Source organism: Halichoerus grypus, chromosome 9, assembly GCF_964656455.1.
Source record: "Halichoerus grypus chromosome 9, mHalGry1.hap1.1, whole genome shotgun sequence".
Classification (NCBI taxonomy): domain Eukaryota; kingdom Metazoa; phylum Chordata; class Mammalia; order Carnivora; family Phocidae; genus Halichoerus; species Halichoerus grypus.
The window spans coordinates 96,664,031-96,718,406 of NC_135720.1; the positions used below are offsets into that span (position 1 = coordinate 96,664,031).

The 54,376-nt window shown below is 39.4% G+C and overlaps 1 non-coding gene and 2 pseudogenes across 1 annotated transcript; 2 read left to right on the forward strand and 1 right to left on the reverse strand.

Annotated features, from left to right (window-relative positions):
* The first annotated feature begins 17,956 nt into the window (after positions 1-17,956).
* LOC118527395 (chromobox protein homolog 3 pseudogene) lies at positions 17,957-18,847 on the forward strand (annotated as a pseudogene).
* A 14,809-nt stretch (positions 18,848-33,656) lies between these two features.
* LOC118527394 (Y-box-binding protein 1 pseudogene) lies at positions 33,657-35,141 on the forward strand (annotated as a pseudogene).
* An 18,846-nt stretch (positions 35,142-53,987) lies between these two features.
* Positions 53,988-54,123, reverse strand: LOC118527418 (small nucleolar RNA SNORA44). The gene has a single exon (XR_004918828.1). It is a non-coding gene; the product is annotated as a small nucleolar RNA SNORA44 (small nucleolar RNA).
* Between the last annotated feature and the right edge of the window lie 253 nt (positions 54,124-54,376).

The following is a 54,376-nucleotide window of genomic DNA, read 5'->3' on the forward strand; positions in this document are numbered from 1 at the left end:
CATAATAAATAAGTACTTATTAAATGTCCTTTGAATGAATGAAGTAACATTATTTTAACTAAACATAGACTATATTATTTATTGTGTGAGAAAGTGGGACCTTTTTACAAAGAGAATGTCTGAATAGTTTTTACTTTTGGTTTTGGTGAGATATTATTTTACTTAAAATGGCATATCTGGAGTCCATTTTTTCCAACAGTGACTCTAAAAGTATCTTTTTTTTTTTTTTTTTTAAGAAATTTTGCTTCATGTCTTAAGAAAGGTCAAGGGATTTATAGTTTAAAAATCTGGTTAGTATTTTGAGTGTTTTATGTACTTAAAATTGGGAGGACCATAACAGATTTGCAAGAGTTATAATAACAGGAGTGGAAATAGCAAGCCTCAAGAATTGAAACATGTTTACTGAAGGAGCGAAAAAAAAAAAAATGAACTAACTTGTAAGGTTACAAGAAATGTTAAAGGGATTTCTTTAAGTGGAAAGGAAAAGGCCATAGTTAGAAAATAAATATTTTAAATAGTGTGTTTAAAATTAAATGACAATCAAATTAATATAAACTGCTATATACTGAGGCTGTCATATATGAATCTAATGCTAAGCCATGCATCTTTTATGACAATGGTATGAAACTAAAAATCAATCCCCAAAAAATTTTTTAAAACTGGAGAAAACCAAAACATGTGAAGGTTAAACAACATACTACTAAACAACCAATGGGTCAATGAAGAAATCAAGGAAGCAATTTAAAAAATAAATGGAGAAGAATGAAAATGAAAACAGAACAGTCCAAAATCTTTGGAACTCACCAAAAGCAGCTCTAACATGGAAATTTATAGTAACACAGGTCTCAAGAGAAAAAGAAAAGGCTCAAATAAACAATCTAACATTACACTTAAAGGAACTAGAAAAAGAACAAACAAAGCCCAAGGTGAGTAGAAAAAAGGAAACAATAAAGATCAAAACAGAAATAAATGAAGTGGAGACTAAAAAAAAACAATAGAAAAGATCAGTGAAAGCAAGACTTTGGTTCTTTGAAAGGTAAAGAAAATTGATAAACCCTTAGCCAAATTTATCAAGAAAAAAAGAGAGGGCCCAAATAAATAAAATCAGAAACAAAAGAGTAGAAGTAATGACCAATACCACAGAAATACAAAGAGACTACTATGAAAAATTATATGCCAACAAATTGGACAACCAAGAAGAAATGGATAATTTCCTAAAAACATAAAATATTCCAAAATTGAATGAGGAAGAAACAGAAAATCTAAACAGATAGATTATTAGTAAAAAAAAAAAAAAAAAATTAATTTGGTAATCCAAAAACTCCCAACAAAAAAAAAGTCTAGGACAAGATGGGTTCACAGGTAAATTTTACCAAACATTTAAAGAAAAATTCACACCCATTTTCAAAATATTCCAAAAAATAGAAAAGGACAGAGAGCTTCCAAATACAATCAATGAAGTCAGCATTACCCCGACATTAAAACCAGACAAGGATATTACAAAAAAGAGAGAGAAAACTACAGACCAGTATCTCTGATGAACATAAATGCAAAAATCCTTAACAAAATAGTAGCACAATGCATTCAACAATACATTAAGGATTACTCATCATGATCAAATGGGATTAATCCCTGGGATGCAAGGATGTGGTTCAGTATTCACATATCAATCAACATGATACACTACATTAACAAAATGAAGAATAAAAATCATATGATCACGTCAACAGATGCAGAAAAAACATTTGACAAAATTCAACATCCATGGGGCTCCTGGGTGGCTCAGTCATTAAGCAGCTGCCTTCGGCTCGGGTCATGATCCCAGGGTCCTGGGATCGAGCCCTGCATAGGGCTCCCTGCTCAGCAGGAAGCCTGCTTCTCCTTCTCCCACTCCCCCTGCTTGTGTTCCCTCTCTTGCTGTCTCTCTCTCTGTCAAATAAATAAATAAAATCTTTAAAAAAAATTTCAACATCCATTTATGATAAAAACTCTCAACAAAGTGGGTTTAGAGGGAACATACCTCAACATAATAAAGGCCATATATGACAAACCCACAGCTAACATCATACTCAATGGTGAAAAACTGAATGTTTTTCCTCTAAGATGAGAAACAAGATAAGGATGTCCACGCATACCACTTTGGTTCAACATAGTACTAGAAGTCCTAGCTATGGCACTCAGACAAGAAAAACAAATAAAATGCATCCATATTGGTAAGGAAGAAGTAAAACTGTCACTATTTGCAGATGACATATTACATAGAAAAAACTAAAGACTCTGCAAAAGCTATTAGAAATAATAAAGTGAGGGGCACTTGAGTGGCTCAGTCATTAAGCATCTGCCTTCGGCTCAGGTCATGATCCCAGGGTCCTGGGTTCAAGCCCCACATAGGACTCCCTGCTCAGCAGGAAACCTACTTCTCCCTCTCCCACTCCCCCTGCTTGTGTTCCCTCTCTTGCTGTGTCTCTCTCTGTCAAATAAATAAATAAAATCTTTAAAAAAAAAATAAGAAATAAAGTGAATTCAGTAAAGTTGCAGGATACAAAATTAACACACAGAAATCTATTGCATTTCTATACACTAATAACAAAGTAGCGGAAAGATAATTTAAGAAAACAATTTCATTTACAATTGCACCAAGAAGAATATAATACCTAGGAATAAACATAACCAAGGAGGGGAAAGACTTGTACTCTAAAAACTGTAAGACACTGATAAAAGAAATTGAAGATGATACAAACAAATGGAAAGATATAGTATGCTTGTGGATATGAAGATTATTAAAATGTTCAGACTACCCAAAGCAATCTACAGATTCAATGTAATCCCTGTCAAAACCCTGACAGCATTTTTCACAGACCTAGAACAAATATTGCTAAAATTTTTATGAAACCACAAAGACCCCAAATAGCCAAAACAATTTTTAAAAAGAGGAACAAAGCTGGAGACATCACAGTTTCAGATTTCAAGATATACTACAAAGGTATAGTAATCAAAACAGTATGGTATCCGCACGAAAATAGACACACAGATCAGTGTGAAAGAGTCCAGAAATAAACCCACACCTATATGTTCAATTAATCTACAACAAAGGAGGCAAGAATATACAATGGGGAAAAGACAATCTCTCCAATAAATGGTGCTGGGAAAACTGGACAGCTATATTTAAAAGAATGAAACTGGAGTGCTTTCTCACACCTTACACAAAAATAAACTCCAAATGCATTAAAGTCCTAAATGTGAGACCTGAAACCATAAAACTTCCAGAAGAAAACATAGATAGTAATCTCTTTGACTTCAGCCATAGCAACATTTTTCTAGATATGTCTCCTAAGGCAAGGGAATATAAAAGTAAAAATAAACCATTGGGACTATACTAAAATAAAATGCTTTTGTAAGGCAAAAGAAACCAACAAAACAAAAAGGCAGTCTACTGAATGGGAGAAGATATTTGCAAATGATATATCCAATAAGGGTTAATATCCAAAATATATAAAGAACTTCTACAACTCAATACCAAAAAAAGAAAAATAATCCAAGAAAAAAAATGGCAAAGGACCTGAATAGGTATTTTTCCAAAGAAGACATACCGATGGCAAATAGTCATGTGAAAAAACATTCAACCTTGCTAATCATCAAAGGAAATGCAAATCAAAACCAAATGAGATGTGACCTTATACCCATCAGAATGGCTACAATCAAAAAGACAATAAATAACAAGTGTTGGCAAGGATGTGGAGACAAAGGAAACCTTGTGCACTGTTAGTGGGAATGTATATTGGTACAGCTACTCTGGAAACGAGTATGAAAGTTCACAAAAAATAAAAAATAGAAATACCATATGATCCAGTAATTCCAATACTGGGTATTTACCCAAAGAAAATGAAAGCACTAATTCAAAAAGATATATGCATCCCTATGTTTATTACAGCATTTTTTACAATAGCTAAGATATGGAAGCAACCCAAGTGTCCATTTCTTGATGAATGGGTAGAGAAGAGGTGGTATACATAAACAATGGAATAGTGCTTGGCCAGAAAAAAAAAAAAAAAAAAAAAGGATGAGATCTTGCCATTTGCAACAACATGGATGGACTTAGAGGGTATTATGTTAAGTGAAATAAGTCAGACAAAGAAAGGCAAATGCCACATGATTTCACTTATATATGGAATCTATAAAACAAACAAAAAAAGAATAAACAAACAAAAAGCAGAACAGACCCATAAAGACAGAGAACAAACTGTCAGGCTGTCAGATGGCTGCCAGAGGGGAGAGGAATGGGCTGATGGGCAAATGAGTAAAGGGGAAAGAAAGATACAAGCTTTCAGTTATGAAAAGAATAACTCACAGGAGTAAAAGTTACAGCATAAGGAATATAGCCAATGGCATTGTAATAGCATGTTTGTTTGTTTTTTTAAGATTTTTTTATTTATTTTTTGACACAGAGAGAGACACAGCGAGAGAGAGAACACAAGCAGGGGGAGTGGGAGAGGGAGAAGCAGGCTTCCTGCCGAGCAGGGAGCCCGATGCGGGGCTCGATCCCAGGACCCTGGGACCATGACCTGAGCCGAAGGCAGCCGCTTAACGGCTGAGCCACCCAGGCGCCCCAATAGCATTATATGTTGACAGATAGTAGATACATTTGTAATGAGTACAGCATAACATATAAACTTGTTGAATCACTATGTTGTACACCTGGAATTAATATATCACTGTTTGTCAACTATACTTCAATGTAAAAAAAGAAATTATGAGAGAATTTTTTAATAAACTCAGAGTAGGAAAAGCCTCCCTAACTATGATACAAAACTCAAGGACCATAAACAAAAAGATCTACAAATTTGACAATGTAAAAATCAACACTTCTGCAAGGGAAGAGCCAGCAAGAACAAATTTCAAAGACAACAAATTAGGAAAATGTATCTGCAATAGCATCTTGGAAACAAAGCACTACTTTTCCTAATAGATGGGGTATACAATGTGCTAAGAAAAAAAACCAATACCCCAATTTTAAAAAATGGACAACTCCCCAAAAAGGAAATATAAATGACTCTTAAATATGAAAATATGTCAATCTCACTCATGAAGAATACAAATTAAAATTATCCCAAACTACCATTTTTCACTCATCAGATTAGCAAAGGTCAAAAGATAAATAATGTCTGTGTTGATGAGGTTATGAGGGAAATGGCATTTTCATATTACTGATAGGAATGTAAATTGGTAGGACGGTGAACGGGATGGAATGATCCATTCAAAAAGTGTTGCAAGGATCTTCAATCTAAGGAAGAAAGAAAATGAACAAGGCCAAAACTAGGTAAGTCCATGATGCTGTTGTTCAAAGTGCAAAAAGGCAAGTCTAGGGGTGGGGGTGCCACCAACTCTTTTCACAGATAATGGCCATATTGCAGCAACCAAAATAAAATATGTATGACTGAAAACAATTAAGAATATAAAAGACAGCTTTGAAGATACATATCATATGAAATGAAAAAAGATGGGCATTATTAGAGATGATTACTCATATGGAATACAGACAAGGGAGATGCAATATAAAAACGATTGGTATTCCTAAAGAAAGGAGGCAAATAGCAAAATAAAAAGATCTGAAAGATTTAATAACAAAAAATAAAGACTGAAACCATTAGAAAACTTTTCCCAGGAAAATTTGATAAGGAATATTTAATGCCTAGACATATCATGAACTAAACTAAAAACTTTAAGGACATCCATGGAGAAAAAGAAAATCTCCAAATGTGAGGGCTGACTAGGAAGTGCAGAATCAGACTAATCTCAGACTTCTCTGCAGCAACATTTAATGCCAGGAGACAGTGGAGCTCTATTTATAAAATTCTAAGGAAGGAAGGGATAATTTGGGGCCCAACAATTCCGTCCTTTACACATAAAGGACAGAAACAGACTTTCTCAAGTAAGCAACAGTACATGAAATTTAGTACTCAGGAGTTCTCTGAAAAAGTCATCCAACTATAAAATCCAGCAAACCAACAAATAAGTGAAAATAAAGAACCTAGAAATGGAGGTTCTATGGCCAATGAATGGTGGATAATTAAAGAAAAAACAACACTGTGAGAATTATAGTTATAGGAAAGAACAAATGCACAAATCTTAATGTAAAAATAGTAATAGGATTAACAGAAATATGGTCTTAAAAGGATGAGATTGGAAAAATGTCAAGTTTTTCATCTTCAGAGCAGGAAGTTCATAGATATTGTTTAAATTGAAGCATTTTGGGGATGCCTGGGTGGCTCCATTGGCTGAGTGTCTGCCTCCGGCTTCAGTCATGATCCCAGGGCCCTGGGATCAAGCCCCACATTGGGCTCCCTGCTCAGTGGGGAGACTGCTTCTCCCTCTCCCTCTATTCCCCACTTGTGCTCTCTCATTCTACCTCTATCTCAAATAAGTAAACAGAATCTTTAAAGAAAATAAAAATAGGGGTGCCTGGGTGGCTCGGGCATTAAGCGTCTGCCTTCAGCTCGGGTCATGATCCCAGGGTCCTGGGATCGAGCCCCGCATCGGGCTCCCTGCTCAATGGGAAGTCTGCTTCTCCCACTCCCCCTGCTTGTGTTCCCTCTCTTGCTGTGTCTCTCTCTGTCAAGTAAATAAATAAAATCTTTAAAAAATAAAATAAAAAAAAATAAATGGAAGCATTTTGTTTTTTTTTTAAGTGAGAAACTTAAAATTTTAGAGTTATCTTTTAATAAATAAAAGTGCTTATATGAACAAATTATTATTAATCTGAGGTTGAGCAATTCTGTCAATTTCATTTGCTTTTCTCCTGTTAAATTCAACCAAAGATGAATTTAATACTTCTTACTTTGAAAAGCACTTAGATCCTATTTTCATGAATTATATCTATATACATAATAGATATATAAAGAGATGACTAAGATGATGTCTGCCAAATATTAATGGTAATTATTTCTGGGTAGTTGATAGTGAGTATTTTGCTTGGGTTTTTTTATGTTTTATTTTGCTTCTTTTCTCTAACTTTTCCATAGTACTTAATTTCTTGTGTTAGGTATGAATCAGTTTTACAAAACCAGTAGTTTTTAAATGGTTCCTGCCTTCTGAATTATCACAAGGGATGGCTGGGGAGAGGGTAGTTGACCAGAAGGCCCACTGATCATGGATCTCACATTCACAAAGATCAGAAACTTAGATTATGGGGGGGTTCTCTCCAAATAAAGACACATGTACCGTAACTGAGATATGCTGGCAACATTAAACATTTAAAACACAGTACATTTTCTTTTTTTTTTTTTTTTTAAGATTTTATTTATTTATTTGAGAGAGAGTGCAAGAGAGCACAGAGGGAGAGGGAGAAGCAGACTTCCCACTGAGCAGGGAGCCCAACGCAGGGCCAATCCCAAGACCCTGGGATCATGACCTGAGCTGAAGGCAGACGCTTCAGTACATTTTCTTTTTTTTTAAAGTCACACCTGGATGCTCGAGATGTCCATGTCTCTTTTACAACCTGATAACATTTTGCGTATATTATCCAAAGTTAAGAAATTCTGATTAACACACTGGGAAGGATACGGCCCCTAGGAGAACTCCTCGAGGCTCCCTTCTCCTTCCTAGATAATACCCAGCTTAGAGATTTCTCTCAGGCAAATACCAGGCAACCCTTACACCACAGCTTCCAGCACTGAATAAAAGGATAACCAATGCAAAGGTCTTCTTCGTAAGCTAGAATGCTTGTAGCTGATTACTTCGATTTTGGCTTCACTGTGGCTTACCTTTGCTCTGCTCTGCTCTGATAACTGAATTCCTAATCTTACTACTTGACTTCATCAAGAACTCACTAGTTTTCTTACAAATAGATTTCTGATTAGATTATCCACTTATCTTTGGCAATCTGAATTTACATCACACTGTGGTTTTCAGTTCCCACCTCTCCCTTCCCTCACTGCTCGTGGCATAATGTGATACTGGACAACATAGACCAAGGAAGTAGTAAAACTCACTTGCTCATTAAAGTTTCTATGGCAATGAAGGGTGAAAAATATTCATAAAAGCACTGAGAAATTCTATCCAGATCAACATCCAGGATGATAAATTGAGCTCCTCATGGGAAAGTAGTTTAGGATTGTCACTGTCCCAGAGGTGTGATAAAAATAGACTTGAACGTGGAGTTTGAAGATGGAGATTCAAATCCTAGCTCTGCAGTAGGAGACTTGCCATACAAGAAATCCTGACAACTCCAATCCTTACTAAGAAACAAAGAGGGACACCTGGGTGGCTCAGTCGTTAAGCGTCTGCCTTCGGCTCAGGTCATGATCCCAGGGTCCTGGGATTGAGCCCCGCCTCGGGCTCACTGCTCAGCAGAAAGCCTCTCCCACTCCTCCTGCTTGTGTTCCCTCTCTTGCTGTGTCTCTCTCCATCAAATAAATAAATAAAATCTTTAAAAAAAAAAAAAGAAACAAAGAGTACCAGTAAGGGTAACTACATAGGTAAATATAAAAGATAGCATATATGTATTTGAGTTAGGAACTTTTCATCTTCTATCTAATTTAAAAGACAATTGCATAAAGCAATATCTACAAAACTGTTGATGGACTTAAAATGTGTAAAGATGTAATTGCAGCACAATCATAGCAAAAAGAGAGGGGGAAGAGTGATAATGGAATACAAAAAAATATGGGGAGGTGTTTGGCTAAGCTGGTAGAGCATTCGACTCTTGATCTTGGGGTTGTGAGTTTGAGCCCCATGATGGGGGTAGAGTTTATTTTAAAAATAAATTTCAAAAAAGATAAATTAAAAAAATAAAGTTAAATTTCAAAATGGAGAAAATAATCCCAGCTCTGCCAATTGTATAACCTTGAACAATCTCTTTTTTACCAAACCTGAGTCTCAATGTTCTCCATACACAGAGTATAATATTTATCTTATTCTTAAGTAAAACATTTATTTTACAAAGTTGTTGAGAGGATTAAGTGAAAACAATGTTCTGGAAACATTTTTACAATGATTTGCACAGGTGCTCAATAAATGCTAGAACGGCCTCTTCTGGGTAGTGGGTTACCAGGCAGTTTATTATACTATTTTCTCTACTTTTCTGTCTCCTGAAAACTGTTTATAGTTAAAAAAAATTTTTTTTCGAGGAAGGAAAGATGTCGGAGGAGTAGGGGACCCTATTTCAACTGGTCCCCGGAATTGAGCTGGATATCTACCAGACCACTCTGAGCACCCACGAAACCAGCCTGAGATATAAGAAGATCTGGATCTCTACAAACAGAATATCGCAGGTGGTTGGTTTCGAGGTGTGAAGCGGGGAGCCGTGATTCTGCGGGCAGATATCGGAGGATAAACGGCAGTGGGAGGGTATCTGGACGGGGGGATCCTACACCGCTGGTGAGCGACAGCCTCGCGCGCTGCGGACGGGGCACAGACTCGCAGACTGGTAGCGGTGGGGAAAGTATTTTAGGTCAGCCCCCTGGGCGGAATCCTGGAGCGGCGGGGTCACGTGCGCGAGCTGGGAGCAGCTGGCGGTTTTAGAAGCACAAAGGGCAGAGACGTGCCCCGACCTGGAGGCAGGACTGGGGGCGCTGCGGAGGGGCGCACAACCCAGGACGCTGCAGTTCATAGCAGCACGGACAGAAACAGAGACGGTGTGGCCTGGAGAGCTCACTGAAGAACAGACTGCGGTCTCTCTGCTCTGAGGCAGAGGGCTGGAAACGGTCTCTTCTGCTCTGACTCGCGGAAGAGACGCGGAAAGCCGCCCGGGAAAGGCACCAGAGAACAAAAGCCCCAAAAACTGATTCCCGCTGAGCCCATCCCCCGCCACAGGGGCGCAGGGCAACTCCGCCCAAACAGGGTTGCCTGAGTAACAGCGCGGCAGGCCCCTCCCGCAGAAGACAGGCTGGGAAAACAAGAGGCCAGCAACCCTAAGGTCCCAAGAAAACAGGTGCAGCTTGCTGGGGTTCTGGTCAATAATTAGGACTCTATACATTCCCTCAAACACCCATCAACAGAATGACTAGGAGGAGGAGCCCCCAAAATAGAAAAGACTCAGAGATTATGACTTATGCTGCAGATTTACAAATGGATGCAGATATAACCAAGATGTCAGAGATGGAATTCAGGCTAGCAATTGTGAAGACAATGGCTAGAATGGAGAAATCAATTAATGGCAACAGAGAGTCTCTAAGGGCAGAAATGAAAGCTGAATTGGCAGAACTTAAAAATGCTATCAGTGAAATCCAGTCTAATCTAGATAATGTAACAGCTAGGGTAAGTGAGGCAGAAGAATGAATAAGTGACCTGGAAGACAATATAATAGATAAAAAGGGAAAAGAGGAGGCCAGGGAAAAACAACTCAGAATCCATGAAAATAGAATCAGAGAAATAAGTGACACCATGAGGCGTTCCAATGTCAGAATAATTGGAATCCCGGAGTGAGTGGAGAGAGAGAGAGGGCTAGAAGATGTATTTGAGCAAATCGTAGCTGAGAACTTCCCTAATCTGGGGAATGAAACAAACATTCGTGTCCTAGAGGCAGAGAGGACCCCTCCCAAGATCAAGGAAAACAGGCCAACACCCCGGCATATAATAGTAAAACTTGCAAATCTTAGAACCAAGGAAACCATCTTAAGGGCAGTTAGGGGGAAGAGATTCCTTACGTATAGAGGGAGGAACATCAGAATAATGTCAGATCTATCCACAGAGACCTGGCAAGCCAGAAAGGCCTGGCAAGACATATTCAGGGTACTAAATGAGAAGAACATGCAGCCAAGAATACTTTATCCAGCAAGGCTTTCATTTAGAATGGATGGAGAGATGCAGAGCTTCCACGACTGGCAGAAACTGAAAGAATATGTGACCACTAAGTTGGCCCTGCAAGAAATATTAAGGGGGGTTCTATAAAAGGAGAAAGACCCCAAGAGTGATATACAACAGAAATTCACAGGGACAATCTATAAAAACAATATCTTCACAGGCAACATGATGACAATTAATTCATATCTTTCAATAATCACTCTCAACATGAATGGCCTAAATGCTCCCATAAAATGGCACAGAGTTGCAGATTGGATAAAAAGACAGGACCCATCCATATGCTGCCCACAGAGACTCATTTTGAACCTAAAGATACATCCAGACTGAAAGTGAAGGGATGGAGATCCATCTTCCCTGCCAGCTGACTTCAAAAGAAAGCTGGGATAACAATTCTTATATCAGACAAATTAGATTTTAAACTAAAGTCTGTAATTAGAGACACAGAAGGACACTATATCATTCTTAAAGGGTCTATCCAACAAGAAGATCTAACAATTGTAAATATCTGTGCTCCCAAAATGGGAGCAGCCATCAACATAAGCCAACTGTTAACCAAAATAAAGAGTCATATTGATAACAATAAGTTAATTGTAGGAGACCTCAATACTCCACTCTCTGCAATGGACAGATCATCTAAGCAGAAAATCAACAAGGAAACAAGAGCTTTGAATGATACATTGGACCAGATGGACCTCATAGATATACACAGAACATTCCACCCTAAAGCAACAGAATACTCATTCTTCTCGAGCGCACATGGAACTTTCTCCAGAATAGACCACATACTGGGTCACAAATCAGGTCTCAAGCAATACCAAAAGACTGAGATGGTTCCCTGCATATTCTCAGACCACAACGCTTTAAAATTGGAACTCAATCACAAGAAAAAATTTGGCAGAAATTCAACCACTTGGAAGCTAAAGACCACTCTGCTCAAGAATGTTTGGGTCAACCAGGAAATCAAAGAAGAACTTAAACAATTCATGGAAATCAATGAGAATGAAAACACATCGGTCCAAAACCTATGGGATACTGCAAAGGCAGTCCTAAGGGGGAAATACATAGCCATCCAAGCCTCACTCAAAAAAATAGAAAAATCCTGAATTCACCAACTAACTCTACACCTTAAAGAACTAGAGAAGGGGCGCCTGGGTGGCTCAGCCGTTAAGCGTCTGCCTTCGGCTCAGGTCATGATCCCAGGGTCCTGGGATCAAGCCCCGCATCGGGCTCCCTGCTCCGCGGGAAGCCTGCTTCTCCCTCTCCCACTCCCCCTGCTTATGTTCCTTCTCTCGCTGTGTCTCTCTCTGTCAAATAAATAAAATCTTTAAAAAAAAAAAAAAGAACTAGAGAAAAAGCAACAAACGATGCCTAAGCCACGCATTAGAAGAGAAATAATTAAAATTAAAGCAGAGATCAATGAATTAGAAACCAGGAACATAGGAGATCAGATCAACAAAACTAGAAGTTGGTTCTTTGAAAGAATAAGATCAATAAACCACTGGCCAGACTTATCCAAAAGAAAAGAGAAAGGACCCAAATTAATAAAATTATGAATGAAAGGGGAGAGATCACGACTAACACCAAGGAAATAGAAACAATTATTAGAAATTATTATCAACAACTATATGCCAATAAACTGAGCAATCTGGATGAAATGGAGGCCTTCCTGGAAACCTATAAACTGCCAAGACTGAAACAGGAAGAAATTGACAACCTGAATAGGCCAATAACCAGTAACGAGATTGAAGCAGTGATCAAAAACCTCCCAAAAAACAAGAGTCCAGGGCCTGACGGATTCCCTGGGGAATTCTACCAAACATTCAAAGAAGAAATAACACCTATTCTACTGAAGTTGTTTCAAAAAATAGAAACAGAAGGAAAACTTCCAAGCTCATACTATGAGGCCAGCATTACCTTAATCCCCAAACCAGGCAAAGACCCCATCAAAAAGGAGAATTTCAGACCAATATCCCTGATGAATATGGATTCCAAAATCCTCAACAAAATCCTAGCTAATAGGATCCAACAATACATTAAAAGGATCATCCACCACGACCAAGTGGGATTTATCCCTGGGATGCAAGAGTGGTTCAACATTTGTAAATCAATCAATGTGATAGAACACATTAATAAGAGGAGGGAGAAGAACCATATGGTCCTCTCAACTGATGCAGAAAAGGCATTTGACAAAATACAACATCCTTTCCTGATTAAAACTCTCCAGAGTATAGGGATAGAGGGAACATTCCTCAAGTTCATAAAATCCATCTATGAAAAACCCACAACAAATATCATCCTCAATGGGGAAAAGCTGAGAGCCTTTCCCTTAAGATCAGGAACACATCAAGGATGCCCACTCTCGCCACTATTGTTCAACGTAGTACTAGAAGTCCTAGCAACAGCAATCAGACAACAAAAAGAAATAAAAGGTATTCAAATTGGCAAAGAAGAAGTCAAACTCTCTCTTTTCGCAGACGACATGATACTTTATGTGGAAAACCCAAAAGACTCCACCCCCAAATTACTAGAACTCATCCAGCAATTCAGTAATGTGGCAGGATACAAAATCAATGCACAGAAATTAGTTGCTTTCTTATACACGAACAACGCAACTGTAGAAAGAGAAATTAGAGAAGATTCCATTTACAATAGCACCAAAAACCATAGGATACCTCGGAATAAACCTAACCAAAGAGGTAAAGGATCTATACTCTAGGAAATACAAAACACTCATGAAAGAAATTGAAGAAGACACAAAAAGATGAAAAAACATTCCATGCTCATGGATTGGAAGAATAAACATTGTTAAAATGTCTATGCTACCCAGAGCAATCTATACCTTCAATGCCATCCCGATCAAAATTCCAATGACATTTTTCAAAGTGCTGGAACAAACAATCCTAAAATTTGTATGGAATCAGAAAAGACCCCAAATCACCAAGGAAATGTTGAAAAATAAAAACAAAGCTGGGGGCAACACGTTGCCCGATTTCAAGCTATATTACAAAGCTGTGATCACCAAGACAGCATGGTACTGGCACAAAAACAGACATATAGAGCAATGGAACAGAATAGAGAACCCAGATATGGACCCTCAACTCTATGGTCAAATAATCTTTGACAAAGCAAGAAAAAACATGCAATGGAAAAAAGACGGTCTCTTCAATAAATGGTGCTGGGAAAATTGGACAGCCACATGCAGAAGAATGAAACTCGACCATTCTCTAACACCATACACAAAGATAAACTCAAAGTGGATGAAAGACCTCAATGTGAGACAGGAATCCACCAAAATCCTAGAGGAGAACATAGGCAGTGACCCCTTTGACATCGCCCACAGCAACTTCTTTCAAGATACATCTCCAAAAGCTAGTGAAACAAAAGCAAAAATGAACTTCTGGGACTTCATCAAGATAAAAAGCTTCTGCACAGCAAAGGAAACAGTCAACAAAACAAAGAGGCAACCCACAGAATGGGAGAAGGTATTTGCAAATGACACTACAGATAAAGGGCTGGTATCCAAGATCTATAAAGAACTTCTCAAACTCAACACCCAAAAAACAAATAATCAAGTCAAAAAGTGGGCAGAAGAGATGAAAAGACACTTCTCTGAAGAAGACATACAAATGGCTAACAGACACATGAAAAAATGTTCATCATCATTAGCCATCAGGGAAATCCAAATCAAAACCACATTGAGATACCACCTTACACCAGTTAGAATGGCCAAATGGACAGGGAAAGAAAGAACAAATGTTGGAGAGGTTGTAGAGAAAGGGGAACCCTCTTACACTGTTGGTGGGAATGCAAGTTGGTACAGCCACTTTGGAAAACAGTGTGGAGGTGCCTCAAAAAATTACAAATAGAGCTACCCTATGACCCAGCAATTGCACTACTGGGTATTTACACCAAAGACAGAGATGTAGTGAAAGAAGGGCCACATGCACCCCAATGTTCATAGCAGCAATGTCCGCAATAGCCAAACTGTGGAAAGAGCCGAGATGCCCTTCAACAGACGAATGGATAAAGAAGATGTGGTCCATATATACAATGGAATATTATTCAGCCATCAGAAAGGATCAATACCCAACTTTTACATCAACATGGATGGAACTGGAGGAGATTATGCTAAGTGAAATAAGCCAAGCAGAGAAAGTCAATTATCATATGGTTTCACTTATTTGTGGAACGTAAGGAATAGCATGGAGGACATTAGGAGAAGGAAGGGAAAAATGAAGGGGGGGAATCAGAGGGAGAGATGAACCATGAGAGACTATGGACTCTGAGAAACAAACAGGGTTTTAGAGGGGAGGAGGAAGGGGGGATTGGTTAGCCCGGTGATGGGTATTAAGGAGGGCACGTATTGCATGGAGCACTGGGTGTTATATGAAAACAATGGATTGTGGATCACCACATCAAAAATTAATGATGTATTGTATGGTGACTAACATAACGTAATAAAATTAAAAAAAAAAAAATTTTTTTCCAGCTGCCTTCCTTTTATGATGGGGTGGGGTGTACTTTCTGATTTAAACTATAATTTTATAAATGAACATGGAGAAAGAGGAAGATAACTAAATGACTGAGTCCAGTTGTCTCCACAGGGATTTTCTTAAAGGATGAGACATGAATTAGTAAGTTCTCAACTCCACTTTTCATGGAGCTATGTCACATAATCTTGAAATGCAAAAAAGTAACGAATGTTACTTCTGAGATTAAGTCACTTGCTTGCTCTGGGTAAAGCAAGAGGCCGTGTTGTAAGCCATCCTATGGAGAGGCCCATGAGCAAGGAACAGCCATGTGTATGAACTTGGAAATGGATCCATCTCCAATTGAGCCTGGAAATGACTTCAGCTCTGCTGACACTTTGATGGCAGCCTCATAAGAGACCCTAAACCCCAAGACCCAGATAAGCAGCACCAGATTCCTGACTCATAGAAACTGCAAGATAATAAATGTTGTTTTCAGCTGCTTAATGTTGGTATAATTTTTTATATTACATTGCACAACTAATATACACATCTCTTGGCAAAAGGATTCACTGTAGAATGTCTATAAAAATTTCCTATGGATTGAAAATAGTATAAGCCTTTCCAGAAATCAACTTACACTCAGTCTTTTCAGGAACATTTCTGAAACACTATCAACAAATATGAAGCATATTTCTGATGGCATACATAGTAGTTATACTCACCACTCAGAACATTCTTTAAAATTTTAAAGTTAAAATTTGATCAATTGTTGCCTTAAGATTCTTCTTGTCTGTTTGTCTTGCCCAGTGTTATTATCCCAATTCTTGTACATGAAATCAATTTGTTAAAAACAAGAATAAGGAGGAGGAGATGAAAAAAAAAAAAAAAAGAACAAGAAACATCAGTAGAGGTCATCTGGTTTTCACTGACCACAAAGGAATTACAAACTAGAGTTTTAAAAACACTTTGAATTCCAGGAAGAATCACTGAGAAAAATAACCTCCTACTTTGATGTGTATTCCCTAGCTGAATCGTAATGAGAACTCCTGTATTTTCTGGGACAGTCCCAATTTCAAATTGTCTGGTCCACTTTCCCCTAAATCAACCTGTACTTGCCAAATCACATGTCTTGATTTTGGTTTAGAAATTATGGACCTTTGAGGCGCCTGGGTGGCTCAGTCGTTAAGCGGCTGCCTTTGGCTCAGGTCATGATCCCAGGGTCCTCGGATGGAGCCCCGCATCAGGCTCCCTGCTCGGCGGGAATCCTGCTTCTCCCTCTCCCACTCCCCCTGCTTGTGTTCCCTCTCTCACTGTGTCCCTCTCTGCTGAATAGATAAATAAAAATCTTTAAAAAAAAAAAAATTATGGGCCTTTGTAATCATGAATTGCTCTTGAACTTGGCTTGTGTCATTGTTGGCACAATATATCAAGTCACCTATTACTCATTTATCAAGTTCCTTGGATAGCTTCAGCACTCTGCTAGGACAGTCCAACAAAGGACTGGAAACTTACAGAAGCTTATCTACTATCTGGGGAAACTGAACAAGCATATATGATGGCACATAGCAATTAATTAAATGACTTATGGATGCAATAGATAATTCAGTGTAATGTCAGAGTCAGGACTGAACATAAAGTAGGTCTCTGAGGGTGGTGAGAAGTACAAAGTGGGGCACAATGAACTGACAGCATAAGAAAAGAGAACACATATTGAGGTATACATCTAAGGCAGGTTGAATATGAAGGATGTTCCTAGTCCAGTGCTATGCATCTGATCATTGTAATAATATCACTCATATCATGCCTACTGCATGCCAAGCTCTGTGTTAAATGCTTCACATATATCATCTCATTTTCTCTTTATAAATAAGATTCTTTTAATGTGCCCTTTGCAGACAAGAATGCTGACTTAGAGAGATTAAGTAACTCATCTGCTGTCACGAGCTAATATGTGGAAGAGCCAAGATTTAAGTCCCAGTTTAAATGACATGAAAGCCCAAGCTCCTAGGCATGATAACATCCTGATGTCAAGTAGAGAAAACAGTCAAAGAAACATTAATTCTTGTTCCTTTCGGCCAGAACCGCCATCTTCCAGTAGTTCACCAAAATGACCAACACAAAGGGAAAGGAGAGGTACCCGCTATATGTTCTCTAGACCTTTTAGAAAACATGGAGTTGTTCCTTTGGCCACATACATGCGAATCTATAAGAAAGGTGATGTTGTGGACATCAAGGGAATGGGCACTGTTCAAAAAGAAATGCCCCACAAATGTTACCATGGCAAAACTAGAAGAGTCTACACTGTTACTCAGCATGCTGTTGGCATTGTTGTAAACAAACAAGGGCAAGATTCTTGCCAAGAGAATTAATGTACACATTGAGCATATTAAACACTCAAAGAGCCGAGACAGCTTCCTGAAGCGTGTGAAGGAAAATGATCAGAAAAAGAAGGAAGCCAAAGAGAAGGTACTTGGGTTCAAGTGAAGCGCCAGCCTGCCCCACCCAGAGAAGCACAGTTTGTGAGAACTAATGGAAAGGAGCCCGAACTGCTGAAACCCATTCCCTATGAATTCATGGCATGATAAATGTAAAGAAAATAAAAGACCTCAAGACTGTTTAAAAAAAAGAGAGAGAGAGAGGACCCCCCCCTCCCCCAGCTGCTGCCCGGCGCGCAGCTCCCCAGCCCCCTCCTCCTTGGATGTGGCTGGAGCTTGAGGCGCGCAGGGCCTGAGACGCCGCAAACCCAGACCCGGAGCAGCTCGGAGGCGGTGAATAATAACTCTTCAAGTCTGCAATAAAAAATGGCCTCCAATAAAACTACATTACAAAAAAATGGGAAAGAAACAAAATGCAAAGAGTAAAAAAGTAGAAGAGGCAGAGCCTGAAGAATTTGTGGTGGAAAAAGTACTGGACCGACGTGTAGTGAATGGGAAGGTGGAGAATTTCCTGAAGTGGAAGGGATTTACAGATGCTGACAATACTTGGGAACCTGAAGAAAAATTTAGATTGTCCAGAGTTAATTGAAGCATTTCTTAATTCTCAAAAAGCTGGTAAAGAAAAAGATGGTACAAAAAGATAATCTTTATCTGACAGTGAATCTGATGATAGCAAATCAAAGAAGAAAAGAGATGCTGCTGATAAACCAAGAGTCTTTGCCAGAGGTCTTGATCCTGAACGAATAATTGGTGCCACAGACAGCAGTGGAGAATTAATGTTTCTCATGAAATGGAAAGATTCAGATGAGGCAGACTTGGTGCTGGCAAAAGAGGCAAATATGAAGTGTCCTCAGATTGTAATAGCTTTTTATGAAGAGAGACTAACTTGGCATTCTTGTCCAGAAGATGAAGCTCAATAATTGTTTGCATTGATATATATATATATATATATATATATAAAATCTGGGTCTTTGTTTTTTGATTTATTAGTGTGAAGAAATAACATTCTAATGAAAATCAAGTTTGATATGTTTGTTTTGAAGTAGTATTGGGAGAGTTGTTGGGTTTTTTTGCATCTATAACACTGGTTACTTTGAACAAATAAAAGCTTTCTGTAGTTGCTTCCTATATCAGAAAAAAATATTTGAGACCATGGTATATTATCCCTCTGCATTAGAGAACACCTTTTCTAAATGTTGGGGGAAATCTTCATAGTCGTTACTCAGTCAGAATTTGTTTAACTCCTATATGCCTAAGGACCATTTTGGATTTTTTGTTTATTTAGGGGGTTTTTGTGTGTATACTTAAAATACATACATAAATGGTTTTTGTTATTTTAACATTCACCAAAACAAAAACAGCATTTATAACCATGGATAAGCCCGTGTTTCTGGGATGTTATCATTTTCAGCAACTTAAGAAATAAATCACTTAAAGTTAAACTGACGTTTTTCCTGAAGCCTTAACCTTTCAAATTTTTAAAATGGACAATTTAAAGGCAGCCATATCAGAATCCATACTCATATCTACAGTCATAAATGCAAGTTCATTTGCAAGATCCCTGAAAGGAAAATTTTATCACCACCAACAACCTCCCCACCCAAATGACAAAACTAGACAAGTCCTGGTGTGTTTTAATTAGGTAAGCAAAACTTAGTTAAATGGACATTTAAAGGTTCCTAGTGAACCATTCCTTTTCAAGAAGTTGAAACCTCTGTTCTGTGTTGACTAAAAGGTCATGATTCATGGAATGTCTAAGACTTTGTTCATGGAAACCTAATCATAATCAGATGGTTAGAGATGTTGGCAATTTAGCACCTGCTGGAATAAATGGGTGGACAGACTTTTATAATCCAAATTCTTAACCTGCATGTATTTTCTTTACCCCAACTCATTCCTGACTTGTAGGCTCAGTCTTTTCAGTATTTGAGTTACTGGTTCAGCAGAAACCAGGAAAAACAATAACTTTGTAGTCAGAATGTTATCCAAGTGTATATTGTTTACCTTATTGTAAATACTGGTAAACAGTGGTCAATAAATAGTTTTATGTTCAAAAAAAGAAAAAAGAAAAAAGAAACATTAATTCTTAAACTCTTCTGTAAACTCTTCATAGGTAAGTGCTGATATTCACCTGAGTGTTTCACCTAATGGTTATTGGGGACAGATTAAATACAGGGATGCTAGGCAGTGTAGGAAGCATGTGCCCTTCCCTTCTTGTCACACTACTATCCTGCTGTGGAACTCTGCCAAACCATGGACATTTGGTTCCTCTGCATGGTCTTTAAGATCATGGTCACCTCTAAATATTATGTGCAGTATATATAGAATATATATGTGACTACCAAAAATATCTCAACACAATGGTGGGTTGTATTGATTTAAAACACCCCTTTTTGTAGCTCTGAGCTACTGATCCTACAACCTATTAAGCATTCCTTTGTTCTCCTTGAATGTAGCAACAAATGCAAGTAGATAGATTGCTTTAAAAATTATGCTTCATGAATAAATATCATGCTGCTCACTTTGGACCAAAGTGTAAAACCTTGAGGCAAAATGAAAGCTCTAACTTTGCAAAGAAGTTAAATGACAAAAGACATATAAATTCTTAAGAAGGTGGGAGGAACCATGAGAGACTATGGACTCTGAGAAACAAACAGGGTTCTAGAGGGGAGAGGGGTGGGGGGATGGGTTAGCCCGGTGATGGGTATTAAGGAGGGTACGTACTGCATGGAGCACTGGGTGTTATATGAAAACAATGAATCGTGGATCACCACATCAAAAACTAATGATGTATTGTATGGTGACTAACATAATAAAATTAAAAAAAGAAAAAAAAAGAAGATGGGAGGAAGCTTGTTTTTTATCATCCCTAATTTTACTCCCAAACCTCATTTGATGGTATAAAATACATTTCTATGACTAGAAATGGTCACTTTCCAGGAACGTTGATATTATTTTATTCCAAGGAAAACAGTATTTCTATAGTTTGTATACTATATTTTAATTGGACATATTTTCACATTAAATTATTGCTTGTTTCTGTTTTACTTCCTTTTTTTCCAATAGACTCACTAAATTCAGCTTCACATAATCCCCTGAACAGTATCTCCAAAACTGCTGTGTTGTGTTTAACCTATTTCTATGACCAAATAAACTGTTTTCCTCCATACTTTACATGAAAATCTCTTCTTATTGTTTCATTCACCATATTTATTTCTGGGATGTTATTTCCCATAAAACCTCTTTCTTAGTACAGAAAATGAGAAACATAAACAGCTTGGACCTTGTAATGTAGAGTAAGAACGTTCCAGAGCTCTAGTGGTTAAATTATAGCTCAGTCTTCGAAATAAGTCAAACAGAGAAAGACATGTATCATATGACCTCACTGATATGAGGAATTCTTAATCTCAGGAAACAAACTGAGGGTTGCTGGAGTGGGGGGTGGGGTGGGAGGGATGGGGTGACTGGGTGGTGGACACTGGGGAGGGTATGTGCTCTGGTAAGCGCTGTGAATTGTGCAAGACTGTTGAATCTCAGATCTGTACCTCTGAAACAAATAATGCAATATATGTTAAGAAAGAAAAAAAGAAGAAGAAGAATGTAGCAGGAGGGGAAGAATGAAGGGGGGAAATCGGAGGGGGAGAAGAACCATGAGAGACGATGGACTCTGAAAAACAAACTGAGGGTTCTAGAGGGGAGGGGGGTGGGAGGATGGGTTAGCCTGGTGATGGGTATTGAGGAGGGCACGTTCTGCATGGAGCACTGGGTGTTATGCACAAACAATGAATCATGGAACACTATATCTAAAACTAATGATGTAATGTATGGGGATTAACATAACAATAAAAAAATTTTTTTTAAATTAAAAAAAAAAAGTTAAACACAGAATTACTATATCCCAACTATTTCTCTCCTAGGTATATAGGCAAAAGAAGACATACATCCACACAAAAACATATACATGAATGTTTATAGCAGCATTATCCATAATAGCCAAAAGGAGGAAACAATCCTAATGTCCATCGATTGATAAACTAATAAACAAAATGTGGTATATCCATAAAATGGAATACTCAGCCATAAAAAGGAATGAAGTACTGATACATGCTACAATATGGATGAACCTTGAAAACATTATTCTAAGTAAAGTAAGGCAGACACAAAAGCTACATATTGTATGACTCAATGTATATGAAACATCCAGAATAGGCAAATTCATAGAGACAAAAAGATTAGTGATTGCCAGTGGATGGGAGAAAGGAGGGGTGGGGGAAATTGCTAATAGGTATGGGATTTCTATTTGAGATAACCGAAATGTTCTGGAATTAGTGGTGATAGTTGCACAACAAATGAATATACTAAAAAGCATTGAATTGTACACTTTAAAATAATGAATTTTATGTTATAGGAATTGTATTTTATTTAAAATATTATTAAAAAATTAGTGGGGGAGACAATGCAAAACATAGCTGCTACATTCCTTCTACTATTTCTAACCAGTTAAAAGCATAATTTGAGAATCATAACTTCTTTCTTCTACTACTCATTCCCCTGATCCTCTAAGAGGACATAGTGCAATATGGCCTTGGCAGCAGGGATTTACCCTCACCCAGGTGATCTGGTTGTCAACACAGTTTGTTTTATTTTTTTCAGGTGAGTGGATTTCTTTACCCCATAGGGTGTTTTGGACTGAATGTTTGTGTCTCTCTCCCCAACCCCCGCAAAACTCATATGCTGAAATTCTAACTTCCATGGTGATAGTATTAAGAGGTAGAGTCTTTAGGAAGTGATTAGGTCATGAGGGGCCATGCCCTCGTGTATGGAATCAGTACCCATACAAAGGAAACCCTGGAGAGAGATTTCTCATCCCTTCCACAATGTAAGGATGCTTAAAACAAAAAGGCACCATGGATGAACCAGGAAGTGGGGTATTACCAGACACCAGATCTGCTGGCCTCCAGAACTATGAGACATAAATGTTTGTAGTTTATAAGCCACCTAGTTTATGGTATTTTTGTTATAGCAGCTCAAATAGACTAAGATATAGTCTCAACCTCATTCCTGAAGTATTTAGTCTTTGGGGTTTTATCTTGTTTGATTGCTGAAGTGAATCCGCTGGGTTTCAAATATAGTTCACCTTGTCTCCATTGTGTAGCAGTGACTATTTTCTCATTATTCACTGAGATTTGTCACTCCAGCCAGTGGAGTCACCTGTTTACAGGTCTCTGAAAACAAGACAAAGTCAGGCTCAACTTTCAAGAGCCCCCATTTTGGCAATAAATAGGTACAGAGAATTTAAGTGAATGATATTACGTAGAAATCAAGCCTAGACCTTGAATGAAAATCATTATATTGGTTGAAAATTTTGCTGTAACCATTGATCCAACTTAATCATCTGATGTTTCGAAAATTCCAGTAATTATTTCTGCAATGGATAAAACTACTATATACTATTTTGTTACCTATTTTTATTTTATTTATTTATTTTTTATTTGACAGAGAGAGACATAGCAAGAGAGGGAACACAAGCAGGGGGAGTGGGAGAGGGAGAAGCAGGCTTCCCACCGAGCAGGGAGCTTGATACAGGACTCAATCCCTGGGACCCCCCCCCCACCACCACCACCACCACGACCATGACCTGAGCCGAAGGCAGACACTTAACGACTGAGCCAGGCGCCCTGTTATCTATTTTTAAAAAACAGTCTGTGGTTCACTCAGTGAACTATTTATCTAAAAAAAAAGCAGGGGGGGCCAAAAATGGCCAGAGAGTAAGTCTTAGTTTTCAATTTAACAGGACTGCCTGACTGTCTTACCTGAAAAAGCATTCCTCCTTTGGGAACTTGGGCCTCCAAATCACTGTATTCAAGGTTACGGGAATAGAAAAGGAAAATTCGGAAAGTGAGTCATAAAGAATAATGAGAGGCCAAGCATTATTACCTTGATCCCAAAATCCGACAAAGACCCCATCAAAAAGGAAAATTACAGACCAATATCCCTGATGAACATGGATGCAAAAATTCTCACCAAAATACTAGCCAATAGGATCCAACAGTACATTAAAAGGATTATTCACCACGACCAAGTGGGATTTATTCCTGAGCTGCAAGGTTAGTTCAACATCCACAAATCAATCAATGTGATACAATACATTAATAAAAGAAAGAACAAGAACCATATGAGCCTCTCAATAGATGCAGAAAAAGCATATGACAAAGTACAGCATCCTTTCTTGATTAAAACTCTTCACAGTGTAGGGATAGAGGGTACATACCTCAATATCATAAAAGCGATCTATGAAAAACCCATAGCGAATATCATTCTCAATGGGGAAAAACTGAGAGCTTTCCCCCTAAGGTCAGGAACATGGCAGGGATGTCCACTATCACCACTGCTATTCAACATAGTACTAGAAGTCCTAGCCACAGCACAGTGGCAAAGAAGAAGTCAAACTCTCACTCTTTGCAGACAATATGATATTTTATGTGGAAAACCCAAAAGACTCCACCCCAAAACTGCTAGAACTCATACAGGAATTCAGTCAAGTGGCAGGATATAAAATCAATGCACAGAAATCGGTTGCATTTCTATACACCAACAACAAGAATGAAGAAAGAGAAATTAAGGAGTCGATCCCATTTACAATTGCACCCAAAACCATAAGATACCTAGGAATAAATCTAACCAAAGAGGCAAAGAATCTGTACTCAGAAAACTATAAAATACTCATGAAAGAAATTGAGGAAAACACAAAGAAATGAAAAAATGTTCCATGCTCATGGAATGGAAGAACAAATATTGTGAAGATGTCAATGCTACCTGGAGCAAGCTATGCATTTAATGCAATCCCTAACAAAATACCATCCACTTTTTTCAAAGATATGGAACAAATAATCCTAAAATTCGTATGGAACCAGAAAAGACCCTGAATAGCAGAGGAATGTTGAAAAAGAAAAGCAAAGCTGGCGGCATCACAATTCCGGACTTCAAGCTCTATTACAAAGCTGTAATCATCAAGACAGTATGGTACTGGCACAAAAACAGACACATATATCAATGGAACAGAACAGAGAGCCCAGAAATGGACCCTCAACTCTATGGTCAACTCATCTTCGACAAAGCAGGAAAGAATGTCCAATGGAATAAAGAGAGTCTCTTCAACAAATGGTGTTGGGAAAACTGGACAGCCACATGCAGAAGAACAAAACTGGACCATTTCCTTACACCACACACAAAAATAGACTCAAAATGGATGAAAGACTAAATGTGAGACAGGAGTCCATCAAAATCCTTGAGGAAAACACAGGCAGCAACCTCTTCGACCTCATCCGCAGCAACTTTTTCCTAGAAACATCGCCAAAGGCAAGGGAAGCAAGGACAAAAATGAACTATTGGGACTTCATCAAGAAAAAAAGCTTTTGCACAGCAAACAGTCAACAAAACTGAAAGATGACCAACAGAATGAGAGAAGATATTTGCAAATGACATATCAGATAAAGGACTAGTATCCAAAATCTATAAAGAACTTTTCAAACTCAACACCCAAAGAACAAATAATCCAATCAAGAAATGGGCAAAAGACATGAACAGACATTTTTCCAAAGAAGACATCCAAATGGCCAACAGACACATGAAAAAGTGCTCAACATCGCTCGGCATCAGGGAAATCCAAATCAAAACCTCAATGAGATGCCACCTCACACCAGTCAGAATGGCTAAAATTAACAAGTCAGGGAACGACAGATGTTGGCGAGGATGCGGAGAAAGGGGAACCCTCCTACACTGTTGGTAGGAATGCAAGCTGGTGCAGCCACTCTGGAAAACAGTATGGAGGTTCCTCAAAAAGTTGAAAATAGAGCTACCATATGACCCAGCAATTGCACCACTGGGTATTTACCCCAAAGATACAAATGTAGTGATCCAAAGGGGTACGTGCACTCCGATGTTTATAGCAGCAATGTCCACAATAGCCAAACTGTGTAAAGAGCCAAGATGTCCATCGACAGATGAATGGATAAAGCAGATGTGGTATATATATACAATAGAATATTATGCAGCCATCAAAAAAAAAAAATGAAATCTTGCCATTTGCAATGATGTGCATGGAACTGGAGGGTATTATACTGAGCAAAATAAGTCAATCAGAGAAAGACATGTATCATATGATCTCACTGATTTGAGGAATTCTTAATCTCAGGAAACAAACTGAGGGTTGCTGGAGTGGTGGGGGGTGGGAGGGATGGGGTGGCTGGGTGATAGACATTGGGGAGGGTATGTGCTATGGTGAGCACTGTGAATTGTGTAAGACTGTTGAATCACAGACCTGTACCTCTGAAACAAATAATACATTATATGTTAAAAAAAAAAAAAAAAAAAAGAAGAAGATGGTAGGAAGGGAAGAATGAAAGGGGGGAAATCTGAGGGAAAGACGAACCATGAGAGACTATGGACTCTGAGAAACAAACTGAGGGTTCTAGAGGGGAGGGAGGGTGGGAGGATGGGTTAGCCTGGTGATGGGTATTAAAAAGGGCATGTTCTGCATGGAGCACTGGGTGTTATATGCAAACAATGAATCATAGAACACATCATCAAAAACTAATGATGTAATGTATGGTGATTAACATAATAATAAAAAAATTAAATTAAAAAATAACTAATTAATTAAAAAGAAAAATGTAAATAATTAAAAAAAGAATAATGAGAGGCCATTCCCACCTCTACCCTTTGATTGTTGGACCCCTGGATCCTGACTATAAGGCAGATACCACCACATGGTGGTCCCAACGTGAAAGCATATACTGCATTCTCTGGAAAAGCACTTCAGCTTTCAGTAGATTTTTCCACCATTTTTTCAAGGTAGCTGCTTCTGGGTGATGCGGCATATGGTAAGATCAACAAATTCTGAGAACAAGAGCCCTTTGTTACAACATCTTTGTCATAAAAAGTGACTCTGGTCAGGGTCAGTGCCAGATCGAATACCGTGCTAAAGGATAAAAACCTTCTTCAAGCCAACATCAAAAACTAATGATGTTCTGTATGGTGGCTAACTGAACCTAATAAAAAAAAATAAAGTTACACTAAATACAAGTTGAAAAAAAAACAAACTGTGTTGACAACCAGATCACCTGGGTGAGGGTAAATCAATGCTGCCAAGGGCATATTGCACTATGTCTTATTAAGCAAGCAAAGAAATCTGTTGAGAGGGGCTGACTGATCCTCTTGTCCTCCAATTATGAAGAAACTCCTCTGCAATGCATGACCTTTGGTGAACGTTCACATGGGTCAAAAATAGTTTCACATTCTGTGACCATTCAATCTACCTACTTCACCCCCACCACATTTCTTTGTCCTTAACTTTCCGGTCTTGTTCTCTCCCCAATAAGCAGATTAGTCCATTAGTTACTGCCTATAAATTAGGATTGATCCATACATCAGGTCATTTCTCCTTTCATGCAAAGTGGACAACCAGATGTGGACAACCAATCCATACGATGTTCTATCCACTGGGAAAACGTTCCTTTTACCACACTTTCTGGGCCATCTCTAAGTAAGGCTGAAAAACAGTGGCCATCTGCATTTGCTGGTACCAGCATACCACAAATAATAGACCCAGAAGTAAAGCAGGCCTGTGCCTTTTCCTCCTCTAACTGTTTATAGGGAATCCCCACATGGCCTGTAGCCTAAATGGAGTGAGATATAGCAATGCATTAGCCACCGACACCACAAGAGTCTGAGCTGCCTGATCATGCAGTCACTTGTGTCTGCCAGACCTCCTCAGCTTGGTCTTGGATAGTCTATCCCCATTTAACATTGGAATGCTGCTGCATGTGTCCAGTTTTATGATTTTGTGGGTCCAATAACATCCAGTTCATGATGGGTCATTTGGGACAGAGTTGATTAGTATGCCATAATCAGACGTGCATTCAGTCATTACCAGGACCCAGTAATAATCCAGGAGTTGCTATTCAAAGAGGGCATAGTTGTCAGAAGAGGAGAACATGACCTTATTCTGGAATCCTAGGAGTCTGGGTTCTGATTCTTTTACTGGGTCTTACCAGAGGCTCCACAAAGCATTTGTGTCAACCACAGAGGTCACTGGGTCTACTGGGTTGTAAGACATAAGTGGCAGACATTTTGTATCACTGCCTTGACTTGCTAGAGTCGTTTCATTGGGTATCACCTACAATTGACCCAGCATGTAGATCAGAGCATCTTGCCCAAATGTAGTATATGTTGCCTCCAAAAGCAGAAGAGGCCCACCAATTGTGCCCCTTTCTTCATGGTACAAGGTACAAAGTGAAGAATCTTCTCTCTCACTTCAGAGGGGCTATCCAAACATGCCCAAGTCCCCTGGATTTCCATAGAAACGTCCCCCACTGTGGCCAAGCCCCTTGCTGGGTTTATTTCCCATCCTCTGGTGTGCATGCTTTCTACAGTGGCAAATAGGGTCCTGGCTACTTCTCACTCACCAGGGGTGTTAATATAACTTTATTAATACAGAACAATGTAACATTCTGTGAGATATCCAGACAATCGAGTTCCCTCTAGCCTATGTTGTGACAGAAATAGAACGGACTTAGCCCTTAAGTAAATAATAACGATACTAATCTCCCTGCTTCATGAAGGCAAACAGCTTTTGGTATCTTTGCTGATAGCGATGAACAAAAACATCTATGATAGGGGCGCCTGGATGGCTCAGTCGGTTAAGCGGCTGCCTTCAGCTCAGGTCATGATCCAGGGGTCCTGGGATGGAGCCCCACGTCGGGTTTCCCGCTCAGCGGAGAGCCTGCTTCTCCCTCTCCCTCTGCCTGCCGCTCTGCCTACTTGTGCTCTCTCTCTGTCAAGGAAATAAATAAAAATCTTTTTTAAAAATCTATGATAACTCAATAGCAGAATACTAGTAGAGGGTAGTGAGGGGCTACACTAATTTGTGCCACTTAAGATGCTATATTCAGATCTCAGCTGAGCTTGGCACTACTCCCAAATAAATTTGAAATAATCTACATTCTCCAAGATGCTCTGGTTTTTGCATTGTCCAAACAGGTGAGTTAAATGGAGATATGGTAGGAATTACCCATTCTGTGTTGTCTTTGAGTGAGTCATTGGTGTCTATAATTCCCCCAGAGATGTGGTGTTGCTTTTTGTTTACTATCTTGGGTTGGAGGTCAGATGAGGGCAGTACCAGGGGCTTCTATTTGACCTCTTGCTACCTAATGCCATTTCATGGGTCAGGGAGCCAGTATGAGGGTTCATCAATTTGCACAGTATATCTGTTGTCACTACCATCTGGGACAAGGGAAATGAGCACAGATGGGTCCAGGATCCACTTTGCAATAGGCTTGGAACAAGACTTCATCTATTACCTAAATTCTCTAAGTCCTTTCTCAATAGAGGAAACTACAATGGCATTTGGGGGTCTCCAGAAATTAGCATCGTATTAGAACCAGTAACTGGTAACTCCAGGGAGGTCTGGGTATAAATTTTTTCTACTGTATAGTCACCCTATTAAATGAATACAGGTTCCTCCAAGGGAGGTTTGTGGCCACACTGCAGAGTCCTTCCTTTTTTTTTTTTTTAAGATTTTATTTATTTATTTGAGAGAGAGAATGAGAGACTGAGAGCACAAGAGGGAAGAGAATCAGAGGGAGAAGCAGACCCCCCTGCTGAGCAGGGAGCCCGGTATGGGACTCGATCCCGGGACTCCAGGATTATAACCCAAGCCGAAGGCAGTCGCCCAACCAACTGAGCCACCCAGGTGCCCTGCAGAGTCCTTCCTCAATGGGTCTTACCTCTTCCTCAATCAATGGGTCCAAGCCTGTGTACTGTCTTAGATCTGGAAACCGAACAAGACACCGGGTCAGATTTCTGCCCACCTTCCCTAGAATTTTTTTCTGCTTTTCGGGTCAAGCTACTAGTTCAAGCAACCTTAGAAGTCTGCCCATCTACTTCATTCCTAAGGACTCTGTGATCAATTAGCCACCATCACAGAGCCCTACAGATCAAAATCTCTAATTTCCACTCAGAAACCCTCATGGCTTATTGTAGTAATGTACTCCTTGCCCCTTGCTGCCACTTGGCCTCCACCACACCAGGATTCCATTATTCCCATTGAAACTCCATTGCAGCATCTCCTACCCTCACTTCCAACCCAGAGAGTATGGCCGCCCCAGGACTTTTCAAAGATGCTGGTGCTCCTTTCACTGATAATGTACTTTCTAATGTCTTAGGAAATGAGTCTCCTCCAGACCTTCTAGGGGGACATAGCAATTTGCGCATAAACAATTAATTAAAACATTTTTCTCTCCCTAAGCCTTTGGACTTCTCTCTGTACAGTATTCCAGGGAACTTACAACATATCATTCTCAGTGATTATACATCAATACTAAGTCCAGACCTTAGTAAAATATCTCCACATACAACACAGCACAGTGAAGTTCCCCAGAGCTACCTCTACCCTAGGCTTGGATGGGGAGCAATATTGCCAGAACTCTGTCCAAGAGGAGACGAACACTGCCACTGCCAACCTGAGGCCTAGAGGAGAGAGAACCAAGGAACTAACTCCTGTTGGTGTTTCCTCCTGACCTTACCAATGGAAGCCAGAGGGCAATGGAGCCCAGTTGATTCATTCCAGAAAGGGTAGCCTTCCAGGGAACAAAACAGGGCAAAGAAGGTAAACAGTGAATTTGGAGAAGAAAATAAACACTATCCAGTATACATGTCAATGTATAAACATTAATTTTTAATGACTGCATAGTATTTCATTGTATGAATATACCAGAAAGTTATATGTAACAGTCCTCTGCTCACGGATATTTAGGTTGTTTCCAATCTTGTTGTTGTCAACAATACTGTTATCAATACTATATTATAATGAATAACTTTCACATATATTTTTACGATAGGACATAAGTACCAAATTTACATTTTAAGTATGCCATTCAATGTCATTGAGTACATTGGACATTACTGTGCAACCATTACCACTATCCATCTCCAGACGGTTTCATCTTCCCAAACTGAAACTCTGCACCCATTAAACAATAACTCCCCATTTATTGCTCCCCACCAGGCCCTAGTAACCACTATTCTGCTTTCTGTCCCTATATATTTGACTACTCTAGGTACCTCATATAAGTGGGAGCATATTTATCCTGTTGTATCTGGGTTATTTCATTTAGCCATTTATTTATAAGCTGCTTGTGGCTTATTTCACCTATTTCACTGAGACAAAATGCATCCATGTTGTAGCATAGATCAGAATTTCATTCTTTTTTAAGGCTGAACAACATACATTCCATTGTATGTATGCACATATGGTATTTTGCATGTATAGTCACATACATGGGATAGAAATAGAATCACTTGATCCAAGGATGTATACATTTATAATTTTTATGTCTATTGCTGAACTGCACACTCCCTCACAATGCAGTAAAGGTTTTGTAGCAATTTATACTCCCATCAACAATCTATGAGAGTATCTAATTCCTATATCCTTGCTAACACAGTATGTTGACTTTTAGATATCTGCCTATTGGATAAATAAAAGAAAAAGATAGGGCGCCCGGGTGGCTCAGTTGGTTAAGCGACTGCTTTCGGCTCAGGTCATGATCCTGGAGTCCAGGGATCGAGTCCCACATTGGGCTCCCTGCTCAGTGGGGAGTCTGCTTCTCCCTCTGACCCTCCCCCCTCTCATGCTCTATCTCATTCTCTCTCTCTCTCAAATAAATAAAATCTAAAAAAAAAAAAAGATAAAGATAAAAAGATAGTACTATAAGTCTTTAATTATAAGTTGAGGATTGTATGTTTTAGGTGGGAAATGGGGACACTTTGAAATAATAAATATTTACTAAATATTAAGGAATAGTCAAAAGAAATTAGGAGAGGCCTATTTTTAAAATTCATCTTAGAGCATAAAGATATTATATGTATCAGAGCTGCCTAGCACCCATTTGCAGGCTGTCTTGATATTTCTACACTCTAACCCAAAAGGACTAGCACAACTCACAAGGCCATTACTTTGGATCCTGACTTTCTATTTGGGGGCCTGTCATCAGGTGGCAAGTGCCTTCTTGGTGGCCACCACAAGGGTCCCTTTTTGATGACTGACCCTTCTACTGAGAGAGAGAGGGAGACAGAGAGAGAGAGACTGCTGCTCCTTCCTAGGGTCTTTGGTCTTGATTTTGGTTTCTCGTCTGTAAAGTACAGCATGACCAGGTAATGGATGCCAGAGCTGACATCAGCCTTCAGGTGAGAAAGAAAGAGTTGGCAGTGATATCTGTCATTCCACTGATCACCAGAGTGATACAGCGTCTCTAGGTGTTATCAACTTTCTTATGGCTGCTCACCAATCTTTCCAAAGCTATGCACTCAAAAATGCTAAACCAGACACAGGGGCTTAACAGGATAACTATGTCTTAATGTGAATCACAGACAACCCTGACAGAGCAGTCACGTCAGAACTAGTGTTCCTCAAACTTGTTTGATAATAAGAATCATTTGGGGTGTTTGTTAAAAATCCAGTTTGCCAGGCCCCTTCCCTAGAGATTCTGTTCCTTTTTTTTTTTTTTTTTTTTTTTTTTTTAAGATTTTATTTATTTTGACAGAGAGAGGCACAGCGAGAGGGAACACAAGCAGGGGGAGTGGGAGAGGGAGAGGCAGGCTTCCCACCGAGCAGGGAGCCCGATGCGGGGCTCAATCCCAGGACCCTGGGACCATGACCTGAGCCGAAGGCAGACACTTAAGACTGAGCCACCCAGGCGCCCCTGGAGATTCTGTTTCCGTAGGTCATGAAAGGTAAGCAATGTGCCCAGGTCATGTGAGCAGTAAATGGCAGAGCCAGGACTCTTTGATTTCAAAGTCCTGCTCTTACACATTCTTACACACAATTACTAATTATATACATTTGGGCAAGTCACTTAATAACTGCCCTTTACAGAGGATTTTACAGTTTATGAAAGAATTTCACACTATTATTTAATTCTTACAATCCTATGAAGTTGATAATATTACCCCCACTTTATAGAGGCTGAGAAAAGTCAAGTGATTGTCTAAGGCAGGGGTCACATATTCAAATGCCTCTAGAGACCAGGCAGTTTCATCCATTTTTTTTTCAATCACCGATTCATTCATTCATTTATCTCTTTAACAAGTAAGCATTTACTCATTTATCCATTTAAGATTTATTGAGCATTGATGATGAGGGATGCAGTAGTGAATGTATAAAACCCTTGCCTTCATGGAGGTCACATTCAAGGAGGAAAATAACAAGCTCATACCAAATGAAAAAGATAATTTTAGAATATGATAAGTACTATGAAAGCAATAAAACATCATTTTAAGTGGGAGTGGAGGCACTTTGCCTATGGTTGTCTGCTATGAGAGCATCTAGCCTACATGTGTCTATTAAGCATTTGAAATATGGCTACTCCACATGGACATATGTCATAAGTATAAAATACACACTGGATTTCAAAGACTTGGTACAGAAAAAAAAGAACGTAAAATATCCCGATCATAATTTGTATATTTATTACAAGTTGACATGATATTTTAAACATATTGGATGCAATGAAGTATATTATTAAAATCAATTTCACCTGGTTCTTTTTACTTGTTTTTAATGTAATGTAAAATTACATGTGTGGCTCATATTTGTGACTCCCATCATCTGTCCTTTGAATGTTACTGATCCAGATGGACCAAGGAAAGCCTTTCAAAAGCAGAGACCTCAGTGATGAGAGAGTTAACCACAAGAAGATCTGAGAGATGGGCTTCCCCAGGAAGAGGGAACTGGGGGAAACTCACATAAGATGGACTGTGACTCTCGACCTTGGGGAACAGCAAGGAGTGGTGGAATACAGGAGTGTTTCCCACCCAAATCATTCAAATCCAAAATGTTTAAACACTGTGAAGAATAAGAAGTGAGTAGGTTCGATGGGTAGCGGGAGCCGAGAGCGGACCCCAGAGAGCCCTGAGCAGGCTCGCCGCGGCTGCCGGCCTAGTTACCGTCACACCCCGGGAGGAGCCGCAGCTGCCGCCGCCGGCCCCAGTCACCATCACCGCAACCATGAGCCGCGAGGCCGAGACCCAGCAGCCGCCCGCCGCCCCCACCGTCAGCGCTGCCGACACCAAGCCCCGCAGCGGCCCGGGCGGCCTCACATCAGCGGCGCCTGCCGGCAGGGACAAAAACCTCATCGCAACGAAGGTTTTGGGAACAGTAAAGTGGTTCAATATAAGAAACGGATCTGGTTTCATCAACAGGAATGACACCAAGGAGGATGTATTTGTACACCAGACCACCATAAAGAAGAATAGGCCCAGGAAGTACCTTCGCAGTGTAGGAGATGGAGAGACTGTGGAGTTTGATGTGGCTGAAGGAGAAAAGGGTGCGGGGGCAGCAAATGTGCCAGGCCCTGGTGGAGTTCCAGTGCAAGGCAAGGCAGTAAACGTGCAGCAGACCGTAACCATTATAGACGCTGTCCACGTCGCAGGGGTCCTCCAAGCAATTCCCAGCAGAATTACCAGAAGAGTGACAGTGGGGAAAAGAACCGGGGATCGGAAAGTGCTCCCGAAGGCCAGGCCCAACAGCGCCAGCGCTACCGCGGGGGACGGTTCCCACCTTACTACATGCGGAGACCCTATGGGAGTCGACCACCGTATTCCAACCCTCCTGTGCAGGGAGAGGTGATGGAGGGTGCTGACAACCAAGGTGCAAGAGAACAAGGTAGACCAGTGAGACCGAATATGTATCGGGGTTAGAGACCACGGTTCCGCAGGGGTCCTCTTCGCCGAAGACGGCCTAGAGAGGATGGCAATGAGGAAGATAAGGAAAATCAAGGAGATGAGACCCAAGGTCAGCAGCCACCTCAACGTAGGTACCACGGCAACTTCAATTACCGACGCAGACGCCCAGAAAACCCTAAACCACAAGATGGCAAAGAGACAAAAGCAGCCGATCCACCAGCTGAGAATTCGTCCGCTCCCAAGGCTGAGCAGGGCGCGGCTGAGTAAATGCCGGCTTACCATCTCTACCATCATCCGGGTTAGTCATCCACCACAAAGAAATGAAGATGAAATTCCAGCAATAAGAAATGAACAAAAGATTGGAGCTGAAGACCTTAAGTGCTTGCTTTTTGCCCACTGACCAGATAAATAGAACTATCTGCATTATCTATGCAGCATGGGGTTTTTATTATTTTTACCTAAAGACGTCTCTTTTTGGTAATGACAAACGTGTTTAAAAAAAAAAAAAAAAAACCTGGTTTTTCTCAATACACCTTTAAAGGTTTTTAAATTGTTTCATATCTGGTCAAGTTGAGATTTTTAAGAACCTCATTTTTAATTTGTAATAAAAAGTTTACAACTTGATTTTTTCAAAAAAATCAACAAACAGCAAGCACCCGTTAATAAAGGTCTTAAATAATAATAAAAAAAGAAAAGAAAAAAAAAGAATAAGAACTGAGTGCCTGAGTTGTTTTCTACCTTGGTCACCCTGCCTTTAGATCCTACTGTTCCCCACCCTTAAAAGAAGTAAAAGTACCCTGCATGGGAAAGCCAGATCGGCCCTGTCAATTCAACCAGCTCGGCTGAGCAGTGGGCAACACTCAGCCCTCCCTCAAATCCAATCACACAGCCAGAAAATACTAGGAGAATTTTTCTTCTCATTTCAAATCCCATGTTCTTTCCACTTAGCCTGTTTGGGGCAACAGATCCCTTTGAGAATCTGAGGAACACTATGGGCCAAATCTCCCTCCATTATTACCACCACAATATGCCCACATTAATGCCACATATAATTTAAGGGGCTGAGAGGTCCTCCTCCAAAGCCCACTTATGAACCCCAGACTGAACTCTGTGGTATAGATATCTGGCTCCCTTCTATGCACCAAAACTATAACATGGAGATAATGACATCAGTTTCCTTTACATCACTGAAATACTGTGAGGACCGAACGACATGATGTTAGTGAAACTGCTGTCTGAATATAAGGTATTACGGTTACATTCAGCCAGGATTTAAGGGCCCATAATTGTAGTGCTAACGCCTTGCAGGGATTTTTTTACCTGAAGATTTACCAAGATTTGGAATTAGAGATTTACCAAGAAATGGAAGAGCCCAAGTAATTTTCAAATGATATAAGAAATTTGGGGGAATCTATTCTAGATCAGTGTTTCTCAATACTGCCTGTATCTTAGAATCACTAAGAGAACTTTTTAAAAATTCTGATGAAATAGTACAACCCCTGAGAAGGGAATAAGTAATTTCTAGAAAATTTGCATGTGGCTTCTGACCCAGGAACCCTACTTCCAGGACTCAATTTCAAAGATGTGATGGTAAATTTTGAAAAGAAGGTGAGTACAAGGCTATTCATTGCCTCACTATTTCCAATAGCAAAAGCCTGGAAACAACCCAAATGCTGAGAGAGAAAGGATTAACATGCTTAAGACCGAACCTTTGCAGGCTAGTTTTCCAGAAAAGTAGTGGGCCTCCTGTGACTCTCCCTGGAAATCTCTGTGGCCCTGTGCTTCAGGTGATCAATTCTAGTCAGTTTAAATCTCAGCACCCATCCCCCCCATCCTAATGATGCCAGAGTCAGGGCTGGAACTCAATCCTGAACACTTCTGTGGAAAATCCTGCCAGAAAGCCACCTCCAAGAGGTTTAACTACATGGCTTGGACCTCAGCCCCCTGATCACTGTGGGAGGGCTGGTGATTCTCCTAACCTGAAAAACTGATGTGGCAGGATCAGACCAGGAACTAGGAGATGCCTCACTATATTGCAATGGCATCCAGTCCTGATGATGGAGGAGGAGTCAGTGCTTCCCCCATCTTTTAACTTAAATGCCCCATGGCACAAGAAAGGGACTCTGGGGTTCAGATCCACCTAGGATAGACAAGGAGAGACTAATCCTGTAAGTTTTTCCTAGTGAGTCCTGTGCTAGCAGGCCTGATATGCACACTACTTGATCATTTGCCCATTTTTACACTCAGCTGGTACAGTGAGCTGGCATCTGGCCAGACAGTCACTATAACTTTCTGGAAAATAATCAGTAGATCGGAATCAAAGTCCAACTAGGGGGTAGGACAAATCTCCCTCAGGTAGCATCGCCAGCTGTTGGGATGGTTAGTCACTAATTGTACGTGGGAATCTCATGAAACCTCAGCAACAGAAGACCCAGAGGGTAAAGACTTCTTGGAATAGAATTATTTTGTTGTTAGTAATAACCTGGCAAGAGAGTTTCTGAGGAAGGAGTGGCTCCATTGAAATGAAGGCTGAACCAGCACCTGATACTAGTACCTTTCTATAATCACCGAAGAATGTTTACCTTGGGGTGCCTGGGTGGCTCCGTTGGTTAGGCGTCCAACTCTTGGTTTCTGCTTGGGTCATGATCCCAGGGTCGTGGGATCTAGCCCCAAGTTAGGCTCTGTGCTCAGCGGGGAGTCTGCTTGGGATTCTCTCTCTCCCTCTGCTCCTCCCCCTCCCCCTTATGTGCTCGCTCTCTCTCTCTCAAATAACAAATAAATAAATCTTAAAAAAAAGAAAGAAAGAATGTTTACCTTATGCCTGAACACTTAGTACCTGAGATGGAGGGGTGTTAGAAAAAGGCACAGATCACCCTAAAGACTGGCATAAGGAGGCTCCCAAAATTATACTCCCTCCCTTTTAGAATAACTAGTAAAATAGGCAAAATGAAACAAAAGAACCTGACTTTGTACTTTGCCTAGTTCCATTAATCCATTGAGAAATTGCAAAATGGTGATAATCTAATTCTATTATTCCTTTTTCATTTATTAGAATTTTTTCATAAAGAACTTTTCTTCATCTACTTTTTTTACATCTTGAGGTACCATGCAGGAAAGGCAAGAAACTTCCAGGCTCATTTCCTGTATTTCCTGTCCCAGATTCAACCCATGTATTTCTCCAAAAAAGTTTTGGTACTTTTTGGTGAGAAATTATGTTTACAAACTATAATATGGGCTTACAGGTGCTTATTGCTTCTAGGCTGTTTTTTTTTTTTATTTTTTTATTGTTATGTTAATCCCCATAGGCTGGTTATTTTTTATATGCCTTTTTTTTGTAAACAGAGTTAGGACAAACCTATTTTTTTTTAAAGAAGATATATTAGGATTTTATTCTGACCTTTCCAATGCAAACTTAGGGTTAAAAAGGTTTTATATACTTATCTTGTTTTATGTTTGTACCTGTTTTTTGTCTCCTGAAAACTTAGTTCCTTATGACATTAGCATAATCAGTTTGCTCTACCTTACCTGCCAAGATACATCCTCTGATCACAGAGAAAGACAACCAGACTTGACATGCCCAGTGATGTGAAACAACAGGAAATACACACATCATCACCTAAGAAATATCCTTGCTAAAAATTCCAACCTGACGGGGTACCTGGGTGGCTTAGTCATTAAGCGTCTGCCTTCAGCTCAGGTCATGATCCTAGGGTCTTGGGATCGAGCCCCACATCGTGCTCCCTGCTCAGTGGGAAGCCTGCTTCTCCCTCTCCCACTCCCCCTGCTTGTGTTCCCTCTCTCGCTGTGTCTCTCTCTGTCAAAAAATAAGATCTTTTTAAAAAATTTAAAAAAATAAAAATTCCAACCTGAATATGAAGTAGACCTAATTATTGATTTTCTCAAAATCAGGAAATAAAGTAATATGATAGGACCATATGGATGCAGTCCGCAAAGTTCAAAATGTAAGGAGTTTGGGGAAGATGGTGGAGTAGAAGGATCCTGAGATCACCTTGCCCCCGCCGCCCCCCACACACACACCAAGATAACAGCCACATTTATGCAACTAACTCAGAAAATGATCTGAAGCCTGGCAGAACAGACCTTCCACAGCTAATCATAGAGAGAAGGCCACATTGAAAAGGGCAGGATGTGGAGGCACAGCCAAGAACCAAACCCCCAGTAAGATTAACAACAAACAAGAGTGACATCCCAAACATGGAGAAGCGAGAGGATCAGAGCCCACCCCAGGCACTGGAGACCCACACTGGGAAGACAAGTCTCTATAGTATCTGGGTTTGAAAACCAATGGGGCTTAACCCAAGGAGCTTTAGTGGGCCTTAACTCCAGTAGCTTTTAAAAAACAGCAAGCTTAACTCCAGGAGAGCTAGAGGGTGATAGGAAACTGAGTCCCTGAGCTTAAAAAGCCTGAAAACTCAGCCTGAGACACAGCACAGAAGCAGCAGTTTGAAGAGTACATGGAGTATACATTAAGGAGATTTACTGACTAATCTTAATGCTGGAGGGGCGGGGATCTTTAAGAGATTTCTCCTGGATCTCAGCAACAAAAAAGCTAGCAGGCTCCACTTCTCTTCCCCTCCCTCAGCCTAGATACCAGGACACTTGCTTGAGCTAGAGCTGCACTATCCATCTACCTTGCTAGCATCTACCCTTGTTTCCCTACTGACAGTCCCACTCAACCCTCCCACCTTGGTAAGCACCCATCCAAAGCTGCTCTTGCCCTGCCACACCTTGTAGGCAGCCCTTGCAAGACTCAACACTACTCAAAAGTGACTCCTGCCCTGGGAAGAGGGGGAGATAGCCACAGACACCAGCATGCCTGAAGTTCCAGCAGTCCAGCCTCTCAGCTGGCTATGCAGGGAACAAGCCCTGCCCTCCAGGGCACCCGCAACTATGGCAGAAAGGCTAACTGCAAATAGCTAGGCTGCCTGCTAGCCCCAACCACCAATAATCACACGGTGACCTCAGACAGCCCTTTCAACAGTGTTAGGACCAAACCCCACCTAGTGCACTCAGAGCAGCTCATTTCAGCCAACTGAGCTAAAGGCAAATGGAGCTAAGCCACAACAGGAGGGTGCATGCAGCCCACACTGGGGGCACCCCTGGAGCACCAGGTTCTGTTGACCTACAAGGGGATTGCATTATGGGGCATCACAGGACCTCTTCCATATAAGGCCACTACTTTCAAGACCAGAAGATGTAGCTGTAGCTATTACATCCCTAATACATAGAAACAAACACAGAGGGTTAAACAAAATGAGGAGACACAAAAACATGTCCCAAATTAAAGAATAAAACAAAACTACAATATAGAGCTACATGAAAGGGAGATAAGCAACATGCCTAATAAAGAATTCAAAGTAATGATCATAAAAATATTCACTGGACTTGAGAAAAGAGATGATGAGCTCACTGAGAACTTCAACAGAAATAAATATAAATAAAGAACCAGTCACAGATGAAGAATTCAATAACTAAAATTAAAAAGACACTAGAGGGAATCAAGAACAGATTAGACGAGCAGACGAACAGATCAGTGATCTGGAAGACAGCATAATGGAAAGCAACCAAGCTGAACAGAAAAAAGAATAATAAAAAATGAGAATAGGTTAAAGGAACTCAGCAACATCATCAAACATAATAACATTTGCATTATAGGAATCCCAGAAGAAAAAGACAGAGAGAAGGGAACAGAGAGCTGAAGGGGCACCTGGGTGACTCAGTCGACTGAGCGTCCAACTCTTGATTTCAGCTCAGGTCATGATCTCAGGGTCATGAGATTGAGCCCCATGTTGGGCTCCATGCTGGGCATGGAGCTTGCTTAAAATCTTCCCTCTCCCTCTCCCTTTTCCCCTCCCCCCACTTGTGTGTGCATGTGTGCACATGATCTCAAAAGAAAGAAAGAAAGAAAGAAAAGGGGACAAAAGCAAAAAAAAGAAAGGAAAGGAAAGGAAGAAAAGAATAGCTGAAAACTTCCATAATCTGGGAAGGAAACAGACATCCAGGTCCAGGAATCACAGAGCTCCAAACAAGATGAACCCAAAAAGGTCCACACAAAGACACTTAATAATTAAAATGACAAAAAGTAGTGATAAGGAGAGAATTTTACAAAGTAGTGAGAGAAAAGAAAACAGTTACATATATAAGGCCATCAGCTGATTTTTCAGCAGAAACTTTGCAGACCAGAGAAAGTGGCATGATATATTCAAAGTGCTGAAAAGTAAAAACCTACAACTGAGAATACTCTACTCAGCAAGGTTATCATTCATAATTGAAGGAGAGATAAAAAGATTCCCAAACAAAAAAAGTTAAAGGAGTTTATCACCACTAAACCAGTCTTACAGGAAATGTTAGATGGAATTCTTTAAGTGTAAAAAAAAAATGCTACAAGCAGAAGGAAACTATGGAAGGAAAAAAATTCACCAGTAAAAGCAAACATATAATAAAGGCAGTAGATTAATCACTTATAAATCACTCATGGAGGTTAAAACAAAAATGCAGGAAAATCAATTATCTACACAAAATAGTCAAGGGATACAAAAAAAAGATGTAAAAAATGACATTGTATATATAAAATATGAGACAGGGTAAAAATTTAGAGCTTTTAGAATGTGCTTGAGTTTAAGTGAACATCAATCTAATATGGATTGCTATAAATATAAGATGTTATATATGAACCCAATGATAACCATAAATTAAAAACCTATAATAGAGGGGAACCTGGGTGGCTCAGTGGGTTAAGCAGCTGCCTTTGGCTCGGGTCATGATCCCAGGGTGCTGGGATAGAGCCCCACGTTGGGCACCCAGCTCAGCAGGGAGTCTGCTTCTCCTTCTCCCTCTGCCCCTCCTCCCCACTTGTGCTCTCTCTCAAATAAATAAATCAAATCTTAAAAAAAAAAAAACCTATAATAGATACACAAAAACTAAAGAGAAAGAAATCCAAGCATAACACTAAAGAAAGACATTAAAGAGAGCAAAAGAGGCAAAAAGGAACAGAGAACTACAAAAGCAACCATCAACAACTAGCAAATGGCAATAAGTACATGCATATCAATAATTATTTTAAATGTAAATTGGCTAAATGCTCCATTCAAATGATATAGAGTTATGGAATGGATGAAAAAACAGAACCCATCTATATGCTGCATATAAGAGACTCATTGTAGACCTAAAGACACATACAGACTAAAAGAGAAGGGATGGAAGTGGAAAAAAAAAAAAAAAAGCTGGGGTACCAATACTTAGATAAAATATACTTTAAAACAAAGACTATAATAAGAGACAAAGAAGGGCAATACATAATGATAAAGGGATCAATCCAACAAGAAAATATAACAATTATAAATATCTATGCACTCAACATAGGAACACCTAAGTACATAAAGAAAAAATTAACAGATATAAAGGGAGCAACTGACAGTAATACAATAATAGTAAGGGACTTTAACACCCCACTTATAGCAATGGATAGATCATCCAGGCAGAAAATCAACAAGGAAACAGTGGTTTTGAATGACACATTAGACCAGACTGATCTAACAGATACAGAACATTCCATCCAAACACAGCAGTATACACATTCTCTGCAAGTGTACATGGAACATTCTCCAGGATAGATCATATGTTGGGCCTCAAAACAAGTCTCAATAAATTTAAGAAGATTAAAATCATATTATGCATCTTTGCTGACCACAAAAATATGAAACAAGAAATCATTTAAAAGAAAAAAATCTGAGAAAAATGTGGAGGCTAACTTGCTACTAAACAACCAATGGGTCAACCAAGAAACCAAATAGGAAATCAAAAAAATACATGGGGACAAATGAAATGAAAACACAGCAGTCCAAAATCTTTGGAATACAATAAAAACAGTTCTAAGAGGGAAGTTTATAAGAGGCCTACCTCAAGAAATAAGAAAAATCTCAAATAAACAACTTAACCTTACATCTAAAAAGAGGTAGAAAAGAGCAAACAAAGCCCAACCTATTTAAAGGAAGAAAATAATAAAGATCAGAGCAGTAATAAATGAAATAGGGACCAAAAAAAAAATTACTGAAATCAAGAGTTGGTTCTTTGAGAAGATAAACAAAATTGATAAACCTTTAGCCACACTCATCAAGAAAAAAAAAAAGATGACACAAATAAGTAAACTCAGAAACAAAAGGGGAAGTAACTTATATCACAAATACAAAGGATTAAAAGAGACTTATGAAAAATTATATGCCAACAAATTGGACAACTAGAAGAAATGAATCAATTCCTAGAAACACAAAGTCTTCCAAAACTGGATCAGGAATAAATATAGTATCTGAACAGAGTGATTACTTGTAATAAGACTGAATCAGTAATCAAAGACAAAAACCTCCCAACTAATAAGAGTCCAAGACTCTTATGGCTTCATAGGTGAACTCTACCAAACATTTAAAGAATTAAAGCCTATTCTCAGGTGCCTGGGTAGCTCAGTCAGTTAAGCATCTGCCTTTGGCTCAGGTCATGATCCCAGTGTCCTGGGATGGAGTCCTGCATCAGGCTCCCTGCTCAGCAGGGAGTCTGCTTCTCCCTCTCCCTTTCCTACACACTCTCTCTCGGTCTCTCTGTCAAATAAATAAATAAAATCTTTAAAAAAAAAAAAAAGAATTAATACCTATTCTTTGCAAAATATTGCAAAAAAGAGAGAGAGAGAAAGGAAAGCTTCCAAATTTTATCTGCAAGGCCAGCATTACCCTCATACCAAAATCAAACAGACACAAAAAACAAAACAAAACAAAACAAAAACAAAAACAAGTTACAGGCCAATATAACCAATGAACAAAGATGCAAAAATCCTCAACAAAATATTAGCAAACTGAATTCAACAATACATTTTAAAGATCATTTGCCATGATCAAGTGGGATTTATTCCAGGGTTGCAAGTGTGGTTCAATATGCACAAATCAATAAATGTGATACATCATATTTCCAAGAGAAAGGATAAAAACCATATAATCATCTCAATAGATGCCAAGAAAGCAGTTGACAGAATCCAACATTTGTTCATGATAAAAACTCTCAAGAAAATGGGTTTAAAGGGAACATCCTTAAACAGAATAAGGACCATATATGAGAACCCACAGCTAACATCATACTCAATGGGGGAAAAACTGTTCCTCATCTTAGAGGAACAAGAATGCCCACTCTCACCACTTTTATTCAACAGGTACTGGAAGTCCTAGCCACAGCAACCAGATAAGAAAAAGAAATAAAAGGCATCCAACCTGATAAGGAAGAAGCAAAACTGTCACTATTTGCAGATGACATGATACTATATATGGAAGACAGTAAAGACTCCACCAGAAAACTATTATAACTGAAAAGTTAATTCAGTAAAGCTTTGGATACAAAATTAATACACAAAAATATTTTGCATTTCTCTACACTAATAATGAATTCCATTTAAATACCATTTAAAATTGCACCACCCCTTCCCCTACTCGTGCTCTCTCTCTTTCTCTCTCTCAAACAGATAAATAAAGTCTTCAAATATATATATATCTCCATCCATTAGTCTCAGGAGCAGGAAACATAACAGGCTTTCATAACACATAGAAGATTAAAAAAAAAAAAAGACTAAAAAATAATAATACACAGAAGACAGAGACCCAAACAAAATGCCAAGACAGAAGAATTCACCCCAAATGAAAGAACAAGAAGAGGTCACAGCTGGGATCTAATCAAAACAGATATAAGTAATATGCCTAATCCAGAATTTAAAGAAACAATCATAAGGATACTAGCTGGGCTTGAGAAAAGTATAGAAGATACCAGGAAGTCCCTTACCATGGAGATAAAAGACCTAAGAACTAATCAGGCAGAAATAAAAAATGCTATAACCAAGATGCAAAACCAACTAGATGTAATGATCACAAGATGGAAGAAGCAGAGGAACAAATAAGTGATACAGAAGATAAAAGGATGGAAAATAATAAAGCTGAAAAGAAGAGGGAAAGAAAAATATTGCATCACAAATGTAAACCTCGGGAACTCAGCAACCCTATAAAGCATGATAACATTCACATCATAGGAGTCCCAGAAGAAGAAGAGAGGGGAAAGAGGCCAGAAGATTTGAGCAAATTATCCCTGAAAACTTCCCTAATCTAGGGAAGGAAACATATCCAAATCCAGTAGGCACAGAGAACTCCCATCAAAATCAACAAAAGCAGGCCAACACCAAGAAATATCATAGCAAAATTTGCGAAATAAGGAAAGAATCCTGAAAGCAGCAAGGGAAAAGAAAACCCTAAACCTTAAGGGAAGACAAATCAGGGTGGTAGCAGATCTAGCCAAAGAAACTTAGCAGGTGAGAAGACAGTGGCCTAATACATTCAACATGCTGAATGGGAAAAATATGCAACCAAGAATACTTTATCCAGCAAGGCTGTCATTCCAAATAGAAGGAAAGATAAGGAGTTTCCCAGACAAACAAAAACTAAAATAGTTCATGACCACTAAACCAGCCCTGCAAGAAATATGAAAGGGAACTCTTTGAGTTGGAAAGAAAGACCAAAAGGAACAAAGACTAGAAAGAAACAAAGAAAATCCCCAGAAACACTAACTTTACAGGTAATACAATGGCACTAAATTTATATCTATCAATAATCACTCTGAATGTAAATGGACTAAATGCTCCAATCAAAAGACATGGGGTATCAGAATGGATAAAAGAACAAAACCCATCTATATGCTACCTACAAGAGACACATTTTATTTTTTTAAGATTTTATTTATTTATTTGACAGAGAGTACAAGCAGGTAGAGCAGCAGGAAGAGGGAGAAGCAGGCTCCCACTGAGCAGAGAGCCTGATGCGGGGCTCAATCCCATGACCCCAGGATCACGATTTGAGCCGAAGGCAGACACCTAACTGACTGAGCCACCCAGGTGCCCCAAGACTCATTTTAGAAAGAAAGACACCTGTATATTGAAAGTGAGAGGATGAATAATGATTTATTATGCTAATGGACATCAAAAGAAAGCTGGAGTAGTCATACTTATATCAGAAAACTAGATTTTAAATGAAAGACTATAACAAGAGATGAGGAACGGCACTATATCACAATAAAGGGGTCCATCGAACAAGAAGATCTAACAATTGTAAATATTTATGCCCCCAACTTGGGAGCAACCAAATATATAAATCAATTAATAACAAACATAAAGAAACTCACTGATAACAGTACAATAATAGTAGGGGACTTTAACACCCCACTTACAGCAATGGACAGATCATCTAAGCAGAAAATCAACAACGAAACAATGGCTTTGAATGACACACTGGACCAGATGGACTTAACAGAAATATTCAGAACATTTCATCCTAAAGCAGCAGAATACACCTTCTTTTGTACTGCACATGGAATATTCTCCAGAATAGAATACATACTGGGTCACACACAAATCAGGCCTCAACCAGTACAAAAAGATGGAGATCATACCACGCATATTTTCAGGCCACAACACGATGAAACTTGAAGTCAATCACAAGAAAAAATTTGGCAAGACCACAAATACATGGAGATTAAAGATCACCCTACTAAAGAATGAATGGGTTAACCAGGAAATTAAAGAAGAAATTTTAAAAATACATGGAGCAAATGAAAATGAAAACATGACAGTCCAAACCTTTGGAATGCAGCAAAGACAGTCATAAGAGGGAAGTACATAGCAATGCAGGCCAACCTCAAGAAGCAAGAAAAATCTCAAATACACAACCTGACCTTACACCTAAAGGAGCTAGAAAAGGAACATCAAATAAAGCTTAAGCCAGCAGAAAAAGGGAAATAATAAAGACTAGAGCAGAAATAAATGATATGGAAATAAAACAAAAACAACACAGTAGAACAGATCAATGAAACTAGGAACTTTGGTTCTTTGAAAGAATTAATAAAATTGATAAGCCCCTAGCCAGACTTATCAAAAAGAAAAGAGAAAGGACGCAAATAAATAAAATCACAAATGAGAGATCACTACCAATACCATAGAAATAAAAACAATGATAACAGAATATTATGAAAAATTATATGGAAACAAATTGGGCAATCTGGAAGAAATGGATAAATTCCTAGAAACATATGAACTACCAAACAGGAAGAAATAGGAAATTTGAACAGACCTACAACCAGCAAAGAAATTGAATCACTAATCAAAAATCTCCCAATAAACAGAAGTCCAGGGCCAGATGGCTTCCTAGGGGAATTCTACCAAACAGTTAAGAACAGTTAATACCGATTCTTTTCAAACTGTTTCAAAAAATAGAAATGGAAGGAAAACTTCCAAACTCATTCTAGAAGGCCAGCATTACCTTAGTTCCAAAACCAAAAACCCCACTCAAAAGAATTATAGGCCCATATCCCTGATGAACATGGATGTAAACATTCTCAACAAAATACTAGCAAGTTGAATCCAACAATACATTAAAACAATTATTCACCGCGATCAAGTGGGATTTATTCCTGGGTTGCAAATGTGGTTCAATATTCACAAATCAATCAATGTGATACACCACATTAATAAAAGAAAGGGCAAGAACCATATGATCCTGTCAATATATGCAGAAAAAACATTTGACAAAGTACAGCATCCATTCCTGATAAAAACCCTCAAAAAAGTAGGGACAGAGGGAACATACCTCAACATCATAATGGCCATTTATGAAAGACACGCAGCTAGTATCATCCTCAATAGGGAAAAACTGAAAGCTTTTCCCCTATGGTCATGAACAAACAGAGATGTCCACTCTTACCACTGTTATTTAACGTAGTACTGGAAGTCCCAGCCTCAGGAATCAGACAACAAAAAGAAATAAAAGAATCCAAATTGGCAAGGAAGAACTTTCACTATTTGCGGACAACCTGATATTCTACGTAGAAAACCTTAAAGACTTCACCAAAAAATTGTTAGAACTGATACATGAATTCAACAAAGTCACAGGATACAAAATCAATGTACAGAGATCTGTTGCATTTCTAAACACCAATAATAAAGCCGCAGAAAAAGAAATCAAGGAATTGATCCCATTTACAATTGCAACAAAAACCATAAGACACCTAGGAATAAACCTAACCAAGGAAGAAAAAGATCTGTACTCTGAAAACTATAGAACACTTATGAAAGAAATTAAAGAGAACACAAAGAAATGGGAAAACATCCCATGCTCATGGATTGGAAGAACAAATATTGTTAAAATGTCTATACTACCCAAAGCAATCTACACATTTAATGCAATCCTTATCAAAATACCACCAGCATTTTTTTATAGAACTAGAACAAACAATCCTAAAATTTGTATGGAACCCCAAAAGACCCCAAATACCCAAAGCAATCTTGAAAAAGAAAAGCAAAGCTGGAGACATCACAATTCCAGACAGGGAACCATCAAAGTCCTAGAGGAGAACACAGGCAGCAACCTCTTTGACCTCAATGGTAGCAACTTACTAAACATGTCTCCAGAGGCAAGGGGAACAAAAGCAAAAATGAGCTATTGGGACTTCATCAAGATAAAAGACTTCTGCACGGTGAAGGAAACAATCAACAAAACTAAAAGGCAGCCTATGGAATGGGAGAAGTTATCTGCAAATGACATAACTGATAAAGGGTTAGTATCCAAAAATCTATAAAGAGCTTATCAAGCTCAACACCCAAAAAACAAATAATCCAGTTAAGAAATGGGCAGAAGACATGAATAGACATTTTTCCAAAGAAGACATCCAGATGGCCAACAGACACATGAAAAGATGCTTGATATCACTCATCAGGGAAATACAAATCAAAACCAGAATGAGATAACATCTCACACCTGTCAGAATGGCTAAAATAACAACTCAGGAAACAATAGATGTTGGAAAGGATGCAGAGAAAGGGGGACCCTCTTACACTGTTGGTGGGAATGCAAACTGGTATAGCCACTCTGGAGAACAGTATGTAGGTTCCTCAAAAAGTTAAAAATAGGTGTGCCTGGGTGGCTCAGTCTTTAAGTGTCTGCCTTCAGCTCAGGTCATGGTCCAGGGGGGAGGGGGTCCCTGGGATGGAGCCCCGCATCAGGCTCCCTGCTCCAAGGGAAGCCTGCTTCTCTCTCTCCCACTGCCCCTGCTTGTGTTCCCTCTCTTGCTGTCTCTCTGTCAAATAAATAAATAAATAAATCTTTACCCAAAAAAAAGTTAAAAATAGAACTACCCTATTACCAAGCAATTGCACTACTAGGTATTTACCCAAATGATACAAAAGTACTGATTTGAAGGGGCACATTCAGCCCGATGTTTATAGCAGCATTATCAGCAATAGCGAAATCATGGAAAGAGCCTAAATGTCCATCCTTTCATTTTCATTTTAAAAATAGTATGTATTAAAAATAATTCAAGGGTGCCTGGGTGGCTCAGTTGGTTAAGCGACTGCCTTTGGCTCAGGTCATGATCCCGGAGTCCCGGGATCGAGTTCCACATCAGGCTCCCTGCTCAGCGGGGAGTCTGCTTCTCCCTCTGACCCTCCTCCCTCTCATGCTCTCGGTCTCTCATTCTCTCTCTCACAAATAAATAAAATCTTTAAAAAATTTAAAAAAAATAATTCAAGTTGTATAGATGTGCATAAGGTAAAAAGTAAAAATCTCTGCGGCCCTTGCCTGCCCTCACTTCTCTCCTTAGAGCTTTCATACCCATTATCTGTCAACAGGTTTTCTGTGCCCTTAGAGGATTTGTATATGCAGGAAGAGGCATATATAGTATTACTCTTCACACATCCCCCCCCCCACATGGAATCATGATGTATATGCCTTTATGTAATCTAGTCTTTTTCATTTATTTAAAAAAAAAAAACTTAGATACATTCCTATGTCAGAACATAAAGAGATGCCTCATTTTTTTCAGCAACTGGGTGGAATTCTCGTTTGTTCTCTTGTTCTCTAATTTATCTCAGTGGATTGTTTCCAACTTTCTGCCATCGCAAAGGCTGCAAACCACAGCTGCCTGTAGTTCAAGGGTTTCTCGGGCCAGCAGTTATGTGATTGATGTTCACGGCATCAGAGAAGACCAGCTCAGCCCCTGCATGCTGCCCTGACTTCACGGAGGCTGCATACCCTTGGACTGGTGGGGTCTTCACACATCTGGCTTCACCACCGATTTCTCGGGTAAGACGATTTCTCTGAGCCCTTCAGCTATAGAGCCATTTCTGCGGTTGGCCAGAGTGTCTGCTGTTGTCAGGGCAACATGTACACACCTGTGCTGTGTTCCCTTCTAGTTTGCACCGAGTACAATATTGGAGAATACTGATATTTGTTATGCTCTGTTACAGCATCTTTCTCTGTCGGGACATGAAGCACTTTTGAGCCAATGCTACCCAGAAAAACAAAAGTGATTGAAACAAGAAATTTTGAAAACATACGCTTTTTTGTCTAAATTAACCATGGAAGTACATAATGCTTACAATTGGCAATTGAGCGGACATGGGGCATGGATTTGGTAATGGCGGCAGCGGACATTATAGCCAGTTTCGTTCGGCTAAGCAGGAGCATCCTGCTTAGGAGTAAGGGAGTAAGGCAAGGGAGTAAGGCAAAAATGGATTTTTTTGAATTTTTGAACTTTTCTGAATTTTCAGATACTTGTCTTTATCGACCTGCCTTGCTTAGAAAATTCCAGGCATCGACAAAGCTCAGAAATGTTATTTCCCTCTTTCCAGCTGAACCTGATAAGAACTGATCACAGTGACCACTTCCCTATGGTTTCTAGAAACACAGTCACACAACTGAAGTTCTAGGTCTGGGCTCTGCTGAAGTCACCACGAGCAAAGTTTCAAAAAAGAAAAAAATGTGGAGGAGATGGTAGGTGATTCCCTTAATTTCATACTCCCTGAATGCACTAGTCTCCACCTGTAGCCAATACTGTGGGTTTAAATAAATAGGACTACAGCTACTGGGGATTCTGAGCATCTGACCAAATGATGACAAATTCTCTCAAAGTCATTTTTAAAGCCTGCATTTTTAAAGCCCATGTTTAATAGGATAGCCTCTGGTCAGGTCAAAGTCTTAATGAAATTCACAGCTCCTGGCATGACCTATCCTGCAGAAGAGTAATCAAATTATACATTAGGCTATTAAAGTGAAAGCTTATGCAGTGGGATACTTTAATCAGAACTGGAAAAGTGGTGTGATTCCCTCCTTCTGGGCATTTGCCTTATTAATGAAATGTGGCCAAAGGTCCCATGCTGACCAGACACAAACGTCCAGATGTTGAGTAAATGTGTAACAGGAGGGAAACAAAGACAACTCCAAAGGTGACCGGGGTGCAAAGGATTGGTTGTTTAAATGTAAAACACACAAAATCTGCTAAGCAAAATTAGAATGAAAAACTAGGAATATGTATATGTATTTCTAGCTAAGATATATATGCATAAATTGTGTTTTTATAAACAAAAATAACAGGAAGGAAATAAAGCATCACTAGTGAGTTATGATGGGTAGTTTTGGTCATTTTCTTCAAACTTTAGCATTCTATAATTCAACTTTTCTACAATGAATCTATATTAGTTTTATATACCAAAACACATACAAAAAGAAAGTAGTTTTTTTTTAACTAAACAGACGCTCAACCCAAACAGCTGGAATCAGTGTATATTTAAAAGCAAAAATAAATAAATTTTAAAGATTAAAACATAAATAAAAGCAGAATTCAACACTCCCTGCTATAGAGACCCTATCATGATTCTTAGCCAAAGCTTATTGGGATGGGGCAGAGGCTTTGGCCGAGAGATTGTGGGAAGTCTAGTTTGGCTCATGTTTCCAATAACCCTCCTCGTTCTGAGACCAGCAAAGGCAAGCGAAGACAGGTGCTCCTGCTTGATGGTTAAATGATGATCAAATTGAAATCAGTGACTCGGCAGCTCTATTAGGAGGACACAGAATCACACCTCCTGACCTCAGTCTGCAACTGATGATCAACATGTCATTAGAAGCCCGCCTCACAATTATTAAATAAAGCAAAGATGCTGGGGGCACCTGGGTGGCTCAGATGGTTAAACATCTGCCTTCGGCTCAGGTCATGATTCCAGGGTCCTGGGATCGAGCCCCACATCGGGCTCCTGGCTCAGCAGGGAGCCTGCTTCTCCTTCTCCCTCTGCCTCTCTCCCTGCTCATGCTCTGTATCTCTGTGTCTCAAATGAATAAATAAAATCTTTAAAAAAAAAAAAAAATAAAGCAAAGATGCTGAAAATAAAACAGTTTTTCTTCTCCAACAAAGAAAAAGAGCCAAGAGAACCATGGACAAGACTCTTAATTCTTCTGATCCTAGAGATGTGAAAAAATATTGCCAAGCTGGAAGACAAGAAGCATCTGGTTATTTTGCAAAGAGAAAAGTCGACTACAAAAAAACAAGGAAAGGACATAAAGGTACATGGATTGAAGCATTCTTGGTCAGAAAGAGCAGGAGCTGATGTAGTGTTTGACACTTGCTGGAGTGTGTGTCTAGTCTACTCTGAGGCAATGGTTGAATATTTTAAGGAAAAGTTAAAAATACACTATCTGTATCAGGCTCTACCAGGCATGAACTTATAGAGACATCTATGTATGTGGAAGGAAATAACAGCCAGTTTACCGCACAACCTGGCTATCACATACCACTTACTGAAGAACCTACCGCTGGTAGGAAGAAAACGCATCTTTGTTTTTATCAAATAAACTCAGGAAAATATTACTAAAAAAACCTATGAGTTTCAAAAGAGGTTTGTCCCAGTGCTTACGATGTCCACTGCAATGGGTTTTTTTTTTTTTAATATTATTTATTTATTTGAGAGAGAGAGCACCTGAGCATGAGGGCTGGGGGGGGGGAGGGAGGAGGGGGAGAAGGGCAGAGGGAGAGAGAGAGGGAGAGGGAGAAGCAGACTCCCTACTAGGCAGGGATCCTGACACGGAGCAGGATCCCAGGACCCTGAGATCATGACCTGAGCTGAAGGCAGACATCTAATCCACTAGGCCACCCAGGTGCCCCAACTGCAGTATTTAAAAAGGCTGCCCTCATCAGCCAAGTTGCCTTGGGACTGACCAGCCTAAAGAAAGCCTAAACCATGGTGTTTCCATCAGAGTGTTCAGGAGCAGAAGAGACTGCCTAAGTATGTACACCTCCAGTCTGCAAGTGTAGACTACAGTAAGTTGAAATCTGCCAAATCATCTTTGCCCATCTTTTTCTTAGCTGTTTATAGGCATGGATTTTCACTCATGCATCTGTTGCGGAACGTCATCAAAAAGACATGATTGCCTATTGACCTGTGAGCCAGACCCAGACACTCAGGGGTTTCCCCACTTCCCCTGTCCTTGGGATGTGGGTTCTGCTTGCCTTTCCTGCTCCCAGAGGCAGCTCCAAGGACACAGCCTTGAGATAGTGATGTGGTTATTGAGAACATTGACACTGTATACATGACTGTCCAGTTAAGGCCACCTTATAAATTTTAAGATTTGGCTGGTGGGTGTGAGCCACAACTATGCGGTACGATGACTATTGTATTATTAGATTACCAATTTTTCTTTTCTGAAAATACATTTGAGCATCACATCTGGAGAAACTACAACTTTAAGGGAGCCAATCTCATTTATTTTCCAAAGATGGAAGCAAAAACTGGATTACCCTCATTATGCCAAGTGGTCATTATTGGTTGGGTTTGTTGTTTAAATTTTGTCAAGAAAATAATCCCATTTCATTCATTGTGACTTTGGGGTCATTAGGAAAGTAGGGATGACTCCTGGTTCTGATAACCTGTGTGCCTCTCTAACTTAAAGCCATGTGAGAGGCTCCATTCCCAATTTCTGAGTCAAGCTGAATTAACCCCAAGCCGGGGCACAGGAAACTGTTATTTGCAAAGATTACTGTTACCAATGAGAAATAGGTACACTACCTAAATTTCCTTTAGAGAAAAACTATCCACTTACAAAAAACTGCCTTGGCAAATCAGTCCTGGTTTGACTAATCATTTTGGCTTTTTAAATGATGAGTGTTACACAAGGTGGACGCGCGATGAGCCAACACAGAACTGTGGATACATATATGTGTTTATAAGCTATTAGAACAGACCGTGCTGTGTACAGAATGTTACTTTGAAGCAATATTTGCAAAACATGCAAACTTCTGTATCTGTATTTGGAAAAAAATAAAATCGGTTTTTGTTGCTCAAGAAAATTTTTTTTTTCCTCATCTTGCTGCAATCCAAGATAAGCCTTGTATGCACCTTCCCTTTGCGTAATAAACCTGCCACCTACAAACCTGCAGTGGCCTCCAGTTTCCTCCATCTCTCCCTGCCCTCTGAGTACAGAGGCTGGTTTCAGATTTCACCAGGGAAACTCCAGGATGGTGAACCAACAGCAACCCATGCCATCCTCCCGGAAGGAATTCACCAAGCTTTTCATAGTCTAGTCACTACACTTGAGTGCACAGAGTCAACATTTATTAGATACTTCTGAACTTGATCATTTCAATGACTATTTTTGACATTTAAGGGGGGAAAATGCCCAATTTCCTCCCCTGAGCTGTTCTAGCAGCTGCAGGTAGGTATTACACAGACCTGTGCTATCAAAGTCTCTTGGGGTTGCTCTCCAGTGCAGTTGAAGATCCCATGGCCATAGCCAACCACAGCCCTTGGAAACATGCTGAAAAATGCTTTTTAATTAAAAAAAAAAAAATGTATCGTAACCATCACAGCTTGCCCTTAAAGGACTATAATCTTTTTCTTCTTTAGGTCTTGATGGCTCCTATACCGCTCTTATGAAATATTGTATTTTACCTTTTATTATTGTTTTTGTATTTCCATCATCAAGCCGAAAGCTCTTTGAGGCAAGATTTGTCTTATTCGTTTTTTTTTCCTTGTCTTACTCATCTTTGTATGATCTCTAACATTTAGCAAGT